Raw genomic sequence first — 71,861 nt, forward strand, 5'->3', positions numbered from 1 at the left:
AGACCCGGTTAAGACTGCAAGAGGAATATCACAGGCTACGTGTGGTAAACCTAGTCCATCCTCCACTCCACCAGTTCCTGTCCCTCCACATCTCTGGAGATGTCCTCGCAACAATATCATCCTGTGGAATAAGGCCCTGTGCCCCCTGACACCCTGAGCTCTTGCCCTTGCACACTTCCTGTAGTAGGGTCAGTGTGCCCCTGTGCTCTTGCCCTTGCACACTCCCTGTAGTAGGGTCAGTGTGCCCCTGTGCTCTTGCCCTTGCACACTCCCTGTAGTAGGGTCAGTGTGCCCCTGTGCTCTTGCCCTTGCACACTCCCTGTTGTAGGGTCAGTGTGCCCCTGTGCTCTTGCCCTTGCACACTCCCTGTTGTAGGGTCAGTGTGCCCCTGTGCTCTTGCCCTTGCACACTCCCTGTTGTAGGGTCAGTGTGCCCCTGTGCTCTTGCCCTTGCACACTCCCTGTTGTAGGGTCAGTGTGCCCCTGTGCTCTTGCCCTTGCACACTCCCTGTAGTAGGGTCAGTGTGCCCCTGTGCTCTTGCCCTTGCACACTCCCTGTAGTAGGGTCAGTGTGCCCCTGTGCTCTTGCCCTTGCACACTCCCTGTAGTAGGGTCAGTGTGCCCCTGTGCTCTTGCCCTTGCACACTCCCTGTTGTAGGGTCAGTGTGCCCCTGTGCTCTTGCCCTTGCACACTCCCTGTAGTAGGGTCAGTGTGCCCCTGTGCTCTTGCCCTTGCACACTCCCTGTAGTAGGGTCAGTGTGCTCCTGTGCTCTTGCCCTTGCACACTCCCTGTTGTAGGGTCAGTGTGCCCCTGTGCTCTTGCCCTTGCACACTCCCTGTAGTAGGGTCAGTGTGCCCCTGTGCTCTTGCCCTTGCACACTCCCTGTAGTAGGGTCAGTGTGCTCCTGAGCTCGCTCTTGCCCTTGCACACTCCCTGTAGTAGGGTCAGTGTGCTCCTGTGCTCTTGCCCTTGCACACTCCCTGTTGTAGGGTCAGTGTGCCCCTGTGCTCTTGCCCTTGCACACTCCCTGTTGTAGGGTCAGTGTGCCCCTGTGCTCTTGCCCTTGCACACTCCCTGTAGTAGGGTCAGTGTGCTCCTGTGCTCTTGCCCTTGCACACTTCCTGTAGTAGGGTCAGTGTGCCCCTGTGCTCTTGCCCTTGCACACTCCCTGTAGTCGGGTCAATGTGCCCCTGTGCTCTTGCCCTTGCACACTCCCTGTAGTAGGGTCAGTGTGCTCCTGTGCTCTTGCCCTTGCACACTTCCTGTTGTAGGGTCAGTGTGCTCCTGTGCTCTTGCCCTTGCACACTTCCTGTAGTAGGGTCAATGTGCCCCTGTGCTCTTGCCCTTGCACACTCCCTGTAGTAGGGTCAGTGTGCTCCTGTGCTCTTGCCCTTGCACACTCCCTGTAGTAGGGTCAGTGTGCTCCTGTGCTCTTGCCCTTGCACACTCCCTGTAGTAGGGTCAGTGTGCTCCTGTGCTCTTGCCCTTGCACACTCCCTGTAGTAGGGTCAGTGTGCTCCTGTGCTCTTGCCCTTGCACACTCCCTGTAGTAGGGTCAGTGTGCTCCTGTGCTCTTGCCCTTGCACACTCCCTGTAGTAGGGTCAGTGTGCCCCTGTGCTCTTGCCCTTGCACACTCCCTGTAGTAGGGTCAGTGTGCTCCTGTGCTCTTGCCCTTGCACACTCCCTGTAGTAGGGTCAGTGTGCCCCTGTGCTCTTGCCCTTGCACACTCCCTGTTGTCGGGTCAGTGTGCCCCTGTGCTCTTGCCCTTGCACACTCCCTGTTGTAGGGTCAGTGTGCCCCTGAGCTCTTGCCCTTGCACACTCCCTGTAGTAGGGTCAGTGTGCCCCTGAGCTCTTGCCCTTGCACACTCCCTGTAGTAGGGTCAGTGTGCCCCTGTGCTCTTGCCCTTGCACACTCCCTGTTGTCGGGTCAGTGTGCCCCTGTGCTCTTGCCCTTGCACACTCCCTGTTGTAGGGTCAGTGTGCCCCTGTGCTCTTGCCCTTGCACACTCCCTGTTGTCGGGTCAGTGTGCCCCTGTGCTCTTGCCCTTGCACACTCCCTGTAGTAGGGTCAGTGTGCCCCTGTGCTCTTGCCCTTGCACACTCCCTGTAGTAGGGTCAGTGTGCCCCTGTGCTCTTGCCCTTGCACACTCCCTGTAGTAGGGTCAGTGTGCCCCTGTGCTCTTGCCCTTGCACACTCCCTGTAGTAGGGTCAGTGTGCCCCTGTGCTCTTGCCCTTGCACACTCCCTGTTGTAGGGTCAGTGTGCCCCTGTGCTCTTGCCCTTGCACACTCCCTGTAGTAGGGTCAGTGTGCCCCTGTGCTCTTGCCCTTGCACACTCCCTGTTGTCGGGTCAGTGTGCCCCTGTGCTCTTGCCCTTGCACACTCCCTGTTGTAGGGTCAGTGTGCCCCTGTGCTCTTGCCCTTGCACACTCCCTGTTGTCGGGTCAGTGTGCCCCTGTGCTCTTGCCCTTGCACACTCCCTGTAGTAGGGTCAGTGTGCCCCTGTGCTCTTGCCCTTGCACACTCCCTGTAGTAGGGTCAGTGTGCCCCTGTGCTCTTGCCCTTGCACACTCCCTGTAGTAGGGTCAGTGTGCCCCTGTGCTCTTGCCCTTGCACACTCCCTGTAGTAGGGTCAGTGTGCCCCTGTGCTCTTGCCCTTGCACACTCCCTGTTGTAGGGTCAGTGTGCCCCTGTGCCCTTGCCCTTGCACGCTCTGCCTCCACTGTAGGGTCATTCCCCTGGTTGATATTACGCTGGGAAGCCCCAGGTCCCTTGCATAGTCCAGTGTCGCCATGTACCCAGGAGTCGCCTCACTCCGGGACCCGTCTCTTGCCATACCAGCACAGCTCACTGCTGCGGCCGGTTCAAACCACACTTTCTGACCAACTCAGCTCCTGAGGCCTTTGCCTGGCTCCCAAGAAAAGATTTACAGGGCTGTGGGGAAAGAGCACGTGAATGGGATTAATTGGATAGCTCTTTCAAAGAGCTGGCACAGGCACGGTGGGCCAAATGGCCTCCTCCTGTGCTGTATCATAGAATCACAGAAGGAGGCCATTCAGCCCATCGTGCCTATGCCGGCTCTCTGAAAGAGCTATCTAATTAGTCCTATTCCCCTGCTCTTTCCCCATTGTCCTGCAAATTATTCCCCTTCAAGTATTTATCCACTTCCCTTTTGAAATTTATTCCCGAATCTTCTTCCACCACCCTTTCAGGCAGTTCATTCCAGATCATAACAACACGCTGTGTAAAAAAAATTCTCCTCAATTCCCCTCTGGTTCTTTTGCCAATTATCTTCAATCTGTGTCCTTTGGTTATTGACCCTCCTGCCAGTGGAAACAGTTTCTCCCAATCTACCCTGTTGTCAGTATCAGTCGGGCTATTTGACCATGGAGAGCATCACAACCACTCCTGTTCTCCGCCACCTCAGGTACAGCTTCTTGCACCAGACCCTGGACGCTGATCGGGATTTGGAGCCTGGTTGATTTTTTTTTTTCCCCATCGCGAGCTCAAAGGTCACAATTGCAACATCGGCAGGGTGAGCCCTGACACTTCCTGGACTCTAAAGAAAATAAAGAAAGATTTGCATTTATAGGTAACAGGTAGATTTATAGGTCGATAAGGGCAATGCAGTTGATGTGGTGTATATGGACTCTCAAAAGGTGTATGATAAAGTGCCGCATGGTAGGCTTATCATCAAGATTGCGGCCCGTGGAATAAGGGGGCGGTGGCAACATGGATACAGAATTGGCTAAGTGACAGGAACAGAGAGTAGTGGTGAACAGTTGTTTTTCGGACTGGAGGGAGGTGTGCAGTGGTGTTCCCCAGGGGTCAGTGCTGGGACCACTGCTTTTCTTGATATATATTAATGACTTGGGTGTACAGAGCACAATTTCAAAATTTGCAGATGACACAAAACTTGGAAGGGTAGTGATAGAGTTCAAGAGGATATCGACAGGCTAGTGGCATGAGCGGACACGTGGCAGATGAAATTTAACGCAGAAAAATGCGAACTGATACATTTTGGTAGGAAGAACGAGGAAAGGCAATATTAACTAGAGGGTACGACTCTAAAAGGGATACAGGAACAGAGACACCTGGGGGTATATGTGCACAAATTGTTGAAGGTGGCAGGGTAGGTTGAGAAAGGGCTTAGAAAAGCATACAGGATCCTGGGCTTTATAAATCATTTATAAATAGAGGCATAGAGTACAAAAGTATGGCAGTCATGATGAATTTTTATAAAACACTGGTTCAGCCTCAGCTGAAGTATTGTATTGTGTCCAGTTCTGGGCACCGCACTTTAGGAAAGACGTGAAGGCCTTAGAGAGGGTGCAGAAGAGATTTACTGGAATGATTCCAGGGATGAGGGACTTTAGTTACGTGGATAGACTGGAGAAGCTGGGGTTGTTCTCCTTGGAACAGAGAAGGTTGAGAGGAGCTTTTCTAGAGGTATTCAAAATCATGAAGGGTCTAGCCAGAGTAGATAGAGAGAAACTGTTTCCATTGGCAGAAGGGTCAAGGACCAGAGGACATAGATTTAAGGTGATTGGCAAAAGAATCAAAGGTCTCATGAGGAAAAACTTTTTTACACAGCGCGCGGTTAGCATCTGGAATGCACTGCCTGAGGGGGTGGTGGAGGAAGATTCAATCATGGCCTTCAAAAGGGAACTGGATAAGTACTTGAAAGGAAAAAATTTGCAGGGCTACGGCAGGGGAGTGTCACTAGCTGGATTGCAGTTGCGTGGAGCCGATGGGCTGAATGGCCTCCTTCCGTGCTATAAACCTTTCTATGATTTATATAGAGCCTTTCACGACCTCAGGATGTCCCAAAGCGCTTTACAGCCAATTAAATACTTTTTGAAGTATAGTCACTGTTGTAATGTAGGAAACACAGCAGCCAATTTGTGCACAGCAAGATCCCACAAACAGCAATGGAATAATCTGTTTTTTTATTGATGTTGGTTGAGGGCTAAACATTGGCCAGGACACTGGGGAGAACTCCCTTACTTTTCTTTGAAATAGTGCCATAGAATCTTTTACGTCAGAGGGCAGACGGGGCCTCGGTTTGACGTCTCATCTGAAAGACGGCACTCCCTCAGTGTCAGCCTGGATTATGGGACTTGAACGCACAACCTTCTGACCAAGAGGTAAGAGTGCTACCAACTGAGCCATGGCTGGCACTCTGTGGCTTCAGTATTACAGCATGCAGTGCCCTTCCTCACTGCACCACTGGGGGAGCTGTCTTCCTGTGTATGAAGAGAGTCCTTATCTGTGCATCAGTGCGCAGAGAGTCGAGTTTATCAAAGGCCTGTTGCAGATTTTTCCGAGTCATTAGAGCGATGAAGAAGATGCACTAGTTGTGGGAGTGGTTTACCAGCTCTATCCCACAAGCCACCTAACCTGAAAAGCCACGAGTGACAGTGTCACGAAGCGGATTAGAAGTTCGAAGACATACTGCAAACCTCGTAACCATCCCCACAGCGAGGCAGAGAGCTCATACCACACGAGAAAAGTGATGAAAGAGAAACCATCCGCACAAACTTTATGGAATTTTTTTCTTCTGTCGAATGAGGAAGACGTAGTAACGCAGAGGACGCAGTAATGCGAGGGAGAGTAATGCGGGGGATGCAGTAACGCGGGGGACGCAGTAACGCGAGGGAGACAGAAACGCATGGGACAAAGTAACGCGAGGGACAGTAACATGGGGGACACAGTAATGTGGGGGTCACAATGGTTTCTGAGCAGGTTTGACTCACGTTCTTGTACTGCACAGATCAGCTGTCAAACTCTCTTGTGAGACAGAACAGGGAGATACAAAGTGCAGCTTCCCTTTAAGGGACTGGAGCCAGCAATTAAGTTTTATGTTTACCCAATTTTTTTGTCTGTAACACGCTCCCTTTTGCATTGAAAGTTGGCAGGTGCAAGTCAGATGCGATTGCATATAAACTTTGAAAAATGATGGAAGTGATTTCCAGTTGTAGAATGCACAAGTTTACATTAGAAAATGGGCAAAGCTCTACCAACAACTTAAGGTTTGTCTATTTACACTTTGGATGTGGGCGAGGCTAGCAAGGCTGGCATTTATTGCTCACGTCCAGTTGCCCTTGAGAAGGTGGTGATGAGCAGACTTCTTGAACCGCTGCAGTCCATGTGATGAAGGTACTCTCACAGTGCTGTTAGGTCGGGAGTTCCAGGAATTTGATCCAGCGTCAATGAAGGAACGGCAATATATGACCAAGTTGGGATGGTTTGTGACTTGAAGGGAAACTTGCAGTGATGTTGTTCCTACTTTATCCTTCTTGGTGGTAGAGATCATGGGGCTTAAAGGTTCTGTCCACCACAGACCCCATCTCCCCTCCACCACAGACCCCATCTCCCCTCCACCACAGGCCCCATCTCCTCTCCACCACAGGCCCCATCTCCCCTCCACCACAGGCCCCATCTCCCCTCCACCACAGGCCCCATCTCCCCTCCACCACAAAGACTACTTACTTCATCCGTGCCTTTGTCACCTTCAGACTTGACTATCCCAATGCTCTCTTGGCTGACCTCCCATATTCTATCCTCCATAAACTTCAGCTCATCCAAAATGCTGCTGCCCATATCCTATCCCGTCCAAAGGCCCAGTCATCCATCATCCCTGTGCTCACTGATCGACATTGGCACAAGGTCCCTCGTGCCTCCAATTTAGAATTATTATCCTCGTGTTTAAATCCCTTCATGGTCTTGCCCCTCCCTATCTCTGTAACTTGTTTCAAACCTACAACTCCCTCACCCCCAGAACTATCCATTCTTCTAATTCTGGCCTCTTGTGTATCTCCCCTCCAGTCGCCCCACCATTGAAGGCGCAGCTTTCAGCAATATAGGCCCTCAGCTCTGGAATTCCCTCGCTAAACCGCTCCGCTTCTCCACCTCTCTGTTCCTGTAACACCCTCCTTAAAACACACCTCTTTGACTAAGCTTTTAATCACCTGTCCTAATATCACCTTCTTTCGCTCAACATCCATTTTAGTCTGATAACGCTCCTGTGATGTGCCTTGGGACGTTTTCCTACGTTAAAGGCGGTTTATAAATGCAAGTTGTTGCTGGAACTAACCTTGGTGAGTTGCTGCAGTCTAACCTGTCGATTACACAAACTAAAGTACAATGCTCTGGTGGGGAGGGGATGTTAATTCCAAATTTCAGGGGACTGACATCTATGAGCCAGCTCCCCGTATTTTCACTGCTAAATCCAGCTCCCCGTGTTTTCATTGCTAAATCCAGCTCCCCGTGTTTACACTGCCAAATCCAGCTCCCCGTGTTTACAGTACCAAATCCAGCTCCCCGTGTTTACACTGCCAAATCCAGCTCCCCGTGTTTACAGTGCCAAATCCATCTCCCCGTGTTTACAGTGCCAAATCCATCTCCCCGTGTTTACAGTGCCAAATCCATCTCCCCGTGTTTACAGTGCCAAATCCAGCTCCCCGTGTTTACAGTGCCAAATCCATCTCCCCGTGTTTACAGTACCAAATCCAGCTCCCCGTGTTTACAGTGCCAAATCCATCTCCCCGTGTTTACAGTACCAAATCCAGCTCCCCGTGTTTACAGTGCCAAATCCAGCTCCCCGTGTTTACAGTATCAAATCCATCTCCCCGTGTTTACACTGCCAAATCCATCTCCCCGTGTTTACAGTGCCAAATCCAGCTCCCCGTGTTTACAGTGCCAAATCCATCTCCCCGTGTTTACAGTACCAAATCCAGCTCCCCGTGTTTACAGTGCCAAATCCAGCTCCCCGTGTTTACAGTGCCAAATCCAGCTCCCCGTGTTTACAGTGCCAAATCCAGCTCCCCGTGTTTACAGTATCAAATCCATCTCCCCGTGTTTACACTGCCAAATCCATCTCCCCGTGTTTACAGTGCCAAATCCAGCTCCCCGTGTTTACAGTACCAAATCCATCTCCCCGTGTTTACACTGCCAAATCCAGCTCCCCGTGTTTACAGTACCAAATCCAGCTCCCCGTGTTTACACTGCCAAATCCAGCTCCCCGTGTTTACAGTGCCAAATCCATCTCCCCGTGTTTACAGTGCCAAATCCATCTCCCCGTGTTTACACTGCCAAATCCATCTCCCCGTGTTTACACTGCCAAATCCATCTCCCCGTGTTTACACTGCCAAATCCATCTCCCCGTGTTTACTCTGCCAAATCCATCTCTTTCTCCAGGGACAGATTGTAGACCCAGTGTGAACCGCTATATTGGTTGTGAAATGCTTTGGGACATCCCGTGAATGTGATAAGAAGATAGAAGTTTGTTCGTTCTTGTGTCGGGTGACCAAAACTAGACACTGTACTTAGGTGTGGTTGTGACCAGTGATCTGTGCAATAACTGTATGACTTCCTCTGCTTTCTGCTCTCTTCAATCGGCTGCATTCACCAGTTCACCGTTCCATTTGCTGTGTGGTGAGAGCTAAGTGAAGCAGCGAGTCGATTATCATCTCTTTCAACCCCCAAATCAAAAGCAAAATACTGCGGATGCTGGCAATCTGAAGTAAAAGCAGAAAATGCTAGAAATACTCAGCAAGTCAGGCAGCATCTGTGGAGAAAGAAACAGAGTTAATGTATCAGATCGATGACCTTTTTGTCAGAACTGCCTCTGATGAAAGGTCATTGATCTGAAACGTTAACTCTCTTTTATTTCTTTCAACCCCCAGCTATTTTAACACCATTCCTGATATACATGCATCCTCCAGTCTGCCCAATTCTTTGGTGTGGACACTGGGTTAAGACAGGTCGAGGCTTGGCTATAAAATTCTGCCCTCACAGTTGAATAGTATCATAGTATGTTACAGCGCAAAAGGAAGCCATTCAGCCCATCGTGCCTGTGCCGGCTCTTTGGTAGAGCTATCCAATTAGTCCCACACCCCCTGCTCTTTCCCCATGGCCCTGTAAGTTTTTCCCTTCAAGTATTTACCCAATTCCCTTTTGAAAGTTATTATTGAATCTGCTTCCACCACCCTTTCAGGCAGCGCATTCCAGATCATAACAACTCGCTGCGTAAAAAAATGTTTCCTCATGTCACCTCCGGTTCTCATGCCAATCACCTTAAATCTGTGTCCTCTGGGCACCGACCCTTCTGCCACTGGAAACAGTTTCTCCTTATTCACTCTATCAAAACCATTCATGATTTTGAACACCTCTATCAAATCTCCCCATAACCTTCTCTGTTCTGAGGAGAACAATCCCAGCTTCTCCAGTCTCTCCACATAACTGAAGTCCCTCATCCCTGGTACCATTCTAGTAAATCTCTTCTGCACCCTCTCCAGGGCCTTGACATCCTTCCTAAAGTGCGGTGCCCAGAAATGAACACAATACTCCAGCTGAGGCCTAACCAGTGATTCATAAAGGTTTAGCATAACTTCCTTGCTTCCGTACTCTATGCCTCTATTAAAAAAGCCCAGGATCCCATTTTCTTTTTTAACAGCCTTCTCAACTTGTCCAGCCATCTTCAAAGATTTGTGTATGTGCACCCCCAGGTCTCTCTCTTCCTTTACCCCATTAAAATTGTACCATTTAGTTTGAATTGCCTCTCCTCATTCTTCCCACCAAAATGTATCCCTTCACACTTCTCTGTGTTAAATTTCATATACCATGTGTCTGTCCATTTCACCAGTCTATCTATGTCCTGCAGTAGTCTGTTACTATCCTCCTCACTGTTTACTACATTTCCATGTTTCGTGTCATCTGCAAACTGTGTAATTGTGCCCTGTAGACCCAAGTCCAAGTCAATAATATATATCAAAATGAGCAGTTGTCCTAGCACTGACCCCTGGGGAACACCACTGTATACCTTCCTCCAGCCTGAAGAGCTACCTTAAACTTGGTGTCTATGCTCAGACATGAAGAGTAGTCGTTCCGGCATGGAATCTGACTGCTGGCAGTGCCCCTGATATTGTATCCCAGCATCTTCAGAAAAGTTTTCAGATCCTTTACCCTGAGTGAGCTGATTCCAGCAGAAGGTGGATCATCAAATGAAACCCTGGAGCATTCATCGAATGTCCACCAACCAACTCGGGCTTCCTGCCCTCAAACAATCATGTCCCTCAGTCCAACCGAATATAACACAACCACAGGGGAGCAGCCCCACTGAAACACCATGAAGAGCAGCTTTTAAACTGTCGCTGTCTGAGGAGACGGACCTTACCCCCACCCAGTCACCCACCCCCCATCTCCCACACCCACACCCCCCATCTCCCATCCACCCCCCCCACCCCGTCCCCCACCCCCATCTCCCAATCACCCACCCCCTCTCTGACCCACATCTCCCACCCCACCCCGTCACCCACCCCACCCCCATCTCCCCCATCACCCACCCCCTCCCCCACCCCATCTACCACCCCACCCCCACCCCGTCACCCACCCCCACCTTCACCACCCCCCATCTCCCACTCCCACCCCGTCATCCACCCCACCCACTCCCTCCCCCACCCACATCATCCCAACTCCCATCCCCCACTCCCACCCAACCCCCTCCCACACCCCCATCCCCACTCCCACCCTGTCACCCACCCCCCATCTCCCACTCCCACTCCGTAACCCACCATCTCCCACTCCCTGAATATACTTTCCTGAAACTGACCTCAGTCCGATGACACTTTTAGTATCCCCATATTCTGTGGGTTTATAATGCAGTCAATTCCCTAAATTGCCGAGTGTTTATACTCTGCGAAGCACTGGGCTTAGGATTCTCTACATGTTTCCTGTTAGCCGCTCTCCTGTAATATAAAAGCACCAAAAATAAAGTGACTTGTGGGGAAGTCCAAAACTAGAGGTCAGCAATATAAGATAGTCACTAATAAATCCAATAGGGAATTCAGGAGAAACTTCTTTACCCAGAGAGTGGTGAGAATGTGGAACTCACTACCACATGGAGTAGTTGAGGCGACTAGCATAGATACATCTAAGGGGAAGCTAGATAAACACATGAGGGAGAAAGGAATAGAAGGATATACTGGTAGGAGTAGATGAAGTAGGGAGAGAGGAGGCTCGTGTGGAATATAAAGACCAGTTGGGCCGAATGGCCTGTTCCTGTGCTGTAGACTCAATGTAACTCATCAGTGCCTCTCACAAACCTGGGACATTGCACCAAACCAGCAACTCACCTCACCAAACGGCTGTTGTTACCGTTACTTTGAACTGACGCCTGTTGTTGTGCCAGCTAATAATCAGAAAGTGCTCAGTATAGTTCCCCACAAAACAGGAAACAGGGCAACAAACAAGCTTTCATCGGGTTACACAGGAGGGTGTGGAGACTTTCCAAATGATAATCTCAACACAACTAGCCAAAGAATATTCTTTTTACTGGCTGAGAAAGGTACAAAAAGGCCCGGCTGATCAACAGACCAGTGTACACAACCACTGGATTTAACAACAGACCAGTGTACACAATCACTCGATTTAACAACAGACCAGTGTACACAACCACTGGATTTAACAACAGACCAGTGTACACAATCACTCGATTTAACAACAGACCAGTGTACACAATCACTCGATTTAACAACAGACCAGTGTACACAATCACTGGATTTAACAACAGACCAGTGTACACAACCACTGGATTTAACAACAGACCAGTGTACACAACCACTGGATTTAACAACAGACCAGTGTACACAGCCACTGGATTTAACAACAGACCAGTGTACACAATCACTCGATTTAACAACAGACCAGTGTACACAATCACTCGATTTAACAACAGACCAGTGTACACAATCACTCCATTTAACAACAGACCAGTGTACACAATCACTTGATTTAACAACAGACCAGTGTACACAATCGCTCGATTTAACAACAGACCAGTGTACACAACCACTGGATTTAACAACAGACCAGTGTACACAATCGCTCCATTTAACAACAGACCAGTGTACACAATCACTCGATTTAACAACAGACCAGTGTACACAATTGCTCGATTTAACAACAGACCAGTGTACACAACCACTCCAATTAATGGACCAATGTACACAATGACTACAATTAACAACAAATCAATGTACACAGTCACTTCAATTAACGACAGACCGGTGTAAGAACATAAGAAATAGGAGCAGGAGTAGGCCATACGGCCCCTCGAGCCTGCTCCGCCATTCAGTAAGATCATGGCTGATCTTTGACCTCAACTCCACTTTCCTTCCTGATCCCCATATCTCTTGATTCCCCTAGAGTCCAAAAATCTATCTAAATATCTGAAGATACTCAATGACTCAGCATTCACAGCCCTCTGGGGTAGAGAATTCCAAAGATTCACAAGCCTCTGAGTGAAGCAATTCCTCCTCATCTCAGTCTTAAATGGCTGACCCCTTATCCTGCGACTATGCCCTCTAGTTCTAGACTTTCTAGCCATGGGAAATAGCCTCTGTGCATAATTACTCTAGGCCTGTAACAGACCAGTGCAAACAATCACTCCCATTAACAACTGACCAGTGTACTCTACCACTCCAGTTAACAAAAACGAGTGTACACAATCACTCCAGCTAACAACAGAAAAGTATACATGATCACTGCAAGTAACAATAGTTGAATGTACACAATCACTCCAATTAACAGCAGACAAGTGTACTCACTCTAGGCTAGTAACAAATCAGTGTATACTCAAGTGTACTCACTCTAGGCCAGGACCAGAGCAGTGTACACAATCACACCAGTTAACAGCAGAGCAGTGTACATGATCACTCCAGTTAACAGCAGAGCAGTGTACACAATCACAGCCAGTAATGGCAGACAAGTGTATACAATCACTCTAGGCCTGTAACAGACCAGTGTACAAAATCATACCGAGTAACAACAGACAATTGTACACCATCACTCCAATTAACAACAGATCAGTGTACACTATCACTGTAATTAACAACAGATCAGTGTACACTATCACTGTAATTAACAACAGATCAGTGTACACTATCACTCCAATTAACAACAGATCAATGTACACAATCACTGTAATTAACAACAGATCAGTGTACACTATCACTGTAATTAACAACAGATCAGTGTACACTATCACTCCAATTAACAACAGATCAATGTACACTATCACTGTAATTAACAACAGATCAGTGTACACTATCACTGTAATTAACAACAGATCAGTGTACACTATCACTCCAATTAACAACAGATCAATGTACACAATCACTCCAATTAACAACAGATCAATGTACACAATCACTCCAATTAATAGCAGACCAGTGTACACAATCACTCCAATTAACAACAGACCAGTGGAAACAATCACTCCAATTAACAACAGACCAGTGGAAACAATCACTCCAATTAACAGACCAGTGTAAACAATCACTCCAATTAACAACAGACCAGTGGAAACAATCACTCCAATTAACAGACCAGTGGAAACAATCACTCCAATTAACAACAGACCAGTGTAAACAATCACTCCAATTAACAACAGACCAGTGTAAACAATCACTCCAATTAACAACAGACCAGTGTAAACAATCACTCCAATTAACAGACCAGTGTAAACAATCACTCCAATTAACAACAGACCAGTGTAAACAATCACTCCAATTAACAACAGACCAGTGTAAACAATCACTCCAATTAACAACAGACCAGTGTAAACAATCACTCCAATTAACAGACCAGTGTAAACAATCACTCCAATTAACAACAGACCAGTGTAAACAATCACTCCAATTAACAACAGACCAGTGTAAACAATCACTCCAATTAACAGACCAGTGTAAACAATCACTCCAATTAACAACAGACCAGTGTAAACAATCACTCCAATTAACAACAGACCAGTGTAAACAATCACTCCAATTAACAGTCCAGTGTAAACAATCACTCCAATTAACAGACCAGTGTAAACAATCACTCCAATTAACAGACCAGTGTAAACAATCACTCCAATTAACAACAGACTTGTGTTCACAATCCCTCCCATTGACAAAATACGAGTGTACACAATCACTCCAGTTAACAAGGGACCAGTGCACACAATCAAAAGCTCACAATACATTTGATCATTTGTAGAAGAACTAACCTGGATTCTCCCAGGTATGTGTGGATATTAGGCTCAGAGTGACAAACGGACCAGTCCACAAAAACCCAAGAGTATGACAGTGACAGAGAAACACATCACCAACACCCTAGATGGAGAGAAGAAATCGACCAGGTACATGCAACAATCCCAGACTAACAACTCACAAGTTGTGAAGCCAGAGACACTGATGTCATAGGCCTCATTTTATTTATTCATTGTTGGGAAGCAGGCAACGCTGACGAGGTCATCGTTTATTGCCCGTCCCTAGTTGCCCAGAGAATGTGGTGATGGGCCCTCTCCTTGAACTGCTGCAGTCCTTGTGCTGATAGTGCTTCCACAATGGTGTTAAGTAGGAAATTCCAAGAGATTGAGCCAACGACAGTGAAGCAATGATGGTCTATGTCCAAGTCAGGATGGTGTGCGACTTGGAGGTGATGGCATTCTCAGGATGTTGCTGCTGTTGTCCTTCTCGGTGGTAGAGGTCATGTGGTTGAACTAACCTTGGCGAGTTACTTCAGTGCATCCTGTAGATCGGATACACCTCAGCCATGGTACACAGGTGGTGGAGGGAATGGATATCAAATCCAGTAGCAGCGACCCTGATCAATTGGAGGTGTTGAGCTTTTCATTGTTGTTGGAGCTGCGCTCATCCAGGTTCCCTCACACTCCTGACTCAAGCCTTGTAGATGGTGGAGAGACTTTGAGGGGTCAGGAGATGAGCCATTCGTCACAGAGCACCCAGCCTCTGCCCTGCTCTTGTAGCCATGTTGTTGATATGACTGGTCCAGTTTAACTTCTGGTCAGTGGCGATCCCCAAGACGTTGATAGTGGGGCTCAGCGAGGGTGGTGCCTTTAGAGATCGGGGAGAGGTAGTTGGACTTGAGTGGTGTGAAGGTTCCCTGCCACTTATCAGCCCAAGTCTGGATATTGTCCAGGTCTTGCTGCAGGCTGGCAATGGGCTGCTTCATTATCTGAGGGGTTGTGAATGGAGCTGAACATGTGGAATCATCAGCGAACAGCCTCACTCCTGATCAAATGATGGAGCAGTTGAAGAAGGTTGGGCTGAAGATGCCAGATTAAACAATGTGTATCTTACGGCAATGTCTTACCTGTGCCAGTTTAATCTGCAATCCTGTCTCAGGTAAATCCGTCTCCTTTATTCTGGGAGCAGACTGAAAAACTGTGTCTATAAGTCTGGATAAGGGCTTGAGATTTAACAATGTAAACACCAGCTCACAGAGTAATTTAGAAGCTTTGATTTAATGTGAAGTTCCTGCACTTTCTGCAGAGCATAAAATGACTCTCTTGCCTTCCTGCCTTTCCCCTACATTTCCTCTGATTAATTCCTTTTTAGTTCATTAAATCCTCGCTAAATGGCAATGAAGCATATCTTGTGTAAAATTACACATTCATTTCATTCAAACAAATGTTGATAAGAGATTGTGGAGATCATATTGTGAATGTTTTGGATCCTGAGTCGAGGGTGAGTCCAGATTGTTATGATCGACACCCTCCATGATACCTCATTGCAATATTTCTTTGGAGTTGTTGGCTCTCGGTTGTCAGTTGCAGCCTGGAAAGTGCAGAAAAAAAATCTCTGGTGTTAGTTGAAAATAGGAGCTTAGCACATCTCTTGGAAACATCTCAAAGGGCTTCACTTACAATGGATTACGTTGCAGTGCAATGACTGTTGTTATGTAGGCAAAAGTGTGCTCGGCAAGATCACACAAACAGCGATGCAATAAATGTATTAAGTGCACAACATACATTACGTTGTAACAGGGTTGAAGGGTATTAGGAGGCAGGGCAGGGAAGTCAGCAGGCAGTCGCCTTGACTGGTGCATCTGCATCACGCCAGCAACCATCTCTTTAGGCCCTGGCATGCCTACCCGCCAATGACTGATGGGAACTGTCTCTGCGGAGGGTCTGGGCCATCACGGAGCTGGTTGTACAACCTGAACCCAACCGCCAGCTCAGGGGAGGCACTGCTGGCAACAGTCAAAGTCACCAGCACACTCAACGCTTCTGCCTCAGCCTCCTTCCACGCTAGCGTAGACTCAGCGGTGGTATTGGCCACTCTGCTGACCGCATACGGATCAAACAGTCACTGGGTCCACCAGCACGGTCAGCAGATCATCCTTCCCACTGACTAGAACCAGGAACGTGGCTGCCCAGTGTTTCCTCACTGACTACAGGCCATTGAAGGGCACCATGTTGCTAACTGGGCAGCAGGTACCTGACCCTCCTCTGCCTAATCTGGCGCTACCTCTTCAGCATCCTCCAGGATCCATGTTGCTGATCTGCTGTTTCCAAGTGTTGTTGAGGAGCCCACAGGGCGGTGTGAGGTGATGTATTGTCCTCAGCCACTGGCTGGTCCAGTCGACCATGACTGAAAAGAAGCTGATATCACAATACTGGCTCCAAGATTTTAATTGCTCCACCATTGGCGGCCGTGCCTTCAGCTGTCTAGGCCCTAGGGAATTCCTTCCCTAAACTTTTTCAACTCTCTCTCCTCCTTTAAGAGGCTTCTTAAAACCTATCTCTTTGGCCAAGCTTTTGGTCACCTGTCCTAATATCTCTTAATGCGGCTCGGTTTCAACTTTTGTTTGATAGCGCTCCTGCGAAGTGCCTTGGCACGTTTTCCTATGGTAAAAAGGCGCTATATAAATGCAAGATGTTGTTGTAAACTGGCATACAAGGCCTTTGATTGGTTTGTTTACAGGTCCTTCAGACAAATGATGGGCAAGTATTTCTTGGAAAGGGGATTGATCTCCTGATTTTGGAGATGGTCGGGGAGAAACAGGAATTCAAGGAAGAAAATGATGAGAAAGAGGTAAATGTTCGCCCTGCAGGAGAGCTTACACATGAGGTATTCATTCAGGATTTATTTAACGTGTTGCAGAGACATAAGGTGCAATGTGATGTTATTCTTTAATATGGGGAAATGTCTTTTCATCTCCACACAATGTAATTTTATATTTATTTTAATGGGCTTTTTTACCTAAAGAAACTTCAGGCATAAACCATGACTTTGTAAAGAAAACAATCATTTATTATATACTAGAAAATCGTCATTAGAATCAAACAATATCTTCAGTTCATGGACGATTTAGAATTGCTTTAATAACAGTAAAAACCACCTTCTGATTTTTCCAAAATGCAAACCCTTTTGGAAAACAAAGGTCTACCATAGACTAACGCTTTAACGAAAGTTCATATAGACTCATGGTCTTGTTCAGGCGTGTCGAGGCCCTCTAAATGTCTCGATGGACACGAGTTGTGGTGGAGCAGGTGGTTTTCTCTCGTGGTCCGGTCACTCGTTCCACAAACAATCTGTGAACCTGCAGCCGGTCAGCAGAGCAGTGGGGAAATAAAACCCTTCCTTTACACGGTTGGGTGTTTAGTCCTTTTAACTTTGATCCACTACTCTGTGGCGGTTGCTGGTCAATAATTGGCTTCTTCAAGTAACAATCCCCAGGATCGATTGACACACCATTTGTTTTCTTTCAGTGCTTTGTTAAAAAATTCGTTCATGGGACGTGGGCGTCGCTGGCGAGGCCGGCATTTATTACCCATCCCTAATTGCCCTGAGAAGGTGGTGGTGAGCCGCCTTCTTGAACCGCTGCAGTCCGTGTGGTGAAGGTTCTCCCACAGTGCTGTTAGGAAGGGAGTTCCAGGATTTTGACCCAGCGACGATGAAGGAACGGCGATATATTTCCAAGTCGGGATGGTGTGTGACTTGGAGGGAAACGTGCAGGTGGTGTTCCCATGTGCCTGCTGCCCTTGTCCTTCTAGGTGGTAGAGGTCGCGGGTTTGGGAGGTGATGTCGAAGAAGCCTTGGTCAGTTGCTGCAGTGCATCCTGTGGATGGTACACACTGCAGCCACTGTGCGCCGGTGGTGAAGGGAGTGAATGTTTAGGGTGGTGGATGGGGTGCCAATCAAGTGGGCTGCTTTGTTCCGGATGGTGTCAAGCTTCTTGAGTGTTGTTGGAGCTGCACTCATCCAGGCAAGTGGAGAGTATTCCATCACACTCCTGACTTGTGCCTTGTAGATGGTGGAAAGGCTTTGGGGAGTCAGGAGGTGAGTCACTCGCCGCAGAATACCCAGTCTCTGACCTGCTCTTGTAGCCACAGTATTTATGTGGCTGGTCCAGTTAAGTTTCTGGTCAATGGTGACCCCCAGGATGTTGATGGTGGGGGATTCGGCGATGGTAATGCCATTGAATGTCAAGGGGAGGTGGTTAGACCCTCTCTTGTTGGAGATGGTCATTACCTGGCACTTGTCTGGCGTGAATGTTACTTGCCACTTATCGGCCGAAGCCTGGATGTTGTCCAGGTCTTGCTGTATGAGGGCACCGACTGCTTCATTATCTGAGGGGTCTTTAATGTAGCCAAATTATGTAGACCATCAGCCGATCTGGAGCCAGGTTCTGCAAGTTGCTACGGTGATCTGTCCTTCTTTGTGTCCTTAACAAGGTGTAACTTAACAGCCCTTTTCTTCTTCAGCCTGTTTTTCCCATTTGTATAACTTTCATTTATCATATGTATTTTTACCACAGTGTGGAGCTCCACATATGGATCGGTGCGCGTGTGTTTGATTGTTTGTATGTTTGTGTGTGTGTATGAGTGTGTGTTTGAGTCTGTGAGTGTGAGTGTGTTTGCATGCGAGTGTGTAAGTACTTGTGCTGTATCACTGTGTGTCCCGAGATGTTTACTATCAGCAGTAACAGTGACGAGCTGTGCTTACATAATTGTCCCAAGCAGTGGTTCGGAGCTGACTCTGACTTGCTTTCCCGATGTCCCCCCGTAGCTTCCTAGTGAGAACGTCCAGCGTGGCCTCTGTGAAGGGATACGGTGTTGGGATTGGTGGGTATTAACCCGTGCTGTGTCTCTCCCAGTTGTTACAGGACAGTAGGAGTAATGCACAAGTGCAGCACTGAGCTTGTGCTATGACAGATCCTGCAATACACATTCCCATCAAATTGCCTGTGAATTCCAAGCATAGCTTTATGCTGTGCACCTGATTTACCCTTCGATTGAAGTCTAGACTAGGTGGGATATTAAAGGGTATGCGGAGTGAGCAGGAGAGTGGGATTAGACAAGATGGGATATTAAAGGAAATGGGGAGTGAGCAGGAGAGTGGGAGTGGACTGGTGAGATATTAAAGGGTATGGGGAGGGAGCAGGAGAGTGGGATTTGACTAGGTGGGAAATTAAAGGGTATGGGGAGTGAGGAGAGCGGGATTGGACTATGAGGGATATTAGAGGGTACGGGTAGTGAGCAGGAGAGTAGGACTTTACTGGATGGGATATTAAAGGATATGGGGAGTGAGCAGGAGAGTGGGTTATTAAAGGGTTCAGGTAACGAGCAGGACAGTGGGCTTTTAAAGTGCATGGGGTGTGAGCGGGAGAGTGGGATTAAACTAGGTTGGATATTAAATGTACAGAGTCATACAACACCAGGTTATAGTCCAACAGCTTTATTTGAAATCACAAGCTTTCGGAGCTTTGCTCCTTCGTCAGGTGAGTGAAGAAGGGTTTCCATAAAAGCATTGCATATATAGTCAGAGAACAATGTCTGGTGATTACAGATAATCTTTCCAACTGTCCGTTATCACCCCTCGGCAGAGAGATAATTACAGGAATCAAAGGAGTGAATGGTGTTCAGACAGGTTTAGTCAGGGAAACATTACATTCAAGAATACTGAATACACAAGGGGTCAGATAACAAAGACAGAGAGAGAGAGAGAGAGAGGCACCCGAAAGGCAGAGAGAGAGAATGACTGGTTGTATTAAAAACAGATAACTTTTTTTCGCTGGTGGGGTTACATGTAGCATGACATGAACCCAAGATCCCGGTTGAGGCCGTCCTCATGGGTGCTCCTGGTGTTGTACGACTCTGTACATTTGTCCACCCCAGTCCATCACCGGCATCTCCACATCTTGGATATTAAAGGTATGGGGATGGAGCAGAAGAGTGGAATTAGTCTAGGTGGGATATTAAAGGGTATGGAGAGTGAGGAGAGTTGGATTAGACTAGGTGGGATAGTAAGGGATATGGGGAGTGAGCAAGTGAGTGGGATTACAAGGGGAGGCATATTAAAGGGTAGGGGGAGTGAGCAAGAGGATGGATTAGACAAGGTGGGATATTAAAGGGTGTGCGGAGTGAGTGGGAGAGCGGAATTAGACTAGTTGGGATATTAACGGGTAAGGGAAGTGAGCAGGAATGTGGGATTAGACTAGGTGGGATATTAAAGGTTATGGGGAGTGAGCGGTAGAATGGGGATAGATTAGGAGAGTGGGATATTAAAGTGTATGGGGAGTGAGCAGGAGTGTGGGATTAGACTGGGTAGGATATTAAAGGGTATGAGGATAGATCAGGAGAGTGGGATATTAAAGAGTATGGGGAACGCGCAGGAGAGTGGGATTGGACGGGGTGGGATATTAAAGCGTACGGGATGTGAGCAGGAGAGTGGATTTGACTAGGTGGAATATTAAAGGTTATGGAGAGTGAGCAAGAGAATGGGATTAGATTGGGTGAGGTATTGAAGGGTATGGGGAGTCAGCGGGAGAGTGGGATTAGACTAGGTGGGATATTAAAAATAGTATGGGGAGTGGGGTTAGACTGGGGGGGGATATTTAAGGGTATGGGGAGTGAGGAGTGTGGGGTTAGAGTAGTTGTGATATTAAAGAGTATGCGGAGTGAGCAGGAGAGTAGGTTTAGTCTGGGTGGGATATTATAGGGTATGGGGAGTGAGCAGGTGAAGTGGGATATTAAAGAGTATGTGGAATGAGCAGGAGAGTGGGATATTAAAGGGTTTGGGGAATGAACAGGAGAGTGGTATTAGACTGGGGGGGATATCAAAGTGTATTGGGAGTGAGCAGGAGGATGGGATTAGATAAGATGGGATATGAAAGGGTGTGGGGAGTGAGCTGGAGATTGGGATTAGACTTGGTTGGATATTAAAGGGTGTGGGGAGTGAGCAGGAACGTGGGCGTAGACTGGGTGGGATATAAAAAGGTATTGGGAGTGAGTAGGAGAGTGGGATTAGACTAGGTGGGATATTAAAGAGTACGGGGAGTGAGCAGGAGAGTGGGATTAAACTGGTTTGGATATTAAAGATTATGGGGAGTGAGCAGGAGTGTGCCATTAGACTGGGTGGGATATTAAAGGGTTTGGAGAGTGAGCAGGCGAGTGGGATATTAAAGAGAATGGGGAACACGCAGGAGAGTGGGATTAGACTGGGTGGATATTAAAGGGTTTGGAGAGTGAGCAGGCGAGTGGGATATTAAAGAGAATGGGGAATGATTAGGAGCGTGAGATTTGACTGGGTGGGATATGAAGGGGTGTGGGGAGTGAGTGGGAGAGTGGATTTAGACTGGGGGGGATATTAAAGTATATTGAAGGGATGGGGAGTTAGCAGGAGGATGGGAATAGAAAAGGTGGGATATTAAAGTGTACGGGGAGTGAGCAGGAGAGTGGGATTAGAGTAAGTGCGATATTATAGGGTACGGGGAGTGAGCGGGAGAGTGGGATTAGAGTAAGTGCGATATTATAGGGTACGGGGAGTGAGCGGGAGAGTGGGATTAGAGTAAGTGCGATATTATAGGGTACGGGGAGTGAGCGGGAGAGTGGGATTAGAGTAAGTGCGATATTATAGGGTACGGGGAGTGAGCGGGAGAGTGGGATTAGAGTAAGTGCGATATTATAGGGTACGGGGAGTGAGCGGGAGAGTGGGATTAGAGTAAGTGCGATATTAAAGTGTACGGGGAGTGAGCGGGAGAGTGGGATTAGAGTAAGTGCGATATTATAGGGTATGGGGAGTGAGCAGGAGGATGGGAATAGAAAAGGTGGAATATTAAAGGGTGTCAGGAGTGACCAGGAATGTGGGATTAGACTAGGTGGGTTATTAAAGTATACAGGAGTGAGCAGGAGAGTGGGATTAGACAGGGTCGGATATTAAAGGGTATGGGGATAGATCAAGAGAGTGGGATATTAAAGAGTATGGGGAGTGAGCAGGTGAGTGGGGTTAGACTGGGGGGGGATATTTAAGGGTATGGGGAGTGAGGAGTGTGGGGTTAGAGTAGGTGTGATATTAAAGGATACGGGGAGTGTGCAGGACAGTCAGATTAGACTGGGTAGGACAATAAAGGGTATGGGGAGTGAGCAGCAGAGCGGGATTATACTGGGCAGGATATTAAAGCATATGGGGAGTCAGCAGGACAGTGCGATTAGACTGGGTGGGTTATGAAAGGGTGCGGGGAGTGAGTGGGAGAGTGGATTTAGTGTAGGTGCACTATTAAAGGGTATGGGGATTGAGGAGAGTGGGATTGGACTGGGTGGGATATTAAAGGGTATGGGGAGTGAGCAGGAGCGTGGGATTAGACTGGGAAGGACATTAAAGGGTACGGGAAATGAAAAGGAGGGTGGGATATTAAAGCATACAGGGCATGAGCAGGAGAGTGGGATAATAAAGTCTACAGAGAGTGTGGAGGAGAGTGGGTTTGACTGAGTGGGATATTAAAGTGTATCGGGAGTGAGCAGGATAGTGGGATTAGACTATGTGGGGTATCAAAGGTTATGGAGAGTGAGCAGGAGAATGGGATTAGACTGGGAGGAGTATTAAAGGGTACAGGGAGTGAGCAGCAGAGTGGGATTAGACTGGTTGGATATTAAATGGTATGGGAAATGAGCAGAAGAGTGGGATATTAAAGCATACATGGAGTGAGCAGGAGAGTGGGTTTGACTGGGCGGGATATTAAATTGTATATGAGTGAGCAGGAGAAGTGGGATTGAACTAGGTCGGAAAATAAAGGATATGGGGAGGGAGCAGGAGAGTGGGATTAGACCATGAAAGAGTATGGGGAGCTAGCAGGAGAGTGAGTGGGATAATAAAGGGTGTGGGGAGTGAGTGGGAGAGTGCATTTAGACTAGGTGGGATATTAAAGGGTGTGGAGAGTGAACAGGAACATGGGATTAGACTGTGTGGTATATTAAAGGGTATGAAGAGTGAGCAGGAGAATAGGGTTAGACTGGGGGCGATATTAAAGGTTATGGCGAGTGAGGAGTGTGGGATTAGACTGGGTGGGCTACTAAATGGTACGGGAGTGAGCAGGAGATTGGGATTTTAATGGGTGGTATATTAAAGGATATGGAGAGTGAGCAGGAGAGTGGGATTAGACTGGGTGGGTTATTAAAAGGTATGGGGCGTGTGCAGGAGAGTGGGATTAGACTGGGTGGGACAGTAAAGGGTATGGGGGGAGAGGGAGAGAGTGGGAATAGACTGGGAAGATATTAAAGGGCATGGGGAGTGAGGAGAGTGGGATTAAACTAGGTGGGCTATTAAAGGTTACGGGGAGTGACCAGGAGAGTGGGATATTAAAGGGTATGCGGAGTGAGCAGGAGAGTGGGATTAGATGGGTTGGATTTTAAAGGATATGGGTTTAGACTGGGTGAGTTATTAAAGGGTATGGGGAGTGAGCAGGAGAATGGGACTAGACTGAGTGTGACTGTCTTCAGCCAGAAGTGCCGAGTGGATGATCCATCTCGGCCTCCTCCCGATATCCCCGCAATCACAGAAGCCAGTCTTCAGACAAATTGATTCACTCCACATGATATCAAGAAACGGCTGAGTGCAGTGGATACAACAAAGGCTATGGGCCCCGACAACATCCCGGCTGTAGTGCTGAAGACTTGTGCTCCAGAACTAGCTGCGCCTCTAGCCAAGCTGTTCCAGTACAGCTACAACACTGGCATCTACCCGGTAATATGAAAAATTGCCCAGGTACGTCCTGTCCACAAAAAGCAGGACAAATCCAATCCGGCCAATTACCGCCCCATCAGTCTACTCTCAATCATTAACAAAGTGATGGAAGGTGTCATCGACAGTGCTATCAAGCGGCACTTACTCACCAATAACCTGCTCACCGATGCTCAGTTTGGGTTCCGCCAGGACCACTCGGCTCCAGACCTCATTACAGCCTTGGTCCAAACATGGACAAAAGAGCTGAATTCCGGAGGTGAGGTGAGAGTGACTGCCCTTGACATCAAGGCAGCATTTGACCGAGTGTGGCACCAAGGAGCCCTAGTAAAATTGAAGTCAATGGGAATCAGGGGGAAAACTCTCCAGTGGCTGGAGTCATATCTAGCACAAAGGAAGGTGGTAGTGGTTGTTGGAGGCCAATCATCTCAGCCCCAGGACATTGCTGCAGGAGTTCCTCAGGGCAGTGCCCTAGGCCCAACCATCTTCAGCTGCTTCATCAATGACCTTCCCTCCATCATAAGGTCAGAAATGGGGATGTTCGCTGATGATTGCACAGTGTTCAGTTCCATTCGTAACCCCTCAGATAATGAAGCAGTCCGAGCCCGCATGCAGCAAGACCTGGACAACATCCAGGCTTGGGCTGGTAAGTGGCAAATAACATTCACGTCAGACAAGTGCCAGGCAATGACCATCTCCAACAAGAGAGAGTCTAACCACCTCCCCTTGACATTCAACGGCATTACCATCACCAAATCCCCCACCATCCAGGACAAAGCAGCCCGTTTAATTGGCACCCCGTCCATCACCCTAAACATTCACTCCCTTCACCACCGGCGCATCGTGGCTGCAGTGTGTACCATTCACAGGATGCACTGCAGCAACTCGCCAAGGCTTCTTCGACAGCAAACCCACGACCTCTACATAGAAGGTCAAGAGCAGCAGGCACATGTGAACAACACCACCTGCACGTTCCCCTCCAAGTCACACGCCATCCCGACTTGGAAATATATCGCCATTCCTTCATCGTCGCTGGGTCAAAATCCTGGAACTCCCTTCCTAACAGCACTGTGGGAGAACCGTCACCACATGGACTGCAGCGGTTCAAGAAGGCGGCTCACCACCACCTTCTCAAGGGCAATTAGGGATGGGCAATAAATGCTGGCCTGCCAGCGATGCCCACATCCCATGAACGAATAAAAAAGAATTAAAGGTTATGGGGAGTATGCAGGAGAGTGGGATTAGACTGGGTGAGCTTTTAAATGTTATAGGGAGAGCGGGAGAGTGGGGTTAGAATGGATGGGATATTAAAGGGAATGTAGAGTAAGCAAGAGTGGGAATAGACTGGGAGGGTTATTAAATTGTATGGGGAGCCAGCAGGAGAGTGGAGTTAAACTTGTGGGGATATTAAAGGGAATGGGGAGTGAGAAGGAGAGTGCGATTGGACTAGGGAGGAATATTAAAGGGTATGGGGAGTGAGGAGAGTGGGATTAGACTAGGTGGGATATGAAATGGTTTGGCGAGTAAACAAGAGAGTGGGATTAGGCTGGAGGGATATTAAAGGTTATGCGGAATGAGCAGGAGAGTGGGTTTAGACTGGAGGGTTATTAAAGGTTATGGGGAGTGAGCTGGAGAGTGGAATTATACTAGGTGGGATATTAAAGGGTATGGGGAGCAAGCAAGCGAGTGGGATTGAACTAGGTTGGATATTAAAGGTATGGGGAATGAGCAGGAGAGTGGGATTAGAGTGGATGTGACATTAAAGGTTATGCAGAGTGAGCAGGAGGATAGGATTAGACAAGATGGGATATTAAAGGGTGTGGCGAGTGAGTAGGAATGTGGGATTAGATCAGGTGGGTAATTAAGATGTTAAATTGAGGGCAAATTATTGACCTGGTTAGGAAATTGGCTGAGCGGCAAGAGACAGAGAGTAGGGATAATGGGCAGGTACTCAAATTGGCAGGATGTGACTAGTGGTGTCCCACAGGGACCTGTGTTGGGGCTTCAACTATTCGCTCTATTTATTAACGACTTAGATGATGGGATAGAGAGCCACATATCCAAGTTTGCCAATGACACAAAGATAGGCAGCATTGTAAGCAGTGTAGATAGAAGCATAAAATTACAGAGAGATATTAATAGATTAAGTAAATGGGCAAAACTGTGGCAATTAGATTTCAATATAGGCAAGTGTGTGGTCATCCACTTTGGACCTAAAAAGGATAGATCATAATACTTTCTAAATGGTGAAATGCTCGAAACAGTGGAGGTCCAAAGAGACTTAGGGGTCCGTGTACATAGATCATTAACATGTCATGGATAAGTACAGAAAATAATCAAAAAGGCCAATGGAATGTTGGCCTTTATATCTAGAGGACTAGAATACAAGGGGGCAGAAGTTATGCTGCAGCTATACAAAGCCCTGGTTAGACCACACCTGGAGTACTGTGAGCAGTTCTGGGCACTGCACCTTCGGAAGATATATTGGCCCTGGAGGGAGTGCAGCGTAGGTTTACTAGAATGATCCCTGGATCCAAGGTTAAATTGTGAGGAGAGATTACACAAACTAGGGTTGTATTCCCTGGAATTTAGAAGATTAGGGGGTGATTTGATCAAAGTTTTCAAGATATTAAGGGGAACTGATAGGGTAGATAGAGAGAAACTATTTCCGCTGGTTGGGGAGTCTAGGACTCGGGGACACAGCCTAAAAATTAGAGCCAGGAATTTCTGGAGTGAAGTTGGGAAACACTTCTACACACAAAGGGTGGTAGAAGTTTGGAACTCTCTTCCGCAAACAGCAGTCGATGCCAGCTCAATTGTTAACTTTGAATCTGAGATTGATCGATTTTTGTTGACCAAAGGTATTGAGGGATATAGGGCTAAGGCGGGTATATGGAGTTAGGTCACAGGTCAACCATGATCTCATTGAATGACTAAACAGGCTCGAGGGGCTAAATGGCCTACTCCTGTTCCTATGTTCCTACATGGGGAGCGAGGAGGAGAGTGGGGTTAGACTGGGTGCGATATTAAAGGGTATGTGGAGTGAGGCATCTGCGAGCCCAGCCGGCTGTGTGTTTTTTGTGTGATGGACTGTTTTATAAATAACCTGTAACACTTTCAGTATGAGTGTCAGTGCTAGCAGATGTCCCCTCACTCAGTCACAGGGCTGTCGGATCCAATGGGCACTTGCTGTACACAAAGTGTGAATAATATCTATAGTAGCAATATTCCTCTTTCTCAGAGTATAATTATATTTTTATTTCCCCATATCTTTGTGAATCATTCACTATTTTAATGCTCCGTGCACCAGTCTGGGAAAACCAATTTGTGAGGACAAGCCTTTGAAAATTTCACTCTATAACCAGGCCTCAGGAGCCTTGTGAGGAAGGGCTCTCTCGTTCTCTCACTCCTGTGTGGGAGGGTAGTTCAGTACTTTTCTTTCTCCGCCCAGTGACCCCTGGGTTAGAGAGAGGGGAAATCAACCCGGGTTCCTGCCTCTGATCACTGTCCAGTGACCCCTGGGTTAGAGAGAGGGGAAATCAGCCAGGGTTCCTGCCTCTGATCACTGTCCAGTGACCCCTGGGTTAGAGAGAGGGGAAATCAGCCAGGGTTCCTGCTCCTGTTCACTGTCCAGTGACCCCTGGGTTAGAGAGAGGGGGAAATCAACCCGGGTTCCTGCCTCTGATCACTGTCCAGTGACCCCTGGGTTAGAGAGAGGGGAAATCAGCCAGGGTTCCTGCTCCTGTTCACTGTCCAGTGACCCCTGGGTTAGAGAGAGGGGAAATCAGCCAGGGTTCCTGCTATGGATCACTGACCAGTGACCCCTGGGTTAGAGAGAGGGGAAATCAGCCCGGGTTCCTGCTCCTGATCACTGTCTAGAAGACTATTTGACTACAGCGGCATCACAGCCAAACATGCACCTGCCTTCACCCGATGTCCAAGCATGTATCATGCAGCAGGATCACTGGACAGTACAGAGAGGTGATGCTAAAACCTTCCAATCATTCAGATTATAGTTAGATGATTTGGTCAGAGGCAGCGGACTCTCTGTCTGGATCGGCTAAGTTAGGCTCCCTCATCTATTTACCTCAGCCACAGCGGCCCTGGGTTGGGGAAGGGAAATCAGTCAGGATTCCCAGCTGTAGTACCAGTTTAAAAAACACCACTGCGTGTTAGCTATCCGGCACCAGGACTACACCACTCCCTCCCTCCCTCCCTCCCTCCGTCCCTCTCTCTCTCTCCCCTCCCCCCTCCCTCCCTTCCACAACTCTGTTGCTTCTTTCGCAAAAACACGATTGAGCTCCCTCCTGAATTGACAGACATGATCTCAGCCCCATGGTGTTCCGATCAGTCACTCGACATTGGCTCTCCCGTGGTTTTAACCTGTGCTCTTTTTCCTGCTGTGTGTTTTATCTTGAAGTGATAAACTCTGGACTGTCCTTACCTGTACTGTTGAACTCCGCGCATAAAGACCCGCTGTCAGTCACACTTTATCGAATGCTTTTTGGAAACCAGGTTATGTGAACTTGTGGTATCACCCGCCTCAAAAAAACTCAGGGAGGTCAATGGGACTGTTCCCCTAACCAGGCTCAAGGATATTCAATAGATGCTCACACATTCAGCCCTCCGATTTGCTCCTGGGAATTGATTTGATTATTGGCCAGTTATTAGTGTAAGACTAATGGGTCTGTAGCTGTCCAGATTGGACTCATCCCCTTTACTGAATCTTGCTTCCAATCCAGTGTGACAGTCGCTGTTACATTCGAACTGGTGTCTTGCCTGAAACTCAACACAGACAAGGGCCGTGTGACTGATGGTTTGAACGTGTTTGGAGAGACAGGAGAGGAGGGAGGGGGAGTTGTGACCGTATTATTCCAAGATTAAAAAATAATTTAATTCTTCATAAGCAGAATCGCCAAAATCACAGGAGGTTATTTTAGTCTTTGACCTGATATCAGTCAGTCTTTTCAAACTGTCAGCTTGTGAAACTGGGGTTTATCTGAGAGCATCTCTGGGACCTGCCCATCCTGTTGGAGATGCCGTGTCTGATAGGCAGCAGTGGCTTCACTAGAGAGAACGTTTCTGTTAGAGGTGAGAAAAGCACAAAGCCCAGTTCAGCTAGCTGTGCTCGGTGCAGAGACCTGAACCGCTCAGGTGTTAATTCCTGTCACACTGCCTTTTGTTTCTCTGTCCCCAACTGCTGTAGATGGCTTCGTTCAGCAATGTTTCTGATCTAGATCCCACAACAGCAAGCTCCTCCCCCTGTGCACCCCACTCCCTCGCCCCCCGCTTATCCCATCCCTCACCCCCCCGCTTACCCCATCCCTCACCCCCCCGCTTACCCCATCCCTCACCCCCCCCGCTTACCCCATCCCTCACCCCCCCGCTTACCCCATCCCTCGCCCCCCGCTTACCCCATCCCTCGCCCCCCCGCTTACCCCATCCCTCGATCCCCCGCTTACCCCATCCCTCGCCCCCCCCCGCTTACCCCATCCCTCACCCCCCGCTTACCCCATCCCTCGCCCCCCCCCGCTTACCCCATCCCTCGCCCCCCCGCTTACCCCATCCCTCGCCCCCCCGCTTACCCCATCCCTCACCCCCCCCGCTTACCCCATCCCTCGCCCCCCCGCTTACCCCATCCCTCGCCCCCCGCGTACCCCATCCCTCGCCCCCCCGCTTACCCCATCCCTCGCCCCCCCGCTTACCCCATCCCTCGCCCCCCCGCTTACCCCATCCCTCGCCCCCCCGCTTACCCCATCCCTCGCCCCCCCGTGTACCCCACTCCCTCGGTCCCTCACCCCACTCTCCCTCCCTCAGTCCCCCTCCCCTGTGCACCACACTCCCCCTCCCCCGGCCCCTCACCCCACTCCCCCTCCCCCGGCCCCTCACCCACTCCCTCTCTCCCTGTGTAGTGACTGCAGACTCAGGGTCCCTGTGCTTCCTGTATCACTCCCTGTGACTGTGGCCTCTGTTGCTGAGCAGTGAATTTGTGCCAGTGACAGTCTTCCTGTGTCTTGGCTTGGCATTAAATGGCGGCGACATTTCCCATCCTGTGCACTACTAGAAAACTACAATGTTGCAGATGCAGGGTCCGAATTTCATCCTCCATCCCACACGTGCCTGGGCGCTACTCAGTTGGACGGCACCCAGAGTGGGGTCCATCTTACCCTAGGCCCGACACGGCCCAGGCCCCTAGGCCCGACACGGCCCAGGCCCCTAGGCCCGACACGGCCCAGGCCCCTAGGCCCGACACGGCCCAGGCCTCTAGGCCAGCCTGAGAGTGTGTGGATTCGCCCTGACAGAACGTGCTCATTTATATCTACTGGAACCATCTCCTTATTTCCGAATGCCTCCTCTGCACGATCACTGATCGGTGGAGAGGCAGAGCTGAGGGCAGCAGTTTCGCAGCGTATCGCTGTTTCAAGGACTAGAATGCCAGCAGCTCTGAGCTTTGGAGAGGCCTCTGGTTTCACCCTCCCCTCATTCCCTCTCAATGCTGCCCAGCACAAAGAGGCAGAGGGCCAGCTCAATCCCAGCAGGCTCCCACTGACACCCAGCAGCCAGCCACCTCTCAGACACCAGCCACTGGGAGAGTACCCAGAAGGAGCACAGGGTTAGGATCTGGAGCACACGAAACTCAGAGTGTCACCGAGGAGAAACACTGGGAGACACACAGACTAATCACAAGGGAAATTAGGGTGTGACACAGCTGTGACTTTATTGGGCTGGCCGCACAATTTTCTCAGAGGCCCTTCAGGTGTATACTGGGAGCACACAGTCTCCCTAAAGTTTGGCTGTGCTTTATTTAAACCACCTGTAGAGAGTTTTCTTCTCTTGGTTCCAGGTGTTAATAGATCAGTGGGCTGGCACCAGTGCTGGTCGAGTTAGTGCAGAAGCAGCATCATGAAATAGTTATGATCATTTTCGAGATCATGGACAAATCAGGGGTTTGTCCATGATCTGAGGAGAACTGTAGTGTGTTCAATAATGACCCTGGTAGCTGCATGCAGTTTGTGGTGTGCCCTCTCAGAGCTGCTGTTTGTGGCAATCTCGGGTGTCGTAGGTCTGGGCTGAAGAAGGTAAGGTTGATTTTCAGGAAGCCATCCTCCTCCTTCAAATAACCTACACAATCCTGCGATACTGGAGAGGAATCCCTCGTGGTTCATGAATCCCGTGGGATTGGGCACAGAGGCCTCGATGGCCCCATTGTCAGCCTTGGCTCAGCGGGTAGCACTCTCGCCTCTCAGTTAGAAGGTTGTGGGTTCAAGTCCCACTCCAGAGACTTGAAGCACACAATCCAGGCTGAGGGAGTGCTGCACTGTTGGAGGTGTTGTCTTTCAGATGAGATGTTAAACCTCTCAGGTGGACGTAAAAGATCCCACAGCACTATTTTGAAGACGAGCAGGAGATTCTCCCCGGAGTCCTGACCAATATTTATCTCTCAGCCACTAAAAAAACAGATTATCTGTTCGTTATCACGTTGCTGTTTGTGGGATCTTGCTGTGCGCAAATTGGCTGCCGTGTTTCCTTAAATTACAACAGTGACTTCAAAGGTACTTCATTGGTTGTAAAGCACTTTGAGATGACCTGAAGTTGTGAAAAGTGCCAAAAAAATGTAAGCTCGTTCTTTCTTATTGGCCGCTGTCAATAATGTGGAACGATCGCAGTCCTTCAGATTGACTGAAGTTGCTGTTGGTAGTTTGGTAAAGAGCCTGAGGTGTGAGAGTTCAGGGCTGCGGAGACCTCGAGTATCACTGGCAGTGCTGTCCGTGCAGTGGAGGTTGTGTGTAAGTGGGCTCCCGCCCCATGACACAGCCCTGTCACCACCTCCCTGGTGAAGTGGAGCAGTTTTCCTTGGACTTTCCCAGGTAGGTGCACCTGTGTGGTTCAGGGCAGCTCACCTCTGGTGAATTTGGACCTTCCTCGCATCCCTCCTTTCTCCTCCAAATAATGCATAAAGAGGAATATCCAAGGGATTTCTCAGAGCCCCTGAGTTTAATTGTGGGAATCAAAAACGTGGCCGTCAAAAAAAAAGCCAAATATTCAAAAAAAAAGAACAAAAACCCATCTCTCAGAAATCTACTGTTAAAATCCACGTTTGGAAGTGATCAGCTGGATCCCCCGTAAAGCAGTTACTTTCTACCTGACTGTCACTGACTATTTCCCAGGGATGAACTGAGTGCATCAGCAGTAATCGAGAGACTGTGCTGATTAAACCCGTTTACCGGGCATTTCAATGTTGCAATGAAGCTCGTGGACATTTTGTGAGAAAGGGCATTAGGGCAGCTCAAAAAAAACAAACAGGTCCTGTGCTGTGCAGAACAGGCAGTGATCCAGCAATGGGCATCTGGCCAATGGGAGCCAGTGATGGGGATCCAGCGATGGGCATCTGGCCAAAGGGATCGTGATGGGGATCCGGCACTGGGCATCTGGCCAATGGGAATCCACTGATGGGTTCCAGTGATGGGGATCCAGCAAATGTAGTGTATACTTTAGGGTTTGGTGCAGAGTTTAAGGAGAGTTTGCTGCAGAGTTTAGTTTAAGGAGAGTTTGGTGCAGAGTTTGAGGAGAGATTGGTGCAGAGTTTAGTTTAGGGTTTGGTGCAGAGTTTGAGGAGAGATTGGTGCAGAGTTTAGTTTAGGGTTTGTGCAGAGTTTGGTGCAAAGTTTGAGGAGAGTTTGTTGCAGAGTTTAGTTTGGGGTTTGTTGCAAAGTTCAGTTTCGGGTTTGGTGCAGAGCTTAATTTAGTGTTGGAGTTTGGTGTAGTTTCTCTATCAGTACCAAGTGTTTGGATCCCTGGATCACTGACTGACACAAGCTGCTCTCTCCATGTGACTGCGTTTCCGTTGCATCTTCCGGAGCTGTGACTTTAAGGACGGATGGGTTTAGTTGCGATGTTGGAGCCAAGCCCCAGCAGCGCTGTGGCTCTGGGTGCCGGTGAGTGAGGGGGTGGATCAGAGGACACCCACTCCCCGCAGCTCCGGCTCTGAACACCGGACATGCCCGCAGACTGCGGCCGCTCCTCTCTGCGGCAGGGGGTCGGTAAGTCTCAGCTCTGTCCCCGGTTGTAGCGGGGCGCCGCTCGGTTTCTGCGATGCTTGTGGGGAAATTATTGCTGGGATCCGTGTATGTACCTTAAAGGGACCGCACGACCCCTGCGTGTACCTTAAAGGGACTGCACGACCCCTGCGTGTACCTTAAAGGGACTGCACGACCCCTGCGTTTGTACCTTAAAGGGACAGCACGACCCGTGTATACATCTTAAAGGGACAGCAGGAACCGTGAATGCACCGTAAAGGGATGTAATGTGAGTTGCTTCCAGCCTGTGTCTGACAGGGGCTTACTGACCCATCACTGTGTGTGAGAGAGTAGAACTATGACCTGGTATGAATGGTTTAAGAACTCTGTATATGTGTTTTGGAGTCTACATAGATCTGACTTTGTAATATGAAGTGCTGGGTTTTGAAGGAAACACAAGATTTATGTTTTTATTGTTGCTTTCAGGACCTCAGGACTTCCCAGAGTGCTTCGCAGCCAATATATTGTTTTTGAAATGACTGTTGTTTTGTTGTGGGCAAACAGCAGATTTGCGCACAGCAAGATCCCACAAACGGCAATGAGATGAATGACCAGATAATTAGTTTTTGGTGGCGTTAGCTGAAAGTTGGCCAGGACATGAGGAGAGCGCTCCTGCCCTTCTTTGAACAGTACCCTGGGGTCTTTTATGTAGATATGGGTCCTTGGTTTAATATCTCATCCAAAAGATGGCACTTCCAACAACGCAGCACTCCCTGAGCATTACACTGGATTATAAGCTCAAGTCCTAGAGTGGGGTTTGACCCCACAACCTCTGACTCAGAGGTGAGGGTGCCAGCAACTGAGGTCTAGGGTCAAACAGTGCAGGCCAGTTGTCTGCCCAAACAGCCACCCCAACGCGCTGAGTGACTGATCTCCGCAAAATGCGTTGTAGGTTCTACGAGGTGGGATTGGACATGTTGCCCAGTGCGTGACATTAAGCGATCTGTTCAAGGGTGAGGGAGGGGCACTCAGCTAGATTATGGGATGCATCCGAAGGCCAGGTGAAGGAAGAAATCAAATGCACGATCCTTTGGGATGAGAGTCTGATGGATTGAGATCAGAAACGGTGAACAAAACACTCTGATGTAGAAGGTTGCCAGGATTTCAAATTTTGTACATTGGCTCTCGCAATCTAACAATAACCCCTCCTTCCCACTCAGACCCCAAGAATAGGCAAGTCACTCCACGGTGCAGTAACCAGTCTCAGGCCTGGACTCGTTGTTCGCCTGATCTTAGCTCCTGATCTTAACTGCGCTGTTGTGGGGTATTACTATGTGGAGCCAGGTGCGGGGGGGATATCAGGTGGTCAGTTATCCTGGACCACTCGTGCCCACCTCCTAATGGCTGGATATATCACGACAATGACAGAGGCCGGGGACCAAGTGTCCAGTCTGAACTCTCAGATAGAGAAGGTTCTCTTCTCTGCACTCTTTGGAGTGATGTACATTCTTTTCTAGCATGTCGACCAAAATTGAATTAAATACTGCCAAGTGATGCTTACATTACAAAGCCTCAGCATAATCTCTGTGGAATTGCACCCTATATTGTTCTCTTTCTTGGTACTTTGGGATTGGTATAATGATGCACTCTTTGTGATGTGGGAGTTGTGGTACTCTCAGTTTAATGGTGTGGCAAAGCTCTGGGTGGTATTAGAGTACTGGTGCCATTCAGCTCATGTCTCTGCAAGCTATTAGTGATATCAGCGTAATGGTGCTCTCGGAGATATGATGTAGTCACATGATACAATGATAATGGAGTTGTTGACTAATCACAGCAATCAATCTCTATCAATGAGTCTACAACAGACCCAGACATAAGGTGAGGAAAATCCCAGTGGTGGAGAGCTCTGGGAACCATAGGTTCAAAGTCACCTTTTTTTTCCCCCAAGCCTGTTACACTTACCACATGTCATGTCTCAAATTACTCCTACAGTTCATTCCTCAATATTTTTTTGAAAGAAATCTATCTAATTTGTATTTGAATGAATCAATACTAACTGCTTTCACCGTCTACCTAGGGAGCCTGTTCCATAGATTGACCACTCGCTCACTGAAATATTGTTTCCGCAGACGGTGCAGCGCTCCCTCAGTACCGACCGTCCAACGGTGCAGCGCTCCCTCAGTACCGACCGTCCGACGGTGCAGCGCTCCCTCAGTACCGACCGTCCGACGGTGCAGCGCTCCCTCCGTACCGACCCCCCGACGGTGCAGCGCTCCCTCCGTACCGACCGTCCGACGGTGCAGCGCTCCCTCAGTACCGACCGTCCGACAGTGCAGCGCTCCCTCAGTCCCGACCCCCCGACGGTGCAGCTCTCCCTCCGTACCGACCCCCCGACGGTGCAGCGCTCCCTCAGTACCGACCGTCCGACGGTGCAGCGCTCCCTCCGTACCGACCCCCCGACGGTGCAGCACCCCCTCAGTACCGACCCCCCGATGGTGCAGCTCTCCCTCCGTACCGACCCCCCGACGGTGCAGCACCCCCTCAGTACTGACCCCCCGACGGTGCAGCACCCCCTCAGTACCGACCCCCCGATGGTGCAGCTCTCCCTCCGTACCGACCCCCCGACGGTGCAGCGCTCCCTCAGTACCGACCCCCCGATGGTGCAGCTCTCCCTCCGTACCGACCCCCCGACGGTGCAGCTCTCCCTCCGTACCGACCCCCCGATGGTGCAGCTCTCCCTCCGTACCGACCCCCCGACGGTGCAGCACCCCCTCAGTACCGACCCCCCGACGGTGCAGCGCTCCCTCCGTACCGACCCCCCGACGGTGCAGCTCTCCCTCCGTACCGACCCCCCGACGGTGCAGCACCCCCTCAGTACCGACCCCCCGACGGTGCAGCACCCCCTCAGTACCGACCCCCCGACGGTGCAGCGCTCCCTCAGTACCGACCCCCCGACGGTGCAGCACCCCCTCAGTACCGACCCCCCGACGGTGCAGCGCTCCCTCAGTACCGACCCCCCGACGGTGCAGCGGCCCCTCAGTACCGACCCCCCGACGGTGCAGCTCTCCCTCAGTACCGACCCCCCGACGGTGCAGCTCTCCCTCAGTACCGACCCCCCGACGGTGCAGCTCTCCCTCAGTACCGACCCCCCGACGGTGCAGCTCTCCCTCAGTACCGACCCCCCGACGGTGCAGCTCTCCCTCAGTACCGACCCCCCGACGGTGCAGCGGCCCCTCAGTATTGCAATACGGTTTGCTTACAGCAGAAGCTTGGTCAGCAAGTGACCGCTGTAATCGATTGTGTCTCTTGTGATGACCTATGTCCTAACCTCTTGTCTCTCTCTAGGTATAACTGTGAGAATGGAGCTAACTGGCCTGTGCCTTTCCCTCATTCTAACGGCACTGATGATGCTTGATGGAAGGAGCAATGCAGAAGGCAGTTTGTTGCGATCCCTGGAGAACTGCACAATGGTAAGTGCTAAGGACCCAGCAGAGCAGGAAGTTCCTGTTGTCGCACACAGTACAGCTCTTTGGTACTGAGACCTCAGGTTTAATATCTGAGCCCCGATTTTAACCTAAACCCTACCCCTCCCCCCCCACCCCAAGAATGGGGCACCTTCGGATCGAAGGCCCGCTTTACAAACAAGGTATAAATTGGACATCTGACCCAAATGCCAGATGTGTTAGGTTAAAATCGGGGCACCAGTTTCTGCTGAGTTAGCTAGGGCCATATAACACTCCCGGGGCCTGGGGGGGGGGGGAGTGAGTCAGCCAGCGACCAGCCCTTGTTTGCGGTCTAGTGACCCGCTGCTGGACAGCGTGCGTGTGTGAATTTCATTTGAAGTCGTGATTGAGCCTGGGTGTGATGCCCCCTGTAGTTGAATAGCCGGTCACCTTACATATCTATGTCATCACAACAGTGGCGATGCTCCAAAAGTACTTCACTGGCTGTAAAGCGCTTTGGCACGTCCTGAGGTGGTGAAAGGCCCTATAAAGATGCAAGTTCTTTTTTTAATGCGCCATATCCCCCAGTGCCTTCAGGCATGGCGTGAAAAAAAATGTCACACTTCGCACATGCATGCACCTTGACAGTTGAACTCTCCCCAACCTTTCAAACAAGATAACAGGGTGACTACCACCACATTGGGGGAGGGGTAATTGAAATGGGTACCTCGCTGTAGAATGGACTAAATGTTAAACTATATATAAACATGTGTGTGAAAAAACCCACGAATGATGTTTTGGTCCTTCACTTGGAGAAGTGTGTAGAACGGGCCAGCTCCTTGGCCGGAGGTGTTACATACCCGGGAGCTTAGGCTGTGTCTGCCTTTTGATCATCGGCTCTTGCTCTTGACGACTGCTGCAGTAAAACCCACAGAACATCCTGTTTTGACACACCCAACCATTCTCCAACCTCCCTGCGGTTTTCTTAACAAAACCTCATACTACAGACCCAGGCCGTGAACATTAAAGAAAAGCAGCGGTCATTGTTGGAGTATACTGCTCTCACTAGTAGGGGTGGGCCTTTCCTCATTGTTTGGGCCTTGTGGACGTTTGGCAGCTGTCATTATGCAGCTTTAAGCTATAACGTTAAGTAGAGCTTTTTGAGGGGGATAGTTATATTTTTGGCTTTTTACGGTAGGAATTTTCCTCGGGTCCAACTTCGCAAACCATCTCCATAAGTGAGCCCATGCTCCCTATGCCCCGGAGTGCTCCTTTACCTGCCCAATATCTGGATAAATGTAGCGGGCCCTGGGATCGATCAGAGAGCCCTCGTCACTGTACTCTGGCTCACTGGATTTACAACTTGAACTCCTGAACTTCATAGAATCATACAGCGGTGTAGGAGCTCATTTGGCCTATTGTGCCTGTGCTTCAGAAAGATGGAAGAATAAAGGCAGCAGCTTCAAATCTAAACTGCTCGCTCGATCTGTAAACCGTTAAATGCGTGGTATTAAATGCAAATACTTATTACAAACTTTTACTGCTCCTCACAGTATCAAAAAGAAAAACGTTTCTCTAGCGCTAAGACTAAAGGTAAAACCAACCCTTGAAACATGCTTCCTTGTGTCTTAGTTGCGGCTCACCACAGACCTGACTTAACCTTAGTTTCAGAACGACGGGCGAAGGCTGCCGAATATAAACTAACAGTTGGCAGCTTCTGGCTACAGAGACAGGCGTCAAACGGACTGGAAAGAATCAGAGCCTCTCAGAGGCGACACACATCTTCCATGGAAGAAAAGGCATCAACACAGGTTTTTGCCCAAACCAACACAGTTGCTACTTACATCTGTATCCGACGGAGGAGGCCAACCAACCAAACTGGACAGAGCAGCGACTGAGCAGATGGGTGTCAGGAATTCCTTCTTAGAAATGGGGGGTGATTATCAAGTAGTGTCCAATCCGGGTGTCTAATCTGATCCATTTTGAGGCTTGTTACGTAGAATGTACGGCACATAAACAGGCCATTCGGCCCATCTGGTCTATGCCGGTGTTTAATGCTGCACACGAGCCTCCTCCCTCCCTATTTCATCTCACCCTATCAACATATCCGTCTATTCCTTTCTCCCTCATGTGTTTATCCAGATTCCCTTTAAGTGTATCTATACTATTTGCCTCAACTACTCCTTGTGGGAGCGAGTTCCACATTTTAACCGCTCTCAGGGTAAAGAGGTTTCTCCTAAATTCCCTATTGGATTTATTAGTTACTATCTTATATTTATGGCCCCTAGTTCTGTTCTCCCCCACAAGTGGAAACACCTTCTCTCCGTCTACCCTCTCAAACCCTTTCATAATCTTCAAGTCCTCTATGAGGTCAGCCCCTCAGCCGCCTTCTCCTTAAAGAAAAGAACCCCAGCCTACTCAGTCTTTCCTGAGTGTTATAACCTCTCAGTTCTGGTATCATCCTAGTAATTTTTTTTTGCCTTCAGTGCCTCTGTATCCAGGTAGCATGCCACCAGCGAACTGCGGGCACGAAGCATGTTCTCCAATGCCCCTCGCCAGTCCTGGAAGGGCGGGAAATGGACGGGATCCCACACCGAGCCAGTCGACAGGGGGAGGGTAGTGATTCTGGGGAGGGGGGAGAGGGGAAAGGAGACTTGCTCAACCTGGGCCCGTCCAAAAAGAAAAATGGAAAGCTGCCTGGGCCGTTTTGTGAGCAGCCTCCAGGGGTCTCTTCAAGGCTGCTCCACACCGGGTACAGCTGTGTGGTGCTGCCTCCTCCCATTTGTACCTGAAAATTGCGATCGGGATCCTACACCTGGCCTAGAACCCCGATTTACGCCTAAGCAGCTTCCCGCCTATTTCAGGTGGATGGCCCCATTTACAAGCCCACCTGAAAACTGCATCAGGCGTGCCGTGGGTATTAATGGAGAGACGGTGATGCCCCCCCCACCCCACCATTGTCAATTGCTGGCCGACTGTTTTTCAGGCAAGAAACGGGCAGCTGGCAGTTCGAAGTTGCTCCAGGATTGGGGATAATTTTCAACTTCTGCATGGGCGGAAAACTGGCGGTATCGGATTAGCCGCTCGTTATACTCCCCGCCGCATTTTCCTCACACCCCGCCCGACGTTCCCGTCCCCCCCGCCTGAGTTCCCGTTCCGCCCGCCCGACGTTCCCGTCCCCCCCCGCCCGACGTTCCCGTCCCCCCCGCCCGACGTTCCTGTCCCCCCCCGCCCGACGTTCCCGTCCCCCCCGCCCGACGTTCCCGTCCCCCCGCCCGACGTTCCCGTCCCCCCCCGCCCGACGTTCCCGTCCCCCCCCGCCCGACGTTCCCGTCCCCCCCCGCCTGAGTTCCCGTCCCGCCCTGCCCAATGTTCCCGTCCCCCCCGCCCGACGTTCCCGTCCCCCCCGCCCGACGTTCCCGTCCCCCCCGCCTGAGTTCCCGTCCCGCCCTGCCCAATGTTCCCGTCCCCCCCCGCCCGACGTTCCCGTCCCCCCCCGCCCGACGTTCCCGTCCCCCCCGCCCGACGTTCCCGTCCCCCCCGCCCGACGTTCCCGTCCCCCCCGCCCGACGTTCCCGTCCCCCCCCGCCCGACGTTCCCGTCCCCCCCGCCCGACGTTCCTGTCCCCCCCCCGCCCGACGTTCCCGTCCCCCCCGCCCGACGTTCCCGTCCCCCCGCCCGACGTTCCCGTCCCCCCCCGCCCGACGTTCCCGTCCCCCCCCGCCCGACGTTCCCGTCCCCCCCGCCTGAGTTCCCGTCCCGCCCTGCCCAATGTTCCCGTCCCCCCCGCCCGACGTTCCCGTCCCCCCCGCCCGACGTTCCCGTCCCCCCCGCCTGAGTTCCCGTCCCGCCCTGCCCAATGTTCCCGTCCCCCCCCGCCCGACGTTCCCGTCCCGCCCTGCCCAATGTTCCCGTCCCCCCCGCCCGACGTTCCCGTCCCCCCCGCCCGACGTTCCCGTCCCCCCCGCCCGACGTTCCCGTCCCCCCCCGCCCGACGTTCCCGTCCCCCCCGCCTGAGTTCCCGTTCCGCCCGCCCGACGTTCCCGTCCCGCCCTGCCCAACGTTCCCGTCCCCCCCGCCCGACGTTCCTGTCCCCCTCCCGCCCGCGTCCCCCCCGCCCGACGTTCCCGTCCCCCCCGCCCGACGTTCCCGTCCCGCCCTGCCCAACGTTCCCGTCCCCCTCCCGCCCGACGCTCTCGTCCCCCCCCCGCCCAACGTTCCCGTCCCCCCCGCCCGACGTTCCTGTCCCCCTCCCGCCCGCGTCCCCCCCGCCCGACGTTCCCGTCCCCCCCGCCCGACGTTCCCGTCCCCCCCGCCCGACGTTCCCGGTCCCCCCGCCCGACGTTCCCGTCCCCCCGCCCGACGTTCCCGTCCCCCCTCCGCCCGACGATCCCCCCCGCCCGACGTTCCTGTCCCCCCCGCCCGACGTCCCCCCCCGCCCGACGTTCCCGTCCCCCCTCCGCCCGACGATCCCCCCCGCCCGACGTTCCCGTCCCCCCTCCGCCCGACGTCCCCCCCCACCGCCCGACGTTCCCGTCCCCCCTCCGCCCGACGTCCCCCCCCACCGCCCGACGTTCCCGTCCCCCCTCCGCCCGACGTCCCCCCCCCCCGCCCGACGTTCCCGTCCCCCCTCCGCCCGACGTCCCCCCCCCCGCCCGACGTTCCCGTCCCCCCTCCGCCCGACGTCCCCCCCCCCCGCCCGACGTTCCCGTCCCCCCTCCGCCCGACGTCCCCCCCACCGCCCGACGTTCCCCCCCGCCCGACGTTCCCGTCCCCCCTCCGCCCGACGTTCCCCCCCGCCCGACGTTCCCGTCCCCCCTCCGCCCGACGTCCCCCCCCCCGCCCGACGTTCCCGTCCACCCCCCGCCCGACTTTGCGGAAATGATAATCTGGAGGGGTGTATAACGGGCGCCCAATCCGATACCGACAGTCACCTGCACCAAAGTTGAAAGTTCCACCTAATCTCTTTGACGTGAAGCTCTGGATACCAGACAGTAATGTGTATCCCATGTAGCCTCGTGAAGCAGCCAACCGCAACTCATTGAAAGACACTGCCAAACTGAGAAAAGATATCAAATAAATAGTTTATTAGATATGTGACCAAAACTCCTTGTTTGTCACCTTTTCACACATGACCCCTTTGACCTGTTGGGAGACTGTGGCTCTGGCCAGTGTGGGATCAGACAGACAGACAGAGACACTGACAGACACTGATAGACACCGACGCACACAGACAGACAAACTAGCGATATGCAAAGCCTTCAGAGAAATACAGATCTTAATCCAACATCACGAATATTGAACTCCCACCACAGCCTCAGCACTTTTATCTCTCTCTTTCACAGTTTAATTTCAGTGTGTTTCCCCCATTTCCCATTATCTCTTCTTTGTTTCCATCTTTCTTTTATTTTCCATTTTTCTTGCTTCTTATTTCTTTTCTTTTTTGTTCTGTTTTTCAGTCCTTCCTCTTGCAAGACAATATTTTTCTTTTTACCTTTCCTCTCTTTTTCTTCTTTCTCACCTCCTTAACTTTCATTTCTTTTCAATTCTTTCTTTCCCAATTCCTTTGTTATATGTTTTTGTTGTGATTAGTTTGTTGTTTGACATTAGTTAGAGTCGATGGTGGAAGATCTGAGTAATATTTCTGGTTTTACTTTTTCTCTCTTTTTCATGATGGAAGGTCCGTGTGTTTTGGTCGCTCTCCAATACCTCAACCTAGTGGTCAATCATCAGTAACATGCCATCATGCTATTCGACTATGGTGGCCTCACTGCCAAGTCTGATCCTGTCCCAGCCCAATGTCGATGCACTTATTTCCATCATGAGTCACCACATTGAAACCAGAAATGAGAACTGGAGACACTGAGTGCATGAAGTCAATTGCAGCCTTCCCGCTGCTGCCCTGACTGATATTATCTAACTCAGCACAGTCTGAGCAGCTGCCCAGCGACATTCCTGCTTTGTATGGTTCACAACTACAAATGGATCGACCATCTGACGAGCCCCGAATCTTTGAGTAGTAATCAGTAACGTGGTAACTGCAGCTCACATTATGGGACCAGTCAAATCTCACCCCCCACCCTCACCGTCTAATTCAATAAAAGAAATGTAAAACAGAGATAAAATAAGCCAGAAAAGCATATAGTAAATTCCCCGATGGCCTAGATTAATAATGGAGCAACAGACCATAGGCCCCAGGACTGATTCCACCTCCCAGGACTGATTCCATTTCCCAGGAATTGATTCCATGTCCCAGGATTGATTCCACGTCCACTTCCCGGGATTGATTCCACTTCCTGAGATTGATCCCACTTCCCGGAATTGATCCCACTTCCCGAGATTGATCCCACTTCCCGGGATTGATCCCGCTTCCCGGGATTGATCCCACTTCCCAGGAATTGATTCCACGTCCCAGGTTCAATTCAACTGTACTGTAACACAAGCTGCGTGTGTAACAATAGTATCATACCCCTTCTGACCTGAACTGGATATCCGTGTCTTTCACATATGGGGATTATTTTCTACTTTGGGCGAGGGTGTAAAACGAGCGATATCGATTCTCCCGCCCGTTATACATCTCTCTCGTTTTTCATTTCCGTGGTCTCCAAAGTGAAATGACTCCTGTGTATTTCTTCAATCTCTCTGAAGGCAGATCAAGAAAACGCTTGGTGAGATGAGGCTTGATACAAACCGATAAGCTGCTTTATTTCACAGTAAGGTGGACGTAGAGATCAAAAGTTATGACCACACTCGCTTAATTCAATCAGTACAACTTACCTTCACGTAATAATACAAAATAAAGAACAGCCACACTTCAGTACATCAGTGAGTTATCTTCCCTGACGCTAAGCAAAGTATCTCCCCTACAGTCCAACCTTCACCGAGCCTTTTCTGGGCTGTCTGTACAGCATCGCTTTTTCCAAAGACCCTCCATTACTGCCCGTGTTTGCTGTTATATCACTTGCTGATCAAAGACTCTTCAGCGTAATGCGTGTGTTTATCAATTGCTGAGAAAGCCAACAAATTGCTTATTATTTACAGTCTATGAGGTAACAACATCAAAATTAACTTATTTGCATCCCTTAACTATCTGATTATCTGACATTTTGTTTCTTGGTGAACTACCTCTGCAGCAGTGTGTAGTGTTACTGAAAAGGTTATTTAAATTCAGGAGTTTTATAACGCCCTCCCTCTCCAAACGTGGACAATGGTACAGTCCTTCCAAGACTAACTTCCTTTACCGTAATCTCTTGCTGCCGTTTTTTTGTGTGCTCTCAGGATCGACCCCAAGCCGCTCAGAGCAGATTACGAAATAAACCGTAAACAGTGGCAAAATTGCACGAGTCGCACGTACACCAGCAAGCAGAAACTGGGCGGCAGTGCTCCCAAAATGGCGGGGAGTGACTTACCGCTCTGATCACGCTGACAGTGTGCCCTAACTATCTTCCCCAGGGTCTGCCGCTGGACACCCAGAGCGCCCTCCCAAGTCAGGCAGGGGCCCTATTAATATGCTGAACAGGGTCCTGCGGTGTACCTGGGACCCTGATTGCCATTTTAACAGTACTGGGCGTGGCATGGCGCAGCTCACACTCCAAACAGTGTCAGCTGGAGGGCTAGCCGAAGGTGAGTTGTAATTTATTTCTGTGGGGCCGGGAAGAGCAGGAACGCTGCTCCCAAACGCACAGGAACAATTTGGGGCGCTGCCGCGTTGGGTGTCCCCACCGCCCCCCCAGTCTGAGGCCAGACCCCCATCCCTAAGGCCTGCCTTCTTCTGGCCCAGAGACCTCTCCCAATATTGAGGCGGCCCAGAACCGGGGTTTTTTTTTTGCGCCCACAGCCCGCTGACCAAATTCTAATGAGGCCCAGCCTTCAAAATGTTCCAGGCCTCCCATCTGTCCATCCCAGGAACTGCCAGGTAGGGTGGGGATGGAACGATTTACCCCAGTGTCTTCAGGAGAGAATATTGGCCACAAAACAAGAAGATTGCAAGAAAACACCATCAAATGTTCCAAATGATCAAAGGACACAGATTTGAGATAATTGGCAAAAGTTCCAGGAGGGAAATTAGGAGAATTCTTTTTAACGCAGTGAGTTGTTATGATCTGGAATGCACTGCCTGAAAGGGTGGAGGAAGCAGATTCAATAGTAACTTTTAAAAGGGAATTGGATAAATACTTGAATAAGGAAAATTTATAGGGCCATGGGGAAAGAGCAGGGGAGTGGGGCTAATTGGATAGCTCTTTCAAAGAGCCGGCACAGGCACAATGGGCCGAATGGCCTCCTTTAGTGCTGTTTGATTCAATGTTTTTATGTTTTCTGTGTTAACCTGAATATTGTGGGTAATGTAGAATTCACCATTTGTGTTGTAGGTTGGCACGGCAATAGCCTGCCAGGGAAGGAGGTGGCATCAGGTGCCAATGAATCTGCCCATCAAAACAGAGGAGCTCCTTCTAAACGAAAATGTAATTAAAGCAATTAACAACGAATCACTTTCTATGTACAGGCGTCTGCGCACACTGAACCTGAGTGGGAATCAGGTTGAGCTCATTCAGTCTGGGGCCTTTGACCACAACAGGATCCTGGAAGATTTAAATCTAAAGAACAACCGGATTGATTTAAATTATCTAGAGACTCATTTGGCACTAAGGACACTCTCAGCTTTAACTAGATTGGACTTATCTGGGAATAGACTTAATGAAGACATGACGACTTACATCGTGCAAAATCTGACCACTCTGGAATATCTCTCTCTGGCCAGAAATTTCATCATGAGATTGGAACCTGCTACACTCCACGGTCTTGTCCATCTGCGAGAATTAAACTTAGAGAACAATTATATCTTCGAAATTGAAAGTGGGACGTTTGAAGGTTTGAGAAGTCTAACCAGGTTGAACCTTGCTCATAATCACATCCCCTGTATCGTGGATTTCAGTTTATACCAAGTAAAAACATTAAACATCAGCCACAATGTTGTGGAGCTGTTTTTAGCCAGAGAAAGCGAGACTGAATTTGAGCTGGAAACTCTGGACCTATCCCGTAACAAACTGCTATTTTTCCCGCTCTTACCCAAACGCAACAAGCTCAAGTTGCTGTTACTCTCGGACAACGAGATGAATTTTTATGGTGATCTGATGAATGATTCATCTGCTGAGGTCCACTTCATCCAAATCGTTGGAAACGTGACCAACATCACCTCTGTGAATCTTTGGGACGAGGTGTTTTCCGTAAACCTGCCAGACCTGGGGTTTCTGGATATGAGCCGCAATTCATTTCGATATCTTCCTCACGGATTCTTCCGAGGAATGACATCATTATCAGCTCTACAACTCAACCAGAACTGTCTAAAGATGTTCTCTCTAATGGAGGAGGAGCCTCTCTTCTTTCTTCAGACCATTGATCTCAGTCAAAACCGATTGTCCCATCTAAATTTCAGTATTAGTAGGCTGGAGAAGCTTAACTATTTTAATCTCAGCTTCAACAAATTGGAATCTGTGCCTTCAGACCTCTTTGCTAAGATGCCTCGGCTTGTAACAGTGGATCTCAGTCACAATAATGTCGCTGTTTGTGCCTACCCTTTAGGAAATGAGAAAAGGTCTTCAAACACAAGTTGTGCTATGTTAGCGTATATCAAATCATTGAAACGTCTTTATCTGTCCAATTGTGAACTGGTGACTCTACCAGCCAATGCTTTTGTTGGCTCACCATTAACCCATCTAGATTTATCATCCAATACTGGAATCAGATTGCAGGCAAGCACATTTCAAGATGTGGCCAAATCGTTGCAATTCTTATCTCTCAGAAACAATGGCTTAGCTTCCAATCAGTTAGATATTGGCCTACAAGTGACTTTCAGCAACCTCAAGACCTTGGACTTGTCTGAAAATTGCATAACAAGTCTTCATCCAGCACTGAAAAACCTTCCCCTAAAATTGCTGGATTTACGTAAGAACCAGTTGTCTACTCTTCAGCGGGATGTGGTGCAGAGTCTTTTGCAGAGTCTTCGGATTGTGTTCCTGAGTGGCAATGCCTTCGACTGTTGCCAGCTGCACTGGTGGCCCTCCCTGATCAATACCAAATCATTGATTATTCCCGATCGATCTGAGATCACTTGCAACATTTCTTCCAAACTGGACCATGTTGATAGTATTTCCCAGTCCACCAAAATCAGCTGCCAAGTCGACAACACTGTTTTAAAATATTTCTTGCTGTTGTTGCCAACAGTTTTGTGTATTCTCACCGTCTGCGTGATGGTTTTCCTCTCTTTAAATTCCAAGTTGTTGCCTAAGTATGTGAAAGCCAAATGCGGAACGGGAACCGAGTATTAGCCGGAATCCTCTCGGCCCGCACCAGCGACAAGGCACCTCGCCTGATGCCGGCATGTGCCGAGAAATAGCGGACACGCTGCTCACGTGGACAGGAAACCGCGGGCAGTGCTCCTACGGCTTCCCAAAACACACTGGTGGCGAGTGGGGCACTCGGGAAAGTTTATAGCGCTGTTTGAAAGCTTGGCGTGAATCGCACCAATGGAATGATTTTTGGCGAGGCACTAATAATCGAGTTGGAGGCAGGTGCTCTTTACCGGTATGTCGATCGAGCTCTCTGAACACACCCGGCAGGAGCTGACCATGAATACTGCACTCACTACTGATAGAAACTGGATGTACCTCCTGAACTTGCACAAAAACTTTGCATAATATTTATACTGTAATTATTAAGCTATATAGTCACATGTACAGAATGGGTAAACGTCCATGTATGTAAAGTGGGCATTATGTAAAATAAGAAGTATTTTTAAAAGAAAAAACTGAACTCAAATAAGCTCAAGATGCATTAAACTTTGAGCAGCATCCTTGATTTTTAACCTCTGAATTTTTTGCCCGAGAATGTGAAGCAGGTGAGTGCTGATAAATGGAATACTTTCCCAGTTTGATCACTGGTGTTCGGTTTTCTGGTCATAGCGTCAATTCGAACCCCTTCATTTTAATGGTTTATGCGTTATGATTAGGGAACCTAACCCCAGTGTCCACATCAAGCATCCCATGTCAGATACAGACTACGGTTCCTTCATCCTCCTTCTCAACAAAGTCCTTTAACCAAAATCTTGGAAGAATGTGACTCACTGCCCACTTGTAGCTTTTCTCCCCCACACACCAGCAGGCTGTGGCCTCTGTGATTGAGATTGTGACCCAGACACAGCTTTATACTGTAGACCCACGCCCTCCAGGACTAGATTGAGACTCCCTCCCTCATATTACAAGGGACCCTTGCAGCTAACAAAAAGAGGAGACTTTCCCCCATTGGTTTGGACTGGATTTTAACCCGTGCAGGAAAGGCACGGGTCTAATCCACTGCATCACCTGGCTCCTCGTAGGAAGTGTATTAATGCTTATGATAGCGACAGATTTCTGGGAACTCATCTCATTGAAGGACTGAGTGTTGCAGTGTGTTAGGACACTGTCCTTTCACCCATGTGGTCTGGGCTTATTCCAGGCCAGGGGTGAGGGAGCGAGGGACAAAGGGCCTCAGTTTCTGACGGGAAAGTTGTTCGATTGGTTAAGTTGGATTTTTCCCTTCCGGGACCCAGACGTGCCCCAAGAGAGCGTAAGGGCGGTGAGTAAAATGAGTTTGGGCCGCCTCAGTCCAGTTTCTGGTGTAGGCTGGTAATAACCAGAATTACTAATGTCCCTGTAAGAGCCAAGGAATAAATGAGATGTGGGAGCAGGAGTCTCACAATGTGCGGAAGCTGCTCTGCTAAGGCACATAATTGGGGCTAAATGCACTGGGCCATGGGTTTAAGGCTTTCCAATTGTGTGTTATGATAGGACTCCGATGAAGCACTGTAAGTAACTCACAGTACAGTAACACATCAAGGGCAATGCATAATTTTTATATCAAAAGCAATTTACTATGGATGCTGGAAATCTGAAATAAAAACAGAAAAAGCTGGAAACCACTCAGCAAGTCAGGCAGCATCTGTGGAGAGAGAAACAGGGTTAACGTTTCAGGTCGATGACCTTTCATCAGAACTGGAAGATGGTAAAGAGTTAACAGTTTATAAGCAAGTACGGAGCAGGGGAAATGGGGGCAGAAAAAGACCAAACGGTAAGGGCTGTGATAGGGTGGAGGGCAGGAGTGATTAAATGACAAAAGGGAAAATGGAGAGTAAAATTGGCCGGGTTGTAAAACCAGAGTTGCACCCAATCTCGTCAGTTTCCCGACGGGCGGGTTAGGTTAAAATTGCCGCCCAAATGTCAGGATTGTATTTCTAATATTTTAAAACACTCCATTCAGGGTTTTGGTAACTACTGCCAGTGGAGCATCACTTCCTGCCAGTTAGCTTCAAGATGTATCAATTGATTGACGATTAAACGGCCCTCAAATATTGTACAGAATTGGAGTTAAGCACACAACAAACTCAATTTACATTTTGCCTTCCACCAATCAAAGCAACCAATTCAACATCCTCCAAAACAAAACCCAATGTGGACCACCCAGGAACACACAGTGTGTCCACCAAACACATCGGAGAACATCCAGCAAGTTGAGATCACACACCGTGCAGACTCACAGTAACCCCAGATCACCCAATACATAAACACCTACCTAACCCCCCAACAGCCCAGCAACCCATTCAGGTGACCACAAACACACTTGAAAAAGTGCCAAGCACCTCAGTAGCCTCATGTGTCACTTGGCAGAAACATCAGCATTGAACAAAACCAAAACTTGATTTTGACGACTTCTTACGCATCCAGAAAATTAACTCACGCAAACCCTGCCCAGCGCAACATGAATTCAGTTTACTCAACTCCCAATACAGAAGAAACCTTTGACAACGTGTCAACCAGATCAATTTATGCAACACACAGTCAGCAGAACTCAATTGCACAATTTTGAAAACACATTCCCACTGAACATACTCAGAAACATTCACTCAGCTTAATGAAACCCAAAGATACACAGCTCTGAGTCAGCTGACACTCAGTTGCACCTCTGAGTCAGAAGGTCATGGGTTCAAGTCCCACTCCAGAGATTTGAGCATTACATTGAGGCTGATACTCCCAGTGCAGTACTGAGGGAGTGCTGCACCGTCGGAGGTGCCGTCTTTCTAGAGGGATAGAATTGAAAAGCAGAGAAGTTGTATTAAATTTGTATAGAACCTTGGTTTGCCCACACTTGAAGTACTGTGAACAGTTCTAGTTTCCATGTTATAAAAAGGATATAGAGACACTGGAGAAGGTACAAAAATGCTAGAAAAGAGAAGACTGAGGGGTGACCTGATAGAGGCCTTTAAGATTATGAAAGGGTTTGACAGGGTAGATGTAGAGAAGATGTTTTCACTTGTGGGGGAGACTAGAACTAGGGGCCATGAATATAAGATAGTCACTAATAAATCCAATGGGGAATTCAGGAGAAACTTCTTTTCCAAAGAGTGGTTATAATGTGGAACTCGCTACCACAAGGAGTAGTTGAGGCAACCAATATAGATGCAAAAGCTTGGTCAAAGAGGTAGGTTTTAAGGAGTGTCTTAAAGGAGGAGGGAGAGGTAGAGAGGTGGAGAAGTTTAGGGAGGGAATTCCAGAGCTGAAGGCACAGCTGCCAATGGTGGAGCGATTAAAATCGGGGATTAGAAACAGTGACTACAATTCAAAAGTACTTAATTGGCTGTGAAGCGTTTTGGGACATCCTGAGGCGATGAAAGGCACTGTATAAATGCAAGTCAATTCCTTTATTAATGTGGAGATGCTGGAGCACTGGCAGCACCCACGGAACCGCGAGTCAGAGACTGGGAATTTCCTTGGATCAGCTCCCCCTCCGCCGCCATCACCTCGCTGGGGTTTCCAGGAGCTGCTCCGAGGAAATTCCCGGCCCAGCTTCCTCCGTAAAAGGAGGAGAAAGATTGGAAAGAAAAGAGTATCAGTCCCCAATGTAGCTCGGGTCAAAACAATCTGCCCAGTGATCAGTCAAAACATTCAGTAGAAACTTTTGGCCCCAGTGAGCTCAATAATTTCAGGATGGAGCTCAGTCTGAAAACGGAAAAGGAAGCCTTTTGTTTCCTGTTTTTATTGCACATGTGCAGCGGATGTGACAGATACAAATAATGAAGCAACAACTCAAGTTTAGTGGCAACGGTCAAATAAGAACCCGGCTATTCCACGGGATGATGCAAGGACCCATGTTGCACATCCTTTCACCCAGGGTGAATCGGCCTGGCCAAGAATTGGCTGGTAAACAGAGGCTCATGAACCTGGATGTAAAAACCTTCAACCGAGAGCGACCAGGTGACTCATGAACCCCAGTTATGTAACCTTTAACCTGGGGTGAATCAACAGGTCAGGTCACCACCTCTTTCCTCCAGTTCGGTGATGCTTGTAGTATGGGCCAAGGGGGCTACTTTCAGCTCTCTGACCTTGGGGCCCACGTGTTTCTGGCTCTCCATGTGTAGCCGGCCCAAGCTGTTCCTTCTGATCTTCCAGTTTGGAGAGAAGGCAAAGAATGCTGAGGCAGGGTTATCCCGTCTTCCACAAGGTCCCAATTTAAGTAGAATTCTTTCTCTCCCTGCATGGGAAGGCCTGGCCTTCAACTTGGGGCAAGTCTCCACAATGGTGAACTGGACATCCAGAGCTCATGGTGTGGGGAGCTGGCTCACCATTCCATGGTGCAATGCTGAGAGACGCTGTCGAGTACACATCATTGAGGCAAGCAGGACAAGACGGCAAAGGACTAGAGGGAGAAAGGAACAGGATTAAGGGGCTGTTACTGTAGAGAATGTTACTGTTACTGTGGGGCTGTTACTGTGGGACTGTTACTGTTACTGTGGGGCTATTACTGTGGGACTGTTACTGTTACTGTGGGGCTGTTACTGTGGGACTGTTATTGTTACTGTGGGGACTGTTACTGTGGGGCTGTTACTGTTGGACTGTTACTGTGGGGACTGTTACTTTGGGGTTTGTTACTGTGGGACTGTTACTATGGGGCTGTTACTGTGGGACTGTTACTGTAGGACTGTTACTGTGGGGCTGTTACTTTGGGGTTTGTTACTGTGGGACTGTTACTGTGGGGACTGTTACTGTGGGGCTGTTACTTTGGGGTTTGTTACTGTGGGACTGTTACTGTGGGGACTGTTACTGTGGGGCTGTTACTTTGGGGTTTGTTACTGTGGGTGTGGTGACTGTTACTGTGGGGGCTGTTACCGTGGGGGTTGTTACTCTGGTGACTGTTTCTGTGGGCTGTTTCTGTGGTGACTGTTATTGTGGTGACTGTTCCTGTGGGGGCTGTTACTATGGTGACTGTTACTGTGGGTGTGGTGACTGTTACTGTGGGGGCTGTTAATGTGGTGACTGTTACTGTGGGTGTGGTGACTGTTACTGTGGGGGCTGTTAATGTGGGTGCGGGGGCTGTTAATGTGGGGGCTGTTACTGTGGGTGTGGTGACTGTTACTGTGGCTTGCTCATTTGAGTGGGGCGACTGGGTGACATGGAGGTTGAGTGATGTTGAGACACATCTCATTCCTCTGGGCCTTATCCCTCCAGGACACTGTTACCACATGTCCTGCTATCTGTGTGTGGCGGTGAATTTCCTCGGCACTTTTCCCATTACGTGGTAACTTTGCAGGAAATTGGGGGAAACCCCGTTTACACATGTACAGTGAAGTTACAGCAGTGAAGGGGGAGAAGCCCTGAGGAAATATACCCCTGGTTCACTGCCCCATTATTACCACATGTGTCTTACAGGCCTTCCCGATACGGCTTAAATATATTCCTCTGTTTAATCATCGAGCTCGGGGGCCAATTTTCATCATATCAAGTTGTGGGAACATCATTTCAATGTTTAAATGTTGCTAAAGCATCATTCTGACACCTCCTGTGTTTTCTTCCATCTTTATTGCTATCTCTACGGCAGCAGAAAATATAACCAGGCATCCAGAGCTGCTAGATGCAGAGCACCAGAAGTAAAGTAACATTTAAGGACTTGGTTGAAGTTTGTTTTTGCAATTTTAAGGCCATTTCCGACCTGTTTTTCATAATTTGATTTTCTCTTGGCACTGTGTCAAGTGTCTCCAGTGCCATTGATGCCATCAATGGGCTTCCCAATGGGGAATCCCCCGATGTAAGGTGTTGGGAAGAAGTGGAGGACCGCCGAAGGTCAGGATACACAAAAGGCACCTCCACATCTACATCTGTGGACAAAGGCGGCAAGTTCTAATGTTGGCAGATTAGTGCGTGCAGAGGCTCCAGCTCTCGAGGTCATTGCCAGCAGACCCGATAGACCAGATGCGAGTGAAGGCCTGACTAACTGTTACGCTGGATGGTTCTTCAGACGAATCCTGATGACAGTACGTCGTACTAGCGCACGAAAGAAGGCAGGACAATCGCTAATGAACCGGCAAAGCCTGTATGGTCCTACCCACCAAAATGCCACCCATCGCCTATTGCAGGAATTGCCACACTCACCAGGCTCCAGTTGTGAGGAACCGGCCAGATGCTGTGCTGTCTGCTGCAAGGACACCTGCAGCTACCAGGCAGCGTAGGGCTGGCTGACCCTGTGACGATGATGGTCAGCTCTGGCCTGAAACTTGGCTCCACCTCCTTGCAGATGTGTGGCATTGTTGACCTATGGGGTGGCGTTGGCATATGGCATAGTGAGCAGCTCCTCTCACCACCTCGCCAATTCCATCAGCAACCGTCTCTCGGGTAGGGTCAGTGCCACTTTGCCACTTGCTTTCCTGACCCATGTCTGCAATATAGGTTTCTTGTTCCTTCATCTTTGCCTGTTACTTCTGCTCAAGCCTTGGCTAAGAGTGTTGATGTGTTGGATGCTTTTTAGCCTTTCTAAAGGTTTTCAAAATTTTTGTTCCCCCAACCTCCATCATGTCACTCCCCTTTAAATTTCATTTATGCACAATTTTCCTCTCCCACATTGGACAGTGACATCAGACAGTGACATCACGACAGTGACATCGGACAGTGACATCATGACGGTGACATCGGACAGTGACATCACAACAGTGTTATCTCCACAGTGATATCTGACATTGATATCACAACAGTGACATCACCACATTGACATCACAATAGTGACATCGGACAGTGACATCGGACATTGGTTTTAAGTAGGATCTTAAAGGAAAGAGGCGGAGAGGCAGACAAGTTTAGGGAGGGAATTCCAGAGCTTAGGGCCTAGGCAGCTGAAGGCTCAGCCGCCAATGGTGGGGCGATGGAAATCCAGGATGCGCAAGAGGCCAGAATTGGAGGAGCACAGAGATCTCGGAGGGTTGTACAGTTGGAGGAGGATAGCAATAGGGAGGGGCGAGGCTATGGAGGGCTTTCAACACAAGGATGAGAATTTTAAAATCGAGGAGCCAATGTCACTCATCGAGCACAGGGGTGATGGGTGAACGGGACATGGTGCGAGTTAGGATACGGGCATTGGAGTTTTGGATGAGCTCGTGTTTTTGGGAGGCTGGCCAGGAGAGCATCTTTTAACTTAACCATCTTGCTTAACTTGCGTAATATTTTCAGGCTCCACTACGCCAACTCTCTCCCTCCTGCCCTCATGCTATTTATTTTAAAATCGACTGACTCCTGAGATGCCCCCACTGGTCTCGGGAAGGATCTTGTAGTATGGGCCTGGTTCAGTTGGTACTACCCCTGTCTCTGAGTCAGAAGGTTGTGAGATCAAATCCCAGTCCTGAGGGAATGCTGCACTGTCAAAAGTGCTATCTTCTGCATGGCTCCACTTTTCTGCCATCTCAGGTAGATATTAAGGATCTCATGGTACTAGTCAAAGAGCAGGGAGTTCTCCCAGTGTCCTGGCCAACAGTTCCCCCCTCAACCAAAAACCACCACAAAGAGATTATCTGGTCACTCATTCACTTGCTGTTTGTGGGATCTTGCTATGCAATTGGCTGCTCTGTAAGCCTACATAACCACAGTAATCCAGTGGTTTGGGTGTGGTCAAGCCATATGTAAATACAAGTTTTTTCTAAAAGTTGTGGGCAGTGGTTGTAAGACCACAGTCACAGCCACCCTGCTGGTCAAAAATCTATTTGTACTGTTCCTCCATCATGTCCACTGCCTGGGACACTGCAAGTTATCCACTCCTCGGCCCCCTGTGCTTGCAAACGACCTTCTCCTTTTTCTTCTCCTCCTCCTCCTCCTCCTTCTCCTTCTCTTCCTCCTTCCCCTCCTCCTCCTTCTCCAGCTTCTGTGCTGTGACACAGCCCCCAATCGCTGCTAAATCACCCTTCCCTGGCGACATTTCAAAATCTAATTAATGCCACTAACTCAAGTGTAATCCTGCAGGAGATTTTCATGATTCTCTTCTGACAAGACTTTGTCTTTCTCCTTTCATGAGCTTTTGTGGACAACGGCACTCCTGAGAGCAGTGCTAAACACGGACGAGTTGTCCGTTAGTCCACACACCCCTTTCGACTCACATCTGCTTTTTTGTTCAAGTGATCAAGTTGAGAAGTATTGGACTCAGGGTTTTTTAAATAGCAATAGTGGTTGGGGGGATGGGAGGGAGTGAAGCTGTGGTTTTGGCTCAGGCTTCGATGAGATTTAAAGCTGGCTCCTTTCACACCCAGAATTACCAAGAAAAGGCAAAGCTTTCTGGAATTAATTCTGTGAAATAAATAAAACATTGAAAATAAGGGCTCTGCTTGAAGTGGCAAATGTTTTTTTTAAAATAGTGTCCTTTGCTGAGAAATGTTTTAAAATCTCTTTCCTCAGGGCCAGTGTGATCATTGAACACCACATGACTCAAATGAAAAGAGGAAGCTTCAAAACACTGACATTATCAGGAAAGAGATTATATCCCCCTCAAAGAGTGGTTCAGCTTCCTGCTTGTATCTGACAAGACGAATGTTAAGACTGAACCCCTCCCCCCCATACCACCCAGACCACAGCAGTGATGTCAGTGGAAGGCTCCTGGCTGTGACTGGTTGGTACTGGTGCAGTTTCGAAGAGTTCTGACAGAAAGTGGCGCCCTTGTGGTTCCAGTGGGTTGGGGACTGTGTGGAACTTTAGCCACCTGCCAAAGTGCAAACTCTTATCCGATTTACCTCAGGCCCGTGCACTAACCAGAATCCCTTTTTGTACTCACCCCAGGAACACACAGAAACATAAACTGGTGGCTTTCTTGAGCTGGTCAGGTCTGAGGCTAACTCAACCAAGCTTGGGGGGTAATTTTAACCTAACCCAACTGGTAGGAAACCGATGGATGGGATCGGCCGCCCAGTTCACAACCCCCACCTCCTGACTTTACTTTCTATTGACATCAATGAGTTTCTTCATTCAGATCATTGGGTGTAGTTGCTTTCCTTCAAGTGTTTCCTTGAAAAGACTTGAGTGATGCCTGATCCCTGATTAACAACACAGAACTCGTCGATCAATGTACTATCCATTCGGTTCCATCTATACTCCTCTCCCTGAAATCAAAAGACAATCACATTGTCTCCTTCTCCAACTCCTTCTTCCCCAGGATCTTTCCCACCGTGTGATACATTCGCTCCGTCAATCTTCCTTTCTCCCAGCTTGACGCCACACAGTCCCCACTTCCTCATTCATGTCATGGTCTCCTCCGACCGTTCAATATTGTTGTTGTCCTGCCCTTGATGTTCCATCTAGGTTTCTCAGATTAGAAAAAATTATTTTCTTATTGCTCAAAATGAAATCAATAGATTCTCTCTGAGGTATTTAATATTGTAATTCCTGGTTAACCAGTAACTTTAACCACCAATTGTAGTTCTTCTTATTCTCAAGTTTAAGGCAATACTGGCAAGACCACATTTATTGCCCATTCCGATCCCTGGTTGAGTCGATGCCAATGGGGCTTCTTGTAGCAATTGTTTACAGCTGAGTGACATGCTAGTCCACTTCAGGAGACATTAAGAGTCAACCTTAATGTAACATGCTAGGGAGGGAACAGGTGACTTTGGACCTATGGTTCCAAAAGCTCTCCACCTCTGGGGTTTTCCTCGCCTCATGTCTGGATCTGTTGTAGACTCATTGACAGTCACCACAGTATAAAAAGGATATTGCAACTATTGAAAGGATACAGAAGAGAGCAACCAGAATGATTGAAGGGATTGGATTATGAGGAGCGATTATGTAAATTGGACATGTTCCCACTGGAAAAGGGAAGGTTGAGAGGCGATATGATTGCTGTTTTAGGATTCTAAAGTTGCTAGTTAATGTAGACCATGACAAGCTGTTTCACCTTGTCCAGAACAGTAGAACCAAAGGACACGGCCTGCACTTGAAGGGGGTAAATTCAAAAATACCCTGCGGAAACAATATGTCAGTGAGCGAGTGGTCATTCTATGGAACAGGCTCCCTAGGGAGACGGTGAAAGCAGTTAGTATTGATTCATTCAAATACAAATTAGATAGATTTCTTTCAAGAAAATAACATTTTAGAATAAACTGTATGAGTAATTTGAGACATGTAGTATGTTTGGGAGGAAAAAGGTGACTTTGGACCTATGGTTCCCAGAGCTCTTCACCACTGGGACTTTCCTCACCTCATGTCTGGGTCGGTTGTAGACTCATTGATAGAGATTGATTGCTGTGATTAGTCAACAACTCCATTATCATTGTATCACGTGACAACCAGGATGGTAGAAGGCGAACCAGATGGACCTTGGCCTTTTCTCTTCTAGTAATTCCTATGTTCCAATATTCCTATGTAACCACACAGTGTGGAACTGGAGTCAAATGACAGCCAGGCCAGGTAGGAACATAGGAACATAGGAACAGGAGTAGGCCATTCAGCCCCTCGTGCCTGCTCCGCCATTTGATAAGATCATGGCTGATCTGTGATCTAACTCCATATACCTGCCTTTGGCCCATATCCCTTAATACCTTTGGTTGCCAAAAAGCTATCTATCTCACATTTAAATTTAGCAATTGAGCTAGTATCAATTGCCATTTGCGGAAGAGAGTTCCAAACTTCTACCACCCTTTGTGTGTAGAAATGTTTTCTAATCTCGCTCCTGAAAGGTCTGGCTCTAATTTTTAGACTGTGCCCCCTACTCCTAGAATCCCCAACCAGCGGAAATAGTTTCTCTCTATCCACCCTATCCGTTCCCCTTAATATCTTATAAACTTCGATCAGATCACCCCTTAACCTTCGAAACTCCAGAGAATACAACCCCAATTTGTGTAATCTCTCCTCGTAACTTAACCCTTGAAGTCCGGGTATCATTCTAGTAAACCTACGCTGCTCTCCCTCCAAGGCCAATATGTCCTTCTGAAGGTGCGGTGCCCAGAACTGCTCACAGTACTCCAGGTGCGGTCTAACCAGGGTTTTGTATAGCTGCAGCATAACCTCTGCCCCCTTGTACTCCAGTCCTCTGGATATAAAGGCCAGCATTCCATTTGCCTTATTGATTATTTTCTGCACCTGTTCATGACACTTCAATGATCTATGTCCCTGAACCCCTAAGTCCCTTTGGACATCCACTGTTTTTAACTTTTTACCATTTAGAAAGTACCTTGTTCTATCCTTTTTTGACCCAAAGTGGATGACCTCACATTTGTCTACATTGAATTCCATTTGCCACAATTTTGCCCATTCACCTAATCTATCAATATCCCTTTGTAATTTTATGTTTTCATCTACACTGCTTACAATGCCACCAATCTTTGTGTCATCGGCAAACTTAGATATGAGACTTTCTATGCCTTCATCTAAGTCATTAATAAATATTGTGAATAATTGAGGCCCCAAGACAGATCCCTGTGGGACTCCATTAGTCACATCCTGCCAATGTGAGTACCTATCCATTATCCCCACTCTCTGTCGCCTTTCGCTCAGCCAATTTCCTAACCAAGTCCGTACTTTTCCCTCGATTCCATGGGCTTCTAACTTAGCTAACAGTCCCTTATGTGGGACCTTATCAAATGCCTTCTGGAAGTCCATATAAATAACATCCATTGACATTCCCCTGTCCACTACTTTAGTCACCTCTTCAAAAAATTCAATCAGGTTTGTTAGGCACGACCTACCTTTCACAAATCCATGCTGGCTGTCCCTGATTAACTGAAAATTCTCGAGGTGTTCAGTCACCCTATCCTTAATTATAGACTCCAGCATTTTCCCCACAACAGATGTTAGGCTAACTGGTCTATAATTCCCCGGTTTCCCTCTCTCTCCTTTCTTAAAAAGCGGAATGACATGTGCAATTTTCCAATCTAGAGGGACAGTTCCTGAATCTCGAGGTGATAGACTCCCACTAATGTTCCTCTGACAATCTGCTCATTCTTTCTGATTCCAGCCCACAGATTACCAAATTTATTGAATTCAAATTCCTAACTTGCTATTGGTGGGATTTGATCTCACAGCCTGTGGATTGTTAGCCCAGCATGAAAGCCATCACGTTGCTGCACCCAATTTACAAAAATAACTCAGTCAAGTGTGACAGTGAGGAGACACACGATCGCTAAGCTTATAGGTAATTTCTTGCTGCTAAGTTGCATGAGATATATCACGGGGCCTATGATATCATAATGACTGCTACTTTGAAAGTGAGGTTAAATTCCAATTTCATGTCTCTCTTGATTCACAGCACAGGGTCACGCAGATACACATTTTATACTTTAATGGGCTGAGGCAGTCTAAGGCATCAGCCAGTCATGTTAATGAGCTAACTGCACAATGACACAAAAGATACACACAGTCTCATGAATGGGCAAATGGAAAAAATATCGAGGACTCACAGTCAGTGTCCTTCAGAAAATCAATTGACAGCTTGCTCCATGGGTCATACTGGGTGGTTCTGGGCCGTAGGAACAAGAAGGTTTCAGGTTTGATCCTCAGTCTGTGCTGAGTTAGGGATCTGAACCGCAGCGGAAGAGTTACGACAGACCTCAGCAACGCTGGACTAATGGCGGTAATAATCTGCCAGTGCGAACAGGGTCAGGCCCGGCTGTACCACCACTCAATGTCTAGACTCACACGTGAAGACAGGCATCTCGGGCAAGGTCCAGCAGGGCCGCTGGCAATAGGCCGTGCCTTCAGGAGAGGAGAGGAGGAAACATAACTGTGGTTTATTTGGCTTTTCAACTAAATCTTGTTCATTTGCAAATCTGGCAAAGTAAACCTGACCTGATATGTAACGAGTGAATTCAGAAATAAAACCAGAGAATACTGGAAAACACTCAGCAGGTCAGGCAGCATCTGTGGAGAGAGAAACAGAGTTAATGTTTCAGGTCGATGACCCCTTTGGACACTAAGGGAATCAAGGGATATGGAGATAGAGCGGGAAAGTGGAATTAAGGTTGAAGATCAGCCATGATCTTATTGAATGGCGGAGCAGGCTCGAGGGGCCGGATGGCCTACTCCTGCTCCTAGTTCTTATGTTCTTTCATCAGAACGAGTGAATTGAGGTTTGGTTGTAACGATGATGGCTGCATCGCCTGGGGTGTAGGGTCAAGGATAAGTTGACTCGTATCAAATATAGTTTGGCAGCAACTGGAGGAAGTGGGAGTGAACAGGGTATGTCTTGACTTTGTGCGACAGTGTAAAACGGGTGATAGTGACGGGCAGCCCGTTTTACACCCCTCCACATTTTTATTTCCATTGACGTCGATGTAATATTGGACGGGTCTAAATCCGATAACAAAGCTCATCTTGTGTCTATCGATTGGTGCTCATACTACAGGGAAATGCCAGTGGTGAGAATTAATTCATTAATTCGGCTGTGTATAAATGTCAGCCGTGGCTCAGTGGTAGCAGTCTCGCCTCTGGGTCAGAAGGTTGTGGGTTCAAATCCCACTCCAGAGATTTGAGCAAAAAATCCAGGCTGACACTCCAGTGCAGTACTGAGGGAGTGCTGCACTGTCAGAGGGGTGGTACTGAGGGAGTGCTGCACTGTCAGAGGGATGGTACTGAGGGAGTGTTGCACTGTCAGAGGGGTGGTACTGAGGGAGTGCTGCACTGTCAGAGGGGTGGTACTGAGGGAGTGCTGCACTGTCAGAGGGATGGTACTGAGGGAGTGCTGCACTGTCAGAGGGGTGGTACTGAGGGAGTGCTGCACTGTCAGAGGGGTGGTACTGAGGGAGTGCTGCACTGTCAGAGGGGTGGTACTGAGGGAGTGCTGCACTGTCAGAGGGGTGGTACTGAGGGAGTGTTGCACTGTCAGAGGGGTGGTACTGAGGGAGTGCTGCACTGTCTAGAGGGATAGTACTGAGGGAGTGCTGCACTGTCTAGAGGGATAGTACTGAGGGAGTGTTGCCCTGTCAGAGGGGTGGTACTGAGGGAGTGCTGTTCTGTTGGAGGTGCTGCCTTTTAGATGAGACATTATACAGAGGCCCTGTCTGCCCTCTCAGGTGGATGTAAACATCCCACAGCACTATTTCAAAGATAAACTGGGGTGTTCTCTCTGGTGTCCTGGCCAATATTTTTCCCTCAACCAACATCACTAAAACAGATTATCTGGCCATTATCACATTGCTGTTTGTGGGATCTTGCTGTGCGCAAATTGGCTGCTGCGTTTCCAACATTACAACAGTGACTACACTTCAAAAGTACTTCATTGATTGTAAAGAGCTTTGGGATATCCTGAGGTTGTGAAAGTCTTTCTTTTTATTACTGTCCTTGGCTACAGCTTTACACTGGCACTCACTAATGGCCTAGCATAACACCCAGGGCCACCAATATTGAATGGTAGAGGTGAGATCTTCAGTTGTGACTCTGACCGACCTGAGGCATCGCTGCATACCAAAAAAATAAATATGGTTAAACGTGACGGGCTGGGTCTGTCGTATGGGCTGTAGGGGGAACTAAATGGCATCAATTCAACCTTATATTTTCCTCTTTCTCTTACTTTTTGCTCTCCTTTTGGTCCCCGCCACAAACTCCGTTCCCTAGCCACCGACTCCATCCCTCTCCCTGGCCACTGTCTGAGGCTGAACCACACCGTTCGCAACCTTGGCGTCCTATTTGACCCTGAGATGAGCTCCCGACCCCATAGTCACTCTATCAGCAAGACCGCCTACTTCCACCTCTGTAACATCGCCCGTCTCCGCCCCTGCCTCAGCTCATCTGCTGCTGAAACCTTCATCCACGCCTTTGTTACCTCGAGACTTGACAATTCCAATGCTCCGGTACAGACACGATGGGCCGAATGGCCACCTCCTGTGCTGTAAATTTTTCTAGCTTTCTAGGTTTCTATGTTTCCTCCTGGCTGGCCTCCCACCTTCCATCCTCTATAAACTTGAGTTCATCTAAAACTCTGCTGCCCGTATCCTAACTTGCACCAAGTCCCGTTCTCCCATCACCCCCTGTGCTCGTTGACCTACATTGGCTCCCGGTCCGGGAAAACCTCGATTTTAAAATTCTCATCCTTGTTTTCAAGTTCCCCCATGGCCTCGTCCCTCCCTATCGCTGTAACCTCCTCCAGCCCTACAACCCTCTGATTTCTCTGTGCTCCTCCAATTCTGGCCTCTTGCACATCTCCGATTTTCATCGCTCCACCATTGGCGGCTGTGCCTTCAGCTGCCTGGGCCCTAAGCTCTGGAATTCCCTCCCTAAACCTCTCCCTCTCTCTATGTCTCTCTCCTCTGAGACGCTCCTTAAAACCGACCTCTTTGACCAAGCTTTTGGTCACCTGTCCTAATATCGCCTTACGTGGCTTGGTGCCAAATTTTGTTTGATAATCGCTCCTGTGAAGCACCTTGGGACGTTTTACTACGTTAAAGGCCCTAAATAATGCAACTTCTTCTTCTTCTTCTTGTGTCTTCACATCCCAACCTCCAAAAGGATTTGAGTGTTTTCTCTTGGAAAAACCAGCCGTGTTGAGGCTGCCCCAGCGGGATGGGATGTCCTCCATTAGAACCATGGACCAAATGTTGAACTAGAGAGCTTTTACTGATGCTGTGAATGCTGGGTAGTCATGCCTCCATAACAGATCCTCTTTCTCTTGCTGTCCAGGCAGTTGTAATTTCCCCCCCTGTGTATTTGAACCTGAGGTGGGAGGTCAGGAGAACATGATCTCATGTGTGAGCCGCCTGCTGAACATGGGAGTCTTGGTAGGCTGTTGGTGGGTCAGCGTCTCGCCTTGTGCAGAATGTACGAGGAAACCAGTCATTCACACAGCTCAAACCGGCATTCTGACCTATACTGAAACAAATGGAGACACACAGATCGATACCAGGTGTGGGCTGTATTAGTATTGGACCAGGTGTGGGCTGTATTAGTATTGGACCAGGTGTGGGCTGTATTAGTATTAGACCAGGTGTGGGCTGTATTAATATTGGACCAGGTGTGGGCTGTATTAGTATTGGACCAGGTGTCGGCTGTATTAGTATTGGATCAGGTGTGGGCTGTATTAGTATTGGACCAGGTGTGGGCTGTATTAGTATTGGACCTGGTGTGGGCTGTATTAATATTGGACCAGGTGTGGACTGTATTAGTATTGGACCAGGTGTGGGCTATATTAACATTGGACCGGGTGTGGGCTGTATTAGTATTGGACCAGGTGTGGACTGTATTAGTATTGGACCTGGTGTGGGCTGTATTAATATTGGACCAGGTGTGGACTGTATTAATATTGGACCAGGTGTGGGCTGTATTAGTGTTGGACCTGGTGTGGGCTGTATTAGGATTGGATCAGGTGTGGGCTGTATTAGTATTGGACCAGGTGTGGACTGAATTAGTATTGGACCTGGTGTGGGCTGTATTAGTATTGGACCAGGTGTGGGCTGTATTAGTATTGGACCAGGTGTGGGCTGTATTAGTATTGGACCAGGTGTGGACTGTATTAATATTGGACCAGGTGTGGGCTGTATTAGTATTGGACCTGGTGTGGGCTGTATTAGTATTGGACCAGGTGTGGACTGTATTAGTATTGGACCAGGTGTGGACTGTATTAGTATTGGACCTGGTGTGGGCTGTATTAGTATTGGACCTGGTGTGGGCTGTATTAACATTGGACCGGGTGTGGGCTGTATTAGTATTAGGCCAGGTGTGGGCTGTATTAACATTGGACCGGGTGTGGACTGTATTAGTATTAGGCCAGGTGTGGGCTGTATTAGTATTGGACCTGGTGTGGGCTGTATTAACATTGGACCGGGTGTGGACTGTATTAGTATTAGGCCAGGTGTGGGCTGTATTAGTATTGGACCAGGTGTGGACTGTATTAATATTGGACCGGGTGTGGGCTGTATTAGTATTGGACCAGGTGTGGGCTCTATTAACATTGGACCGGGTGTGGGCTGTATTAGTATTGGACCAGGTGTGGACTGTATTAGTATTGGACCAGGTGTGGACTGTATTAGTACTGGACCAGGTGTGGGCTGTATTAGTACTGGACCAGGTGTGGGCTGTATTAACATTGGACCGGGTGTGGGCAGTATTAGTATTGGACCAGGTGTGGACTGTATTAATATTGGACCAGGTGTGGGCTGTATTAGTACTGGACCAGGTGTGGGCTGTATTAATATTGGACCAGGTGTGGGCTGTATTAGTATTGGACCAGGTGTGGACTGTATTAGTATTGGACCTGGTGTGGGCTGTATTAGTATTGGACCAGGTGTGGACTGTATTAATATTGGACCGGGTGTGGGCTGTATTAGTATTGGACCAGGTGTGGGCTGTATTAACATTGGACCGGGTGTGGGCTGTATTAGTATTGGACCAGGTGTGGACTGTATTAGTATTGGACCTGGTGTGGGCTGTATTAGTATTGGACCAGGTGTGGGCTGTATTAACATTGGACCGGGTGTGGGCTGTATTAGTATTGGACCAGGTGTGGACTGTATTATTATTGGACCAGGTGTGGGCTGTATTAGTATTGGACCAGGTGTGGACTGTATTAGTATTGGACCAGGTGTGGGCTGTATTAACATTGGACCGGGTGTGGGCTGTATTAGTATTGGACCAGGTGTGGACTGTATTAGTACTGGACCAGGTGTGGACTGTATTAATATTGGACCAGGTGTGGGCTGTATTAGTATTGGACCAGGTGTGGGCTGTATTAATATTGGACCAGGTGTGGGCTGTATTAGTATTGGACCAGGTGTGGGCTGTATTAGTATTGGACCAGGTGTGGACTGTATTAATATTGGACCAGGTGTGGGCTGTATTAGTATTGGACCTGGTGTGGGCTGTATTAGGATTGGACCTGGTGTGGGCTGTATTAGGATTGGACCTGGTGTGGGCTGTATTAGTATTGGACCTGGTGTGGGCTGTATTAGGATTGGACCTGGTGTGGGCTGTATTAGTATTGGACCAGGTGTGGGCTGTATTAGGATTGGACCTGGTGTGGGCTGTATTAGGATTGGACCAGGTGTGGGCTGCATTAATATTGGACCTGGTGTGGGCTGTATTAGTATTAGACCAGGTATGGGCTGTATTAATATTGGACCTGGTGTGGGCTGTATTAGTATTAGACCAGGTGTGGACTGTATTAATATTGGACCAGGTGTGGGCTGTATGAGTATTGGACCAGGTGTGGGTTGTATTAGTATTGGACCTGTGTGGGCTGTATTAGTATTAGACCAGGTGTGGACTGTATTAGTATTGGACCAGGTGTGGACTGTATTATTATTGGACCAGGTGTGGACTGTATTAGTATTGGACCTGGTGTGGACTGTATTAGTATTGGTCCAGATGTGGGCTGTATTGGTATTGGTCCAGATGTCGGCTGTATTAATATTGGACCAGGTGTGGGCTGTATTAATATTGGAGCAGGTGTGGGCTGTATTAATATTGGACCAGGTGTGGACTGTATTAATATTGGACCAAGTGTGGACTGTATTATTATTGGACTAGGTGTGGACTGTATTAGTATTGGACCAGGTGTGGACTGTATTAGTATTAGACCTGGTGTGGGCTGTATTAGTATTGGACCAGGTGCGGCCTGCATTGGTATTGGAAGCTTCACTGCACCTCTGTTGTGCTTAGGGATTTGGCACTGGACTCAGTGGGTAGCACTCTCACCTCTGAGTCAGACAATTGTGGGGTCAAGTCGCACTCTTGCAATTTGAGCACCAAATCTAGGCTGATATTCCAGTGCAGTACTGAGGGAATGCTGCACTGTGGGCGGTGCTGTCTTTCTGATGAGATGTTAAACCAAGGCCCTCTCTGCCCTATCAGATGGATTATCCGGTCATTATCACATCGCTGTTTGTGGGATCTTGCTGTGCGCAAATTGGCTGCTGCATTTCCTACAATACAACAGTGACTACACTTCATTAAAGTACTTCATTGGTTGTGAAGCGCTTTGAGGCGTCCTGAGGCCCTATATAAATGCAAGTCTTTCTTTTTTTTCTTTTTGTGACAATGGGAAGGAGAGAATTGCAATAAAGAGCAGAGTTGAGGAACAGCGAGTGAACAACCTCAGGGCATTTCCTGATCCCATCACCAGCTTTCCTTTTTGAAACTTCCCTCCTGGGACAGGAAGCGTAAAGTTATGTTTGAAGTCCAGGGTGGTTTCCAAACTCATCAGCAATGAAATAAAGGAAGGAAAAGAGAAAATGTTGGAAAGACTCAATGGTTTCTGCCGAAAGCTCAACACCAAAAACACAAACCTATCCTTTTCTCTTCACAAGATGCTGACAGACATCTGTATTTCCATCATTTTCTGCTGTGTGTTTAAGTGCCAGCTTCTCTCAGTGGTAGCCCTCGCTACTGAGTCAGACGGTTGTGGGGTCATGTCCCACTGTTGGACCTTGCCACCTAATCTAGGCTGATGTTTGAGGGGTGATGCACTGTTGGAGGTTCTGTCCTTCTGATGTGGTGGGCTCCATTCCTGGAGGTGGTACGCTGTGGTCCTGGCTGCCTGTTCAGGTGGTGTAGAAGATCTAATGGTGCAGTTTGAGTAACGGCAGGAAGATCCCCAACCTTTATTACTCAACTGAAACAGGTTGTCTCATTTGCTGCTTGTGGGTTCTTGCTGTACGCAATATTGGCTGCCACAATTGCCTACATTACAACAGTGATTAGACTTCACAATACTTACATTAAAGAGAATCGACAGCACAGAAACAGGCCATTCGGCCCAACTGATCTATGCCGGTGTTTATGCTCCACACGAGCCTCCTCCCTCCTTACTTCATCTCATCCGATCAGCATATCCTTCATTGGCTCTGAAGAGCTTTGGGATGTCCAGAAAATGTGGGTCATTGATCTGGCCAACTACAGTCTGCTGGAGGGCACAGGGGCCTAGACATTGGTCAGCTTCCGGCCACGGCACTGAAACCGATGGCAGGCACAGGTCACATGCACACAGTCACACGCACACACACACCCACACAGAGTCACACACAGTCACACGCACAAAGTCACACACACAGAGAGTCACACACAGTCACACGCGCACTAGTCTCACACACACAGTCACACACACAGTCACACACACAGTCACATGCACAGTCACACACACACAGTCACACACAGTCACATGCACAGTCACACACACACAGTCACACACAGTCACATGCACAGTCACACACACACACACCCACACAGGGTCACACACAGTCTCACGCACAAAGTCACACACACAGAGAGTCACACACAGTCACACGCGCACTAGTCTCACACACACACACAGTCACACACACAGTCACACACAGTCACATGCACAGTCACACACACACAGTCACACGCGCACTAGTCTCACACACACACATGCACACACACACAGTCACACACACACAGTCACACACACACAGTCACACGCGCACTAGTCTCACACACACACACGCGCACACACAGTCACACACACACGCAGTCACACGCACACACAGAGTCACACACACATGCACACAGTCACACGCACACACACACCCACACAGAGTCACACACATACGCATACAGTCACAAGCACATGCACAGACACACATGCACACACATGGACACACAAGCGCACACAGAGTCACACACATGCACACAGACACACACGCACACACACGGACACACATGCACAGTCACATGCTCATGCACAGACACACACAGACACGCACACACACAGACACAGACAGAGTCACACACACACATGCACACGCACACACACGCACACACAGACACACAGAGACACACACACCACACACACACAGACACATAGAGACACACACACCACACACACACCCTCACACAGAGAAGTAGCAGCACTCCAGTTACTGCACTGAATGGTCACTGTATAAACAGAATATACAGCAACAAGAAGGGATTTTGAAAACAAATCCCAGTCTGGATTATGAGGTCAGACCCGACTCTAGGAATAGTTTTACAAACCAGCTCTTGGAAACAAGTCGCTGAGCTCATTGGTAAGGATAAATATAATAATTATCAGAAAAATAGACATCAGGACTAACGTAGGAAGATATGAACAGGAGGAGGCCATTTAGCCCCTTAAGCCTGTTCCACCATTCAGTGAGATCATAGTTGACCTGTGACCTAACTCCATATTCCTGCCTTAGCCCCATATCCATTAATACCCTTGGTTAACAAAGATCTATCAATCTCAGATTTAAAATTAACAACAAAATAATACTTAATGATTTTATTGAATTTAGTAACATTTCTTTGATTACTTTATGGTACCTGTAGATTCTACATTAATCAGATTTACACGGCACAAAGTGAGGTCAATAATTAACAAAGTGCAGTCTGAGGGGCTTGCTGCTCTCAACAAGAACAGTGACTTTTTCCTAAAGAGCTTCTCCTCTCTCCTCACTCCTCTCCCCTCTCCCTCTCTCCTCTCTCCTCTCACCTCTTCCCTCTCCCTCTCTCTTCTCTCCCTCTCTCCTCTCCCCTCTCCCTCTCTCCTCTCCCCTCAGTCCTCTCTGCTCTCTCCTCTCTCCTCTCCCTCTCTCCTCTCCCCTCTCTCCTCTCACCTCTCCCCTCTCCCTCTCTCCTCTCTCCTCTCCCCTCTCTCCTCTCACCTCTCCCCTCTCTCCTCTCCCCTCTCTCCTCTCCCTCTCTCCTCTCTCCTCTCCCCTCTCCCTCTCTCCTCTCCCCTCTCCCTCTCTCCTCTCCCCTCTCCCCTCTCTCCTCTCCCTCTCTCCTCTCTCCTCTCTCCTCTCTCCTCTCCCCTCTCTCCTCTCCCCTCTCCCTCTCTCCTCTCCCCTCTCCCCTCTCTCCTCTCCCCTCTCTCCTCTCCCTCTCTCCTCTCTCCTCTCACCTCTCCCCTCTCTCCTCTCCCCTCTCTCCTCTCCCTCTCTCCTCTCTCCTCTCCCCTCTCTCCTCTCCCTCTCTCCTCTCTCCTCTCCCCTCTCTCCCCTCTCTCCTCTCCCCTCTCTCCTCTCACCTCTCCCCTCTCTCCTCTCCCCTCTCTCCTCTCCCTCTCTCCTCTCTCCTCTCTCCTCTCCCTCTCTCCTCTCTCCTCTCCCCTCTCTCCCCTCTCTCCTCTCACCTCTCCCCTCTCTCCTCTCACCTCTCCCCTCTCTCCTCTCCCCTCTCTCCTCTCCCTCTCTCCTCTCTCCTCTCCCCTCTCTCCTCTCACCTCTCCCCTCTCTCCTCTCCCCTCTCTCCTCTCCCTCTCTGCTCTCTCCTCTCTCCTCTCCCCTCTCCCTCTCTCCTCTCCCCTCTCTCCTCTCACCTCTCCCCTCTCTCCTCTCCCTCTCTCCTCTCTCCTCTCCCCTCTCCCTCTCTCCTCTCCCTCTCTCCTCTCTCCTCTCCCCTCTCCCTCTCTCCTCTCCCCTCTCCCTCTCTCCTCTCCCCTCTCCCCTCTCTCCTCTCCCTCTCTCCTCTCCCCTCTCTCCTCTCCCCTCTCCCCTCTCTCCTCTCTCCTCTCTCCTCTCACCTCTCCCCTCTCTCCTCTCTCCTCTCCCCTCTCCCCTCTCTCCTCTCCCTCTCTCCTCTCACCTCTCCCCTCTCCTCTCTCCTCTCCCCTCTCTCCTCTCCCCTCTCCCCTCTCCCCTCTCCCTCTCTCCTCTCCCTCTCTCCTCTCACCTCTCCCCTCTCCCTCTCTCCTCTCCCCTCTCCCTCTCTCCTCTCCCTCTCTCCTCTCTCCTCTCCCCTCTCCCTCTCTCCTCTCCCCTCTCTCCTCTCTCCTCTCACCTCTCCCCTCTCCCCTCTCCCTCTCTCCTCTCCCCTCTCCCTCTCTCCTCTCCCTCTCTCCTCTCCCCTCTCCCTCTCTCCTCTCCCTCTCTCCTCTCACCTCTCCCCTCTCCCTCTACACTTCAAAAGTACTTCATTGGCTGTAAAGCACTTTGGGATGTTCTGAGTTCCATGCAAGTCTTTCTTTCCTTCACATGGGCAGCCCAGTGGGCTGAGGAGAACGGGAACGGGACAGTGCTAGCTCAGGGAGGCCTCAAGCTTCAACATGGCTCACTCATTCCCTCTGTATATATTTGGCCTTGTATCTTCCTGCACTCCGTGTGAGAGGCACACCGAGACATTGGAGGTGTATAAAAAGGAGAGGAGACAGAGGGGAGGAGAAAATTGTAGAAAGAGTGAAACAGAAATAATGAGAAAGCATCAAAGGGTCGATGTTGACTTTTGGTCGCCCGTTCCGGCAGTGAAGGGCCATTTAAATTTAACAGGCAGCTCGCCGGATCGAGGCCTCAAGATCAGGCCGGGGCCTCCGCCAGCAAGGTAAATGGCTGGGAGGGAGGTGGGACATCTCGATCGGCGAGCATGGGGTCCTGGGGCAGCAACGGCCCGGATTATTTTTGTGATTCCTGCTCCTCCGGGGCCCATGATAATAATTCGACATTTACCTGTGGCGGGGCCTCTTCGGTTCCATCGCCCGTGGTACGGGTCGGTGTGGGGAGTGGGCACTCCGCAGGCTCCCACCCTTTTGATCTAAAGTGCCAATCTGGGCCCTATTTACATCACAAGGCCCCGATTTCCATATTAAAAGGGGCGTATAGCCTGAAACAGGCGGGCGCTTTGGACACCTTTCAAACTGGCGCCAGCTGCATCGCCGGTGGCAACGGGGCAGTGAGGCAACCGACCCCATTTTGAGGCCGTTACCGTCCCGTTAGCAGCAGGCGAAGGGCAGTGACCATTGACCCCCAGACAGTGTGATACAAAACCGTAAGATGAAAAGTGTGTGACATAGGAAGCGGAGTAGGCCATTCAGCCCATCGAGCATGCAGTGCCATTTTTCCTAACGATGACCACAATTCAGCCGTAGAGAGAGCGCGAGCTAGAGAGTGGAGACACACACACAAAAATAAGGGGTCATTTTAACCTAACTGCCCGGTGCGAAACTGACGGGATTGTATCAGAGAACCGATTGACTTCAATTGAAAGTAAATCGGGCTGGGTGTAAATCAGTTCAGGTGTAAATCGGGTATAAATCGGGTCGGGTGTAAAACGGGCCGGGTGTAAATTGGGTGTAAATCGGGTCAGGTGTAAAACGGGCCGGGTGTAAATTGGGTGTAAATCGGGCCAGGTGTAAATCGGGTGTAAATCGGGTCGGGTGTAAAACGGGCCAGGTGTAAATCGGGTGTAAATCGGGCCAGGTGTAAATCGGGTCGGGGGTAAAATGGGCCGGGTGTAAATTGGGTGTAAATCGGGCCAGGTGTAAATCGGGTGTAAATCGGGTCGGGTGTAAAACAGGCCAGGTGTAAATCGGGTGTAAATCGGGCCAGGTGTAAATCGGGTCGGGGGTAAAATGGGCCGGGTGTAAATCAGGTGTAAATCGGGCTGGGTATAAATCGGGCCTGGTGTAAATCGGGTCAGGTGTAAATCGGGCCGGGTGTAAATCGGGCCGGGTGTAAATCGGGTCAGGTGTAAATCGGGCCTGGTGTAAATCGGGTGTGAATCGGGCCGGGTGTAAATCGGGTGTAAATCGGGCCGGGTGTAAATTGGGTGTAAATCGGGCCGGGTGTAAATCGGGTGTAAATTGGGTCGGGTGTAAATCGGGGCTGGGAGGAAGGTACGGGTGAGATCAAAAACGTCTAAGAAACCGGCAGGACCTCATTAACATTTTGTAGGTCCGTCCCTCCCGGCAGCCGGTCAAATGGACATCCTGGCCGGTGAGCAGGAGGGATCACCAGCGGCAGGAGGCCGCAGCCAGGGACCTTTGGGGACGATCCTTGGCAATCGGGAGTGGGGAGGAAGAGGTCGGCAATCGGGAGAGGGGAGGAAGAGGTCAGCAATCGGGAGAGGGGAGGAAGAGGTCAGCAATCGGGAGTGGGGAGGAAGAGGTCGGCAATCGGGAGAGGGGAGGAAGAGGTCAGCAATCGGGAGTGGGGAGGAAGAGGTCAGCAATCGGGAGTGGGGAGGAAGAGGTTGGCAATCGGGAATGGGGAGGAAGAGGTCAGCAATCGGGAGAGGGGAGGAAGAGGTCAGCAATCGGGAGAGGGGAGGAAGAGGTCAGCAATCGGGAGTGGGGAGGAAGAGGTCGGCAATCGGGAATGGGGAGGAAGAGGTCGGCAATCGGGAATGGGGAGGAAGAGGTCAGCAATCGGGAGAGGGGAGGAAGAGGTCAGCAATCGGGAGAGGGGAGGAAGAGGTCAGCAATCGGGAGTGGGGAGGAAGAGGTCGGCAATCGGGAGTGGGGAGGAAGAGGTCGGCAATCGGGAATGGGGAGGAAGAGGTCGGCAATCGGGAATGGGGAGGCCGAAGGCTTCTTTGAGGGGCTGAGGAGAGCACTCCTGCTCCTCCTGGCCCACAAGGA

At 49.4% G+C, this 71,861-nt stretch overlaps 1 protein-coding gene across 3 annotated transcripts; it reads left to right on the forward strand.

Moving 5' to 3' along the window:
- Positions 1-32,676: 32,676 nt before the first annotated feature.
- Positions 32,677-47,125, forward strand: nrros (negative regulator of reactive oxygen species). Of its 3 annotated transcripts, none has more exons than XM_067995645.1 (3): positions 32,677-32,859; positions 36,181-36,305; positions 44,648-47,125. In XM_067995645.1, the coding sequence occupies exons 1-3, from the start codon at positions 32,817-32,819 to the stop codon at positions 46,601-46,603; spliced, it is 2,124 nt and encodes a 707-aa protein (XP_067851746.1). In that variant the 5' UTR covers positions 32,677-32,816; the 3' UTR covers positions 46,604-47,125. The 3 variants fall into 3 exon arrangements, with proteins under 3 accessions (XP_067851746.1, XP_067851747.1, XP_067851748.1); XM_067995646.1 differs by lacking the exon at positions 32,677-32,859 and adding an exon at positions 32,909-33,124; XM_067995647.1 differs by lacking the exon at positions 32,677-32,859 and having other exon boundaries at positions 36,221-36,305; positions 44,782-47,125.
- Positions 47,126-71,861: the final 24,736 nt, after the last annotated feature.

The sequence above is a fragment of the Heptranchias perlo genome, chromosome 13 (genome assembly GCF_035084215.1).
Source record: "Heptranchias perlo isolate sHepPer1 chromosome 13, sHepPer1.hap1, whole genome shotgun sequence".
Classification (NCBI taxonomy): Eukaryota; Metazoa; Chordata; class Chondrichthyes; order Hexanchiformes; family Hexanchidae; genus Heptranchias; species Heptranchias perlo.

Coding starts and splice junctions, on each gene's coding strand:
- nrros (XM_067995645.1), top strand. CDS start 32,817: ATGCCCGCAGACTGCGGCCGCTCCTCTCTGCGGCAGGGGGTCG. Junction 32,860..36,180: donor CTCTCTGCGGCAGGGGGTCG/GTAAGTCTCAGC, acceptor GTCTCTCTCTAG/GTATAACTGTGAGAATGGAG. Junction 36,306..44,647: donor CCCTGGAGAACTGCACAATG/GTAAGTGCTAAG, acceptor TTTGTGTTGTAG/GTTGGCACGGCAATAGCCTG.